Source organism: Drosophila navojoa, chromosome 2, assembly GCF_054131105.1.
Source record: "Drosophila navojoa isolate 15081-1374.11 chromosome 2, UAZ_NAV_1.0, whole genome shotgun sequence".
Classification (NCBI taxonomy): domain Eukaryota; kingdom Metazoa; phylum Arthropoda; class Insecta; order Diptera; family Drosophilidae; genus Drosophila; species Drosophila navojoa.
This window is the reverse complement of record NC_142890.1, coordinates 20,488,633-20,559,221: the sequence shown is the minus strand read 5'-3', so window position 1 is coordinate 20,559,221 and position 70,589 is coordinate 20,488,633. Positions and strand designations below refer to the sequence as shown.

Below are 70,589 nucleotides of genomic sequence, written 5' to 3'. Positions count from 1 at the left end.
TGTGCTTTCTGTTTTTTATTATTTTTTTACAATCATCTATGGATTAAGTATTAACTCAAACATCGCATATGTTAAAAATATATATATAAATATTTACCCCATTACTTCTCTATTTGTTTTTATTATGTATGAAATCAGATATTCTCAAATTATTATATTATTCAATTTGCACACAGAAATTTCTGCTAACTTATAAGCTGAATGTCTGTTTTGATTTGTATATATCGGAAGTTTCTCAGAAGTGAGGTAGCTGTTTATTATTGGTATATACTACATTATTTATACAGATTACTGTTTGATATATACTGAAATTGGGGAAACAAAGAATGTAAAATATTTGATAGTTATATGTTTTCATATATATATTTCTTTTATGTTATTGAAGTTGCTGGTGAATAATTTAAAGCTAAGCATTATTCATAAATACATAAGAGCAACTCGATTGGAAAACATCTGTGTTGGTGCGGCTTTGCAAATTTGCTTAGGATTGCAATGTCACGGAAAATTGCAGTCTGGCAGAATTGAATGCGTCACCTCATGGCAGTGGTTCTCAGCTATAAAAGCCGTGGAGCAGTGGCTGAAAATCCACAGAACACGTTCGACACCAGTGAGAGGTAGACATACAGTAATCAACGCAGTCAACAAATGGAAAGTAAAATATTCATCACCCTATTGCTGGTGGGTTTGGCGGCCCAGTCGCTGGCTAAGCCCAAAGGAAAGTCGAGTAAATTGCGTAAGTATTTAGTATTGATACGTATTTCTTACAGAGTGATTATAACCATATGCAGCTGAGTTTCTCAAGGTTTGCTATCGCGACTCACCGGACTTGAATACGTGTGCTCGTTCATCCTTTGAATCACTGGAGCCACGTCTAATGAACGGCATACCCGAACTATATATACCACCTATGGAACCACTGCGTGTGCCCGAGATTAAAATGGATCAGGATTCCGGCGCCATCTATTTGCATTCGGTGTACAAAAATGTTAAGATATCGGGCATATCGAAGCATACGCTTCACAATCTGACCATCGTTCCTAGCCAGTTGAAATTCGCGCTAGGGATTACCTTCCCCAAATTAAAGTTGGAATCGCAATATAGCATAAAGGGCAAGATCATGATGATGCCAATGCTTGGAGATGGAAACTGCAAGGTCGAGCTGTGTATGTTAGTCGCGCTGAGTAATGTGAGTTGCTTTTAATCAAATTACATTTTCTAGCGAATATTACCGTGGCCACGGAGATGATTGGCGAGGAGTATAAGAAGGACGGCGCCACCCATTTGAAGATAAAAGAAATAAAGGTCAAATACGAACTTGCCGATGTGCACATGCAGCTGGACAATCTCTTCAATGGCGACAAGGCACTGGGAAAACGCATGAACGATTTTCTCAACGAGAACTGGCGATCGCTGTCGGAAGAAGTGCGTCCACTGATGATCAAGGCATTGGTGGATATTTTACGTGCATCCGTTGACAAATTGTTCGATGCTTTTAGCTACGATGATCTGCTGCCCTCCATGAAAATGTGAACAGCTCAATTGATATTTAAATAAACTATAGATTTAATCATAGGTAGGTAATAAAATCATATATAACTAAGAGCAGTAACAGAGCTGAATTTAAAAATAAATTATATATTATTTTAATACAATATATATATTTAAATAGAAATATTAAATATTTCAATATCAATATTTAAATATATATATTATATTTGTAACACAATTCACGGCAACTGCTTTTAGAGCAGCCACAGTTTGGTGGGCATCTTTGAGAAGACATTATTCCACAGGCCATGGAAAATATCGGCTAATCCCAGTTCCAGATCAGGACGCAGCTCTGCTATCACTTCGTTTCCGTTTTGATTGAGGAATGTATTAATGGAAGCGGCCAAAATCTCATTGCCATTGAATAGATTCTTGAGGTGAATTCGCATAGCGCCCACCTGAAAGCTGACTTTCATCTCATCAATGTGTATGATTTCATCGCCAGTCTGGGTTTCATTGCGCAGCGATATTTTCGTATAGACGGCTGTACGCACATTCTTGAATGCCATGGCCACATCACCGTTGCCAACCAGAGGCAGCAATAGTATGTTGCCCTTCAGATTGTATTTGGCTCGAATTCGCAGCCGTGGCAGTTCCAGCTCGAAATTCAACTGCCGGCGAGCCAGATCCAAACTAATCACCAAAAGCATCGAATTACACATTAAATAACGTATGTGCCTATAAATATTGCTTTGCATTTACTTACCTAGCACTGCGCACTGTCGCGTTGGAGGGGCCGCGTACGACTAGATTCTGGAAGCCTCCGGATAGCACCAGATTTCCGCTGCCCTTAGATACGGACACCTGGTCAATGTTCAGTGGCTCAAAGCTCTTCACTCCAATTTCTGGTATTCCAGCAGCCAAAGCTGGGAAGCAGCCCTCGAACAGTTGACGGAAACATTTGTTCTCATTGGGACTGGATCGTTTACACGTTTGTAGCCACGGCGCTGTTAAAAAAAATATAAAAATCCACACTCACTTTATTTACATTATACAATTTTGTAAGCATATCTTTGCTCTGTTTACTTTGAAGAATATACATTTTTTTGTTAAAATTTTTCTTTATTATAAATAATTGTATAGATTTTTACCAGATCGTTATTTTCTAATAAGAGGAATTTATGCTCTTCGTAACTGTCTACGACTTCTAGGAATATTTCTTATACCGATGTATAATCATGACTGTTTTAGGTTATAAATATACCATAATTAGTTCAATATAAGTTAGCAGCTCAAAAATTTTATTTTATTTTTTTTTTTTTATTTATTTAGGACAATCTATTATTAATCTCTGTATACAAAGTGTTATGTTTAAATTCTTTTTTTTTTCTTTTTTTAATTTTAGAGTATAGGACAAATTGTCCTTTTCTTCTTAAATATAATATGAATGAACAATGAATGAATATGAATAAAGGAAACTTTAGATATCCACAGAAGTCCTTACATTTCTTTAACGAAAAAATATTATCTCTAAATATACACTCAATTTTATATTTTATATTTGTATATTTTATTTATATTTTATTTATTTATATTTTATTTATTTATTAATTAATTAATTTATTTATTTTTTAGTATTTAGTTGAAGAATTTTTGGTTTATATTTAATATAAATGTATTTATAGATACAAGTTTTTCACTTCCGACTTCTTAAGATTTGTGTTAATTTCTTTTTTCTTGGCATGCCCCAATATAATATGACATTCATTTTTTTAATCAAGTATTGATATCACTTTATTTCACTTTCATAATACTTACGTCTCTCCTGCAGTGGCGGTTTATCATTGAATATTTCCCGTGTGTAGGCTGTTGCACTTGGTATTAGATAAATGATAACACATAAGCTCCAACTGGCTGTGTAAAAATACATGTTTAACCGTTAAATATCCTTGTTTCAATAGCTTCCTTTATTGGGGAGCTCGCGTAATCCAGTTATTTAAAATTTGTCCGTTGCGCGCGTCCGTTGTCGACGACGTTTCAAACCGAAGTGCTCAGGCAGCCACGTGAAATGTTGTATGAAACCACGACATTAGTTGTCAGTGTATGCGTGCGCGACCACTTTTCGAATACTTTTTGTTTACATTTGCACTTGTCCTAAAGATGCCGCAACCCGTCGCTGCAGCAGCCGACCGAAGTGGTAACCAAAACTTGAAACCGCATTTGAGCTGCAAGACACACCCGTTTACTCCCGCTTGCACCCGCTTGCACCTGTTTACAACCGCTTACACCCGCTTACCATCGCTTTCACTGATAATAGAGACAATGGCAATAATTGTGACACCCTGCAGTTGGTTGACTGGTTTTATTGCCATCTTGACACTAAATATAATACCAATAAATTATAAAATAATATATTATGCCAATCAAATTATTCTATATTTATATTTCCGTCAACGCTAAATAGATATTCATTCATTTCAAATTCCTTAAAATATAAATGTACCGCAGTTAAGTTAAGCCTCAACCTGACATGCGTTTAATCAACCAATTGTTGCTCTGATATTTGGATTTTTATTTTGTTTTGGATCGTATTTTGGTTCATTGCGTATACGCCACCAACCTGTTTTTCTCTTTCTGTCCATTGCGCCACCGACTACCGCTAACCCGCCCGCTGAAATGTCCCCGCCACCAGCTTTCCCTCCTCTCAGCGCCCTGGGGCAGCTTCACTAAAGTTGTTCACCTGTTGACTACTTCTGGTATTACGCATACAGCGCAGCAGAGGGGCCTCACTGTCATGGCTGTTGAGTTGGCTTTATTGCGATTTAGCTCGCTTGACTGTCTCTGCTTCATTGCCTCGGCGGCCGGTTGCAAGTCTTTTGTTATGCAGTCACTTACATTAGCATTGCGCACATTGTGCCCGTTCATTTGGCTTTATCTTAGCCGATGCTTAAGATAAAAGTTGGCGTTTAAAAAATCATTAATATGCTTATGGTGTGTGCGTGTGTAACTCTTTTTTTCCACTATTATTATATTGTTGCATGTGCAGACCCAGACCCCCTGGCAAGGTTGTGATTGCGACAATAGAGAGGCCAGTTTTTATATACTTTTTTCTTTCCCAAAACATTCACGTTTATATCAGCATCCCTTTTCTGCTCTTTAAATGCGCCATCGCGTGCGGAAATTACAAAATTAGCCGACTGTTGTAACAACAAAATTATTATTTATTAATTTAGTTTTTATTGCTTTGTACAGCCTCCGTTGGATTATCGCTGATAGCGCTGAAGCAGCTTCCTTACCGAATGCCCCATCAAACTCGCTGGTACCGACATAAAATATTTAAACAAGAAAAAAATAATCCCGTTATTATATAATATTTCTTTATGTAAATTTGTCTGGCTTCCTTTATGACACGAAATAAATTCCCGGTATTCCTTAGAGGTTTACAAAAAATATATAGATTTTTGTATATATATATTTGCACATAAGAAAATTTGACTTTTTATTATTATTATTTTAATTTCATTTATTTAAATTTTTCCCACACAGTTGTTTTACTAACATTACAAATTTTTCTGTCTCGACTATTTTGATTATAGAGCAGCTTACAGCTGTATAGATATTCACGTAACTAATTTAGTTTCTCCCTTATTTTTGCAATACTAAATTGACCTACTCACATACGTACAGACGAACCAATAAAGATTTAAGTAAACCCAAACAAACCCCAATATACTCAGTCAAAACACATGTTTTCTTCTGTGCGTCCCCCTTGGGTTCAATAGCTTCACTTGATTCCATTTTAATTTGTTATTTATATGCAATGTATGTTACTGCAATGTAAGCTGAAGTACCATCGACATATAGAGGCGACATTGACCGATTAAAGCCTCATAATGTATAGTGTAAAGCGGTTTCGTCTCTTTTTTGCTTCTTTAAATGACTTGTATAGGATTTCCCTAAATAACATAATTGGCAATTGGTAATTTTTAAAACATTAAATAGTAAACCATATACTATTTTGAAATGTAATATGAAACATACATACATATATAAACATGAATTAAGTTGATATATACTAAATAGTATTACCCTTTTCACATTTCCAAAAATAAATCCGAAAGAATTTTCAGTACGATTCGTAAAGAAGTTAATATAGAATGAATTCCATAAAATTTCAGTATTTTTGGTATTTACTATTCGAAGGTTTTATTATCATCATTCAGCCCGCCACAACTAGACGGCTAAATCAAATAAAACTTACCACACTTGAACTTTGTTGCATACTTTAAAGAGGTCACAAAATGTTGGGATTTATAGTAAAGCATACTTTTGAGCTAATATAAAACATGCTCAGCATTAACCCATTAGGTCCGAAAAGAAAACCAGTTGCTAAAGTGAATGTATGTTTAAGTTAATTTTTATTTAAATGGTAATATGCATGGACTTATGGGTAGTATACTAGTCATATGGCTAAGTGATCTATGATTGGATGTGCTTTTTTCTATATGGATAATTTATGCTAATTAGAGAAAGAATAATGTAAACACTTTACAATTGATACATAGTAGTAGCTAAACCTTAGCCTATTTGGGTACTTAAATGAAACGGAACGAAGCTATAAACAAATATTTGTACAAAACTTTCGTGCAGTTATTTACAGGCATTACATAAGAGAACTAATTGCAACTTATTTAAAACTAATTCAAAGTCTTTTCAATATGATTCCAACGAAGCTCCAACGATGGTGTCTGCTGTGCGCTGTGTGGGTACGAGATCACAGAGATCGCTTCCGTTCAGGATGTGGCCATCAGCTTGGCGGCCTGGATGACATTGTGCTGATGATGATAGCCGGCCAGATCGCCGCTCGCCCCACCAGCCATTGCCGACGAGGCAGCACCGCCCAAAGCACCAAACGAAGCGCCAAAGTAACAATTGTTCACATAGTCGTAATTAGTGGCACTTGCCTCTGTCTTCACTCCATACGCCGCAGCAGCTGCTGCCGCGTGCAGATGATGATGGGCTGCCGTGGCGTGGTGGCCGTGCGAGCTGCTCGCCAAATGATGGTGTTGGTAGTGCGGCGAGGGCGTGCCGTTGCTCAGTGTGGGCGTGTCCGGCGCATTGCTGCTGTGCGTCGTATACGCAGAGGCCGCGGAGCTGCTGCCGGGCGTATACAGCTGCGAGCTGGCTGCATGCAACTGCCTTGCACTTAACTGTGATTGGTGGCTGAGCTGCTGATGCTGGTGTTGTTGCTGTTGCTGTTGCTGTTGCTGCTGCTGTTGTTGCTGCTGCTGTTGCTGCTGGGCATAGTGTGGAAAGCATTGTTGATGTGACGGCACCGTCTGCTGCTGCGGCTGCTGGCTATGATGCTGGCCCATGAGGCTGCTGCTCTTCAACTCCGTATGCAGCTTGTTCAGACCGTGGCGTTCCAGGCTAAGCGTGGGCTTGAGATCTGTTGGAGAAGGTACAGAGAAAGCGACAAAAATAAGATTAGAAAACTTCAAAAGGGAACGTTAGTATAATAAATGTACAATATCTATAACAAGAACAGACTGAAAGATGTCTGGCTTAATATAAATATTATGGTATTTAGCAATGGCTCTGCAAACAGGAACATACATTATTTCGTTTTTCTCTCGAGTTGATATCGATATATATTATATCAAATTATCCTCATTGTGATTCAGTCAACAATATTAGTTTCACTTTGCTTACCATGCTCCTCTTTGCACTCCTTGATGGCCTCTGTGGTTGAGCCCGATCCCGAGTTAGTTCCCGCTGTGGAGCCGCTGCCAGTTTTCTTGGGCTTCCGCTTGCGCGTCTGAATGCCATCCTTGCGCATCGCCAGCGGCCGATTGACGCCGTGCAGTTTGAAGTAGAGGCCACAGGCATTGCACACGGGCTCCCCGTCGTTGTTGCGTCTCCAGAGTGTGGTGGTGCGAGTGCCACAATTTGTGCAGCAAAGGCCTAGGCGACGTGTGGCGGTCTGTAGGAGTCGGAAAGGGATTAGTATGGATATTGACTGATAATGGAGCTGTGGCTACTCACTGCACTCACCAGTCGCTTGCTGGGCTTTATCAGTGGCCGGTTCATGCCGTTCATCTTGTGATACAGGCCGCAAGCGTTGCAGAGATAGTGGCCGGTGCCATCACGTCTCCAAAGTGGAGTGGAGATGGCGCCGCAGTTGACGCACTCGCGCCCCTCGCCAAACTGAAAGTCCATGGCGCTCTCGTAAGGAGAGGAGCGCTGAAAGCCAGTTGGATCATAGGCACTTCGCCAGGGCGCCATCATGACGGCGGCGTTTTGCGTGTAGAACTGCGCCGGCAGCTGCGCATGTGCCGATCCAAAGCTATCCGTTGTCCACGCGTTCTGGGCGGCTGCAGCGCTGCCAAAATGCGCCGCTACGTGATTATATTGGCGATTGGAGGGCACATATACTGGCGCGTTCACCGCCTGTTGGTGATGGTAGCCAGAGACGCCGGCGGCACCTCCAGCTGCAGCCAAATCAGTGTAGGCGGCAGCCGCAGCGGCGCTGCTGCTATGGTACATCTTGGAGCTGGCAGCGACGGCGGCCACCTGCAGCTGCACGTTGTGGTAGTCGCCGCTCAACTGCGGATAGTCACGCGTTGACTGCTGATCCGAGGTCGACTGCAAAAGAGATGACCACAAAACACAACTAATTAGATCAAAGTAACATATACTCCTTCTCTCACTCTCTCTCTCTCTTTCTCTCTCTCTCCCCTTTCTATCTGTCACTCTCTATCTACTGCCAACTGGCTTTTTCTCACTTCAGTTTTCGGTATCCCAGGTGCAGCTGCCATTGGGCGACACCCCGTTGCGCGTAGCCATTTTGGTTGCTGCCTCTTGCTGCAGTTCTTGAGAGCTGCTGGGCTCCCTCACCATACACTCGCATACACACACATGTGCTCTCTCTCTCTATCTCTCTCTCTATCTCACCCTCTCTCTGCCTCTCAAAACTCGTTTTCCCAACGGCGCCCTTCCATTCCATCCCATCTTAAATGAATGGCGCGCTGCATCTTTTGTGACTCGTCTTTGTATCTTTGTGCATTTGCAGCACTCACAATTGAGTTTCATCTTTTCGCCCTGCGTAGGCTCCACTCTTTTTTCTTTGCATATACATATATACATGTACATATTTGCTATATGTACGTGGGCTTGGCCGTAGCTTTTTTAATGATGGTCATAACTATTATATGGGATGCATTATATTCATTATCAACAATATTAATCATAATTTTACGGGCACAAAAACCTGTTGAGGTGTGTCTGCATCATATAGGTGTAGAGGTTTTAAGAGTCGATATAAGCAAAGTAGTGTAAGTTTTATTTAAGTAAATTAGCACTGCTAACTAATTACTATTAATTACAATATCTAAACATAGAAGCTACACAGATGTTGAGATTTCTACTTTTTATCCAGCTTATTGCTGGTTATGATATTACAATGAGCTAGTAACTTAATGAGCATAACTTATATACATATATATGTATTCTAATTTTCCTGAGTTTGAAGAAGTTTGAAAAAAAAAAAAAACGTTTTCATTACTATTTACTATATTTATATATAATTTTGACCATCCTCCAATTTAGTTTAATATTTGCAGGTTTACAACATGATATGTCAAACCATCATAATTTTATTTCAATTACTTCTCAAAGCCAAAAACAATCTTACTCTTCTCAACCAAATTGCTAAAATTTGTTTTCACCATTTGAAAGCTTGAAAGTTACTTTTTTTTATAATTTTCCGTTTACTTTAAATAAATGTATCATTCAGCATTTTTGCACCACATGAAATGTCTTCAAGTGCCATCGGCTGACTTTAAATACATTTTCCGCATAGTCTTTTGATTTTGTTGTTGTTGCTTTTCCTCCTTTACAAAAAGTTCAATAACCAAAAGGCATATAAATATAGAAATCTGTTTTTCACATCAAAATCAATTAAGGCGCCAATTCCATATATTTGTTGTATTCATATATATTATTGAAATATATGTACGAAAATACATTTGACGTCTTTATCTTATCCCAGAATATTAATGCGATGATGTATGAAATTTTTAATTTCAATTTGCGCTTTTAATCTCTGCTGATTCCACAAATCAAACGCACATACAACTGTTGCGCTGAGGGGTATGAGAATTTAGACGCATATGGTAAATATTTTATAACAAACAGCTCAATTGGACTCGATACAGCATATTACTCAATACAGGAAAATTGACTATGCGCAATGCGCATATTGTTTAAGAGAAGAGCTTTCGCTTAGCCGGCGGCACTTTCGGTTTTATTTCAGAACAGAAACTGAATAAAATAAATGATTTAGCAATTCTCCACAAGAATTGTAGGATGCAAAAAAAAGCTGCAGCCGGTTTCTAATTAGCGTTTCGATAATTTCCATCTAATTAAACGTGGGCAAGGAAAGCCGTTTGCAACACTTTTCCCCATTAGCCAGAAGATCAATTGACGCACATTTTAACACAATTCTCGAAATGCCAACGAAATGTGCAGCGTTCCACAAACGCATTTGAGGTAAGGGGAGCAGCATAACAGCAACAACAAGAACAACGAGAATTCGAGTCATCAAAGAGTTGACCACGCGTGCATAATGACGTCGCTCCCTTTAGAAGATCAGTCGATCAAAGAGAGCACCGTCCATTGCCGATACTCGAGGCGGTGCTTCATCAAAGGAGCGGCGACCACACGAAAAATTGTCAACATGTTGCAGCCTCGAATAGCCAGGATCGAGATCCGAATGGGATCAGTGCGCGATCGCAGGCACTTCGAAGTGACTGTAGAGGCGCTTATTAAAATGCGAGCACAAAAACAAAACTGAAAAGCAAGAAGAAGAAGGAGATGGAGATGGAGAAGAAGCAGAAGAATGAAGGTGGAGAGAATTAAAATAAAGAGCAATAAAAAATCAATTTACTAAAGACGAGCCACAAATCGAGGATCAGCAGGTCGCGACGCTGATGAGGACGATGAGTAGAACGTTAATAATTTGTCACTGCAAATGAAGGAATAAAAACAAACAGAGAAAACCACTTGAGCGGCGGCCAAGTGAATGAATAAAACCGAACAAAAAAATAACAGAAGAAAAAAAAAAAAAAAAAACAAACAAGCCAACAACATCGAGGAGGGGTTCGGGAACACTTAGGATTAAAGCGGCGCTTTAAGTGGTTTTTTATAAGTCTCTCGGCTTAGGCTATGATGAAACCGGGTGCGCTCGCTCAGTGGACGACAGCGCCAGCCAGGTCTATGCCAAGTGGATCCTGTTTTAGTTACTTCTCCACACCCCCTTCCTGCTGACTTCAGTTAGACACACTTGACTCATTCATGGATCGTTGCGCTCTCACAACTCTAGCTAGCGGATGTCAACTAAATATTATAGAGTTTAGTTTTCCTGTAAACGTTTGTTCGATGTCATTTATGCACCGAAAGGTGCGCCAATTGCCTAGTAATTTCGTTAGGATTAGAAAGCTACAATGATGAGTAAAGACAATAATCTTTTTTAATGAATGTAATTAAATAATTATTTAATTGAAATTCGAATAAAATTGCCTTTATATTTTAGTGATATAAAAATTCAGAAATTAAATATTTGAATAAATGAAAAATTGCATTTAATTTACTATTTTTCCGTTGAATTTTGATATATATAAGATATATGCTTATACTCTAAGAAGCGAAGAGTATTTGTATTTGAGTATTTGAATAGAACAGGCTCAAATTTACGATTTGTAGACAGAGTGTCAATGGGAGAAATATATGATTCAATTTGCATTTATCTAAGACTATTGATTAGAAAAATCGTAAAACAATTAGTCTAAATAGTTCCAGTTTATAGTTAGGCCTATTAGTTTCTCTAACTAGCAATATCAATTAGTCTAAGTATAAAGACATTTCAAATATTTAAATACCAGTTTAATTAAAATATGATTTATAGATGGGAAGTTAAGCGTGTGTGTTGGAGTGAATGAATGGTATGAAAAATAAAATCTAAACTTACATCGCCATCACTTAGCAAAATTCCCATAATTTATTGGTTTATGTTTTCGCGCGATTTTCTGTGTGGCAGCTTGTTTAAGGATTGATTTATAGTAACGCGGAATTCAAGTTCAAATTGTATCACAGAAATGCAAAAATAAGAAATTAATTGCAACAGACTTGGAAATGTTGAATTTGGTTACATTTATTATTAATATTTATGCGGATCGATCGTTTGGATTGAGCATTTAATGGGCTTTGTTGTAAGCCTTTTGATTAATGCGGCTAAGAGACCAATAAATTTTCGTATTAATCCAGTTACGAGCACTTAACAGATTTGAGTAATTGTTGCTTTTGTTTTTATTTATTTATTTTTTTTTTTATAATTGTTGTGATTGCTGTTGCGGAACGCGAGCGCAACGAACCGACTTCCTTGAGGCGTGCAAACAAACTAAAAAACGCCTCAAAGTAAACAAAAACTTAATCCCAAAAATCCAGTTTCAGTTGACGCCGACGCCGATGCCGACGTCAACATCGGCTGCGACAGCAGCAGCGACAGTGACCGAGAGCAGCGCCACGCAAATCGAAGAGAAGTCAACGGCAACAACATAAAAAGTCAATTTCATCAATGGGCAGGCAAGGCAGTCCGTCCGTTTGTCTGTCTGGCTGCTGCCTACTCCCTTTCTTCGAGTGTCACTTGCAGGCGTTGCCTTCACACAAACGCAGTGTGCAAGCGAGATGCCAGACACGAGAGCGAGATGGAGATGCCGTCGGCTGAGTGACAGGTAAAAATTTGTAGGTGCATTTCAAACGCAGCTACTGCGCAGTCGACTGCGCTGCTGCAGCGAAATTAGTCAATTTGATGTAAGTCTGAAGAAATAGATATTGCCCCGCACTTGAAACCGAAAACAGGTTCGACACTCGAGCTACTTGCGCCTAGCGAAACGGTAGGAACTCGACTGCATGAGCCAGCGTGAAAGTAATCCGCTTGATCGATAGCCGACCGGGCTTAGCAGCGCTGATCCGGCTGACCCCGCTGCTCAGAGGCCGTAGTGTCACCAGGTCGTTAGATCGTGCTGTGGGCGTGAGCAAGTGCCCAAAACAGTGACCCTATAAAAAAGAGGCCATGACAAAGATCGAAGGATATAGTTTAATTAATTGACGGTTGCGTGTATGTCCAGCGCCTAATAAGGATCTATTTACTCTGATGTCGCTAATTGCAAGGGATTCAGAGAAATGTGAAGGCCTTTTTTTAAAAAAAAAATCACATTGAATGATATATATGTGCGCATTTCAAAAGAATGAATTTGGTAGCTAAAAACATTACAGATAATCAGATTTACGATTACCTTTTTAGAGCTGAGACAATAGGTGGTTCAGATCAGCCTTGTTGGGATTTGGAGTGCTCTAAATATTATTATAACCTAACGTATATAATAATTAATAATTAAGCCACATTTATATATTAATATGAATCACTCCTATGTTCTGTATATCATTTAGTTTTTGGTTTTATTATTCAATTATAATCAGTATTTAAAAAAACAAGAGATTAACATAGGCAAAGGAATGACTTCAGCTTAATGGAAATATCAATTTATTTCCTGCAGTCTTCCTTATATATTTTTTGATCGTATACCACCGAGGACTATCTCTATAGGTATAGAGAAAATTTAATTTTATATTTTTATCTAATTATGTCATTCAATACACAAACATAAAAAGGTTCTTTGACAAATGCTTTCGGCTTCTATTGGCCATTTATTCATTGGCAATCATCAGTTCAACAGATTAGCACAAGTGGGCCAATAGCACTCACAATATTGTTAAAACTCATGGTGTGGATCATTAATCAAACGATTTGCCTCAGTTGCTGTTCAGTGAGAATCACATAATTCACCCATCAAAAAAGGTTCGTTGGCAACCTTCCTCCCCAGCTGGATGCTAAACAAATTCTTTCCATTAAAATGCAAAAAAGCAAGCAGATCGAGTGAAAACTGAGTCAAAGCAGACGCGGGAGAGTAAGAGAGAGGGAGCGAGATAGAGAGTCTGCTGAAGCAGAAGGAACGAAAGATGTCAAAACAAAAAAACCGCAAGCCAGACAAGCGCATATTTCAATCGACGCTGACACATCCTGCTGCGCTAATGGACCTTAATTTGTGAACAGCTTTATATATCATGCGCCGGCCCGTTAATGTGATCATCCACACGATCTTGTTGACGAGGCGCAGCCACCATATGTAGCTGGATCCGAAGCTGCTGCGGTGATTAACTTTTATGACGTTTATCAGGCGAATACGTTGAAGGAAAGGCAACGATACGAGCACAAGACATGGCACGCGCTTTCCTGGAACCACGAACTAAGCGAGTCACCATGGAAAATTCTTCGATATCAAAAATTTGAATGAAAGTAAAGTAAGTTAAGAAAATTGTATAGAGAGAGTGGGTTGAAAAATCATTGATATGCATATTAGTTGTCTGATAACAGCCAGACAAATGATAATTGCTCTGGCTCCACTAATCCTGTATACCCTTTCAGTTGCCCTACCCAACATTTTGGAAAATGTCACCGAAATTTCAAAGTGGCGTCACCGCCACCGCCAAAGTCTATCCCAAGTATTCTATAAGTCCCCTTAAGCGCTCTAGTGCATTGCATTTGATTACAATGCCTATTGATCGTCTCATGATTGTTTCACTCTCATTGTCGCTTGATCAATACGTGCTCTCTTTCCCTTTCTCCCTATCTCTCCCTCTCTCTCGCTCTTTGTTTCTGTTGCCATCTCGCGCGCTCCTTCGGCAAAGATGAAAGAAATCTTTATTGGTTTTTGTAGTGATTTTAAGTGGATTTGTGGTTCGATTCTTAATGGCAAAGTACGCCAGCGGCAGCAGCCACAGCCACAAAATCAACAACAACAGCAACAGCAACAGCAGCAGCCGCAGCCGCAGCAGCATCAACGGCTCTCATCCGCCTTCAACTCTACTCCGCTCTCAGACCCATGTTTGGTGGTTATATCGATTTTATTCAAATTTGTATGTTTATTTCTTCTGATGCGTAATTATGAGAATCTTTTCAGATGCAGACGTCTCTCTCTTGAGTGTTTTAGGCAGTTTAGAGTTGTAATTATAGCGTTTTTATGTAGCAAATGCATTCGTAGAGTGTATCAAGCGATTTGTGGAGTTTACATGCATATTAAGAGTTATATGTGTTCGTGATGAAAGAAGTGTTAAACTGAGTGTGTGCTAAAAGCTTAGCTGGGTAGCTTTGCTTGACAATTGTATTTCAAATATAAATATAAAGTAGTAATTCCAATAATTATGTGTTTATGTTATGATTAAAAATAGTCCATTATAACATATTCACAATGAATATAATTAATAATTATTGATGCTCTACTCTATCTTAGATTTAATTGAAATTATCTTTAAAAATAAAATTAGCATAAATAAATCATATTTATATAGTTTATGTAGGTAATTTATTATATTCTTGTGGACCATCTAGTCATAATCTGCAGTAAGCCTGTAAAATAATCATTCGTATTTTCCCACTAAAACGTTCTTTAACAAACAAATCTTAGCCATATTTTGCATACCATATTTTTTTTAGGGTGCCTTCTGTCTGCTTCCACGTGAGTGACATTGTGGCAAATGAGTATTCAAAGGAGACAACCTATTCAAGATTTCAGTGTAGTAGAATGTATTCGATAAGACACAGTAATTGAGAATTTCCTGATGGCAATAGGTGCTTTTACTTATGTGAATATGTGTATATCTGCATGACTTATCGCAATGCAATTAGGGCTTTTGTCTGTGCGCCGTGGCTGAAACAATTACTCATCGCCGTGACACATGAGTGCCTTGAAGCTACATATGTCCCACACACTTGCAGGGGAGTTGAGTCGCTATCCAAAAGGCACTTGACAACAACTAAAACGCAATTGAAACGCGGCTACTACACATTCAGCAACAACACTGAACGAAAACTCAATTTGAATATTTCAAGTGATAAGCAAAGAGCCTTCCCTCAAACAACAACGAATGATATAAGCATGCTTGAGCATTTAACTGATTGTTCCAATCGGTGATTTTGTGAGAAGAACAGTGTTAGCCCATAATTTCATTTCATAGCTCATAGCTCGAATACTTTGTACTGGTACGCTATTCTATGGAGCGGCGCACTTATGTCTTATCAACTGCTGAAATGATGGCGGAAATGGTGCTCTATTGTGGTTGTGGTTGTTGTTGTTGTTGCTGGTTTTTGTTTAGAAATTGCTGATAGTGCTTTAATTTGTATGCGTTTTGTTTTATAATTAATTGGGAGTTGTGACAATGACCAATTTTATGCTGGTACATCGTGTGTGAAAGGCATGCGAAACAAAAGACTTAAGCAACGAACTTGCTGGCAATATCCTTGCTGCTAGCCCAGTGAGCTGCGTAGATGCTCCACACGAAATCCGTTGAAATCTCGATCTGACCCTTCTGCTGGCGTCTATATTAAGCAACTCTTTCGCTTGATCTGTGCCGGCAGCACGATTGATCTCAGACGCTATCTTTCCTCTTTCTCTCACACACACTCTCCTCTTCCTCTGGCTCGTTCGACCACACCGGCAGCACCAATGACAAGTTTTCGGCACGCGGGCAGACAAATTCCAACTCCATGCCTTTGCTGCAACAGGAATTCAAATGTGGCTTGACTATATGCATATATACATCTTTCTGTGTGTCTGTCTGTCTGTCGGCTGTCCATGCCCAAAGCTTTTAAGTGTCTTGGCGTCGGCGCGGCTTATGCCGTCTGTGTATCTACCACAGCCTTCGTCTCTCGGCATCGTTTCATTCGTGACATTTACATTTGTGAGAGCATTGTCGGAGACATTGTCAGACCCGGTAACAATTAATAGCTGTGGAAAACTCAACATTCGTTTATTTGATTGCTTGGCGCTGGCTGTGAAAAGATCTCGCCTAATTTTCCCTTGTCTTTAATTAATTAACTACAATCATAATAATTTACTAAAAAAAGGTGTAGAAATCTCTTGAAAGTCGCGGCTTCCACGATTTCGATTTTTATGACTTTTGGCGCCAGTATTCAGATGGGGAATACTCTGATAAGAAATTCTGCTCTTCTGGATTATTTTATCGGTCGTTATGAAATTTTAGCTCACGATTTACTCATTTCCTTATCGTCAGGCTTATAGGCCAGCTGCTTCCTTTCTACTAACGATAAAGCAACTGATTTTGTTTTGTGCTCTTACGTTCCACTTGGAATTATTCGCCTGATAAGTGCTATATTGTGAAATCGTTATGAATAATGCTAAGTTATCGCAGCAGCTACGATAAACGATGTAATATATACATATGGGCTTATTTATTGCCGCCACTTTTATTGAATTTTATTAGCATATGAAATAAAAACCATAAAGCATAAATCAATTTATAAACGAAATTGACACTGGCTTTCAACTTTCAAATATGGGTGCAATATAAATAAAATTTGTATTTATTAATAAATGTAACGCTGGAGCGGGAGTATGATAAAAAGTTCACCATATATGTATAGCCAATGTTATTATGCAATGTTTTCCTTGGAAAATCAGTTTGTGTCTCTACTATCCGCCACACAGCAAGCCACTCAGACGTCTGACGCCAAACAATTTCTATTAGCTCGATACTTGAGGTCCGTGTCCAGGTCGAGTTCCCGTCTGTCAACCAAAAACCTCTCGTGCAATTAAGCAACGCCGCGTAACGCACGACATGACTTCTGACTTCCCCTGTCGCTGTCCCTGGGCCTGGCTCTGCTCCTGACTCCCGGCTTCATCGGGTCAATGGGTCTTGGCCTCTACGTATTTCCTATTGGGCTGGCAGTCCATGTTCCCCGCTGCCCCGTTGACCTGCTTAGTGTGCAATTCGCACATACATATATCATTGCCTGCTGCAATGTTCTGCTTGTTATTTTCGAATTGCGTGCTTCATATTTAATGTTTCGGTTGTGCTACCTGCATTAGTGAGTGAGTGAGTGTGTGTGTACGTGTGTGTATGTGTGCGTCTGTAGGCTTGCAGTAGTTTTGACCGAGTGTTAAAAGTTGCATAATTATGTTTGTTGCATTTTGCTGAGGGTTGACCTGGACAGGGTTGCCAAGCAAGAGAGAGAATTCAAGAATATTACCAAAATAAATGTAAAGAGTAAAATACCTCTTGAAATAATTAAATTACTTTTTTATATATTATATAAAAATGTCTTAATAAACATTTAGACAAAAGGAGCTTTGACTTTATTATTATTTAGTTTTAATATTTATATATTTATTTACATTAACTTCAAATGTATACATATAATTTTTGTAAAGACAATAATTAAAATATTTGCAGCTGTGTATCATATATGTGGCAACCCTATGCGCAACCCAATGACCTTTCCAGTTACCTTGCTAAACGATTTTGGTCAAGATTTATGATGCAATTGTCCAAAAGGCAAACTATTGGCTTGGCTTGCCTTTTTGTCGAGAAACCGATTTTAGTTTTATTGCCTTTTGGTCTCATAAAAGTGTCATAAATTAAAAGGCGCTTAGCCACGCACACACAGAAACATTCACATATATAGAGAGAGATATACATATACATATACATATCGTGCAACCTGTGCCACTGGTCACACGCAGCGTTTTAGATTCTCTTTTTGGCTCTGCTGGCACAGTTTCCATTGCCTTTTGGTCCGTATTTCTGGTCAAAACACAGACATACACTTGGCCCAGCTCGTTTATACTTCCAGCTAATGACTTTATTGGCCTTTTTGCAATGCACTTGAAGTGGAAACTGCTGTCATGTTGTGTCATTGTTGGCCTACGAGAGTGTTCTGCAGTACGGAACCATTGAGCCAGCATTGTTGTCGGCTGTCTGTTTTTGTGCTCGGTGGCGCCAGCATTTAATTGCCCAAAGAAATGGCACTTGTCGCTCATGTGCCGAGATTCGGCCACTAGACAAGAGCGAAAGTGTAGCAAGAGTTAAGAGCGGGTGTGTCATTGAGATAGGACTCAGCCAGTTGAAGGTTACAGCTGAACGATTGCAGCGAGTGGCAAGTTCTTCTTTATTATGAGCAACATAACAATTGTAATAAAGAAAACTAATTAACCTGCATAAGCTCTAAATAATTTATGAAGCGCATTTAACAACAGCTCTAGCTTATCAGCAGCTTACACGTTGTTCTAATTTATGTGCATCTCATTAATGTACGCTTGATGAATAATCATCATTGTTTTCTATGCGCCAAGTTTCGAGCTTAAGTCTTTTGTTGCCTTCTAGCTGATTGTTTGACTGACTGCTGGTTATCTGCAATGAAATTGTGCGAATAAATACATATGTATATGTACGTGGCCCAACTACTGTGTGTATTGAATGTAATTGTTGAATCAAATGTGATGAAAGTTGCATGCCAACTTTCCGGTTTGACGCTGCTTCGCACTTGGCCGTAGTCCCCAAGTAATTGCTCATAAAAAAGGCAAAGGAATAATGTACTTCGTTATCTCTGCAGCACTGGCGATATTGGCCCCGACTTTCAGGCAATGAATGGCTTTTGTCGTATGGAGATCCCTATGCAAAGTGTCGCTGAAATATTGATGACAAATTTATGGTATTGCTTACAAATATTCTCGTGGGAATTTATTGTATTGTTTTATCCATACTTTGCACAAAATACAATAGCTGCCAGCCAGCGAGTTGCATAAATATACGATTGAAATTCAATAAAAAAACCAATAAAAAGTTAAATTAATTTGTTGTACAAGTCATAATTGAAATTAATTTAGCTTTAGATGTTTTTTGAGGCTTCCAATTTGTATTGCTTTGTTCTCAACAAAAATTTCAATTTATGGCTGCATTTCATTGATTTTAATTTTATATTTGTATTTGTTCCCATTTCGGTTTTAAAATAGGTATTCAAAATGTTATCACTTAATGTGTAAATAAATATGGAAGATTATATGTTTTGAAATCAGTTTAGTAAGTTATTGTTATATACTTAAAAATAGTCTGGCTATTGAATTGATATTCAAATCAGGTTTCTGGCATACAAAATTCAATATATTTGCATGATATATATTATATTATATTATTTTATATATATAAATTATAGTTTTGTTGCTAAACTACCTGATCATTCAAGCTTGTTTTATCACACCGGATCGTATTTAACATTTAGCGTTATGTATAGCCTCAGTTGTTCAGTGAGTTGATCTATAAACATTCAGGCCTAAATTTATTCGTTGCTTATTCGAAAGTGAGTTACTTAAATTTAATTGAAATTGCTCAGCTTAAAGATTGCAACTTAATTCAATGATATTAGCTGACGCTAAATTGTTTCATTAGCCTCGTAGCGCAAGCTATGTATAAATGTTATTGCGAATCGTTTTGCAAACTAGATCAACATCAAATGTGAGACTATATCAATTACGAATTAGTTTATTAGCTATGTGCTACGTATAAGTTGAATAACCAAACAATACATTTAAGTGTAATGTATTGTAATTCATATTTAAATATTATTAGTTTAAATTATTTTTGTCATTATTACAATTACTAAATGCAAAAATGACTTTTCCGGGTCGCTAATAAACTTAATTGAATCCGTATCTAATTTATCTCATATCATTTTGTCTTATTTTAAATATCTCAAACTTGTCCGAATACATCAATACCAAATCTAATCAAGGGCTTGACTGTCATAAAAGTTGTATGAATATATTGTCGACTTACGTAGCTTGATAATGCCGAGCTTCGTTCCAATGGATGTCGTTTATTTGTTATTTGTTGTATTCAAATGAGCCAACGTATATCAAGTGGGTTATTATTCTTTATAGCCTTTTTTGTGTATTTTTGTTATACGAATTTTAATTGCTTTTAAAACGCATTTATTGTTCGACAGCAAACGTTTTGTTCGCTTTGCTAAACTATGCGATTTATATTGAAATGCGAGTGCACATAAATTTAATCGAATTCCGTTTTTCAGTGCGTGCGCTGTGACATAAATGACACGACACTTACAGATACACCGATCGAGATACAGATACAGATACCGCAGCATAAACGGATACAGATACAAGTGTGTTTAGAGATACGCTGCACAGTTTAGAGACACATCATTTGCATAACGCTGGCGAAAATGATGGAAGCAAAAAATAATTAGCATAACACTAACACACTAACACAAGCACAAACACCAGCTTATGCGCATTAAACACATAATTAACAATAGAAATTTATCAGATAAGGCGACACGCAAATCTCGATGAATAGAGTTTAGCAACAAGCAGCAACTATAGTGAATATCCAGAGAGCTGCTGTTATTATTTAATGGGTTTTGTAATAGATTTTAGATCATAGACACACAATTCACAATTGGCGACGGCTTTTCAACGCATTCACAATTTTACGCCGCACACGGCAATTCTGCATTTTCGCGTATAAACGTTCAAGTTTAAACTGAATTCACAACTCGAATTGCCAAAGTTTTGGCACCAGAGCGCGCTCTTGTTGTTGTTATTGTTGCTGTTGGTTTCTGATTGGAATGGGGAAGCACGCATAGGGCAACAAGATGGAGCGAGCGAGCGAGCGAGCGAACGAGGCTTGTGTTGAGCTTCCGGTTGGACGTACGCTGTGAGCGCGACTGTCGCGCCGCGGCTGCCGCAGTGGGCAAACAAACGAGTTTCCTTTAACGTCACACACGAGCACACACACACAAGCACGTATACACACACATGCATGCGCACGCTATCGCGCTGTGTCAGTGGGTGTTGCCTTTGTGGAGTTCGTTCGGTCTCTTTCTTGTGTGTTCGTTTGCTCGCCTGCTCGCTCGCTCTCTCGTGCTGGCGCTCGTAATCAAATTGTAGCCATATTAAAGTTTGCTTGATTTGCTGTTTAGATATTTGTGTGCGCGCTGTGTATACATGAGTGTCGTTAGCTGTGTGCATGTGTGAGAGTGTTAGTTCTGTCTGTGTGTGTGTAGTGCTCTCTTGGGACTGCCCACTTTCGTGCTCCGTGTCTCGCGGCTCTCGTGGCGTATGCTCAACATTTTGAATTATGTGCGCTCGCCATAATTATAATCATTTATCATATTGCACTCTCGCACCATAATAATCATTAGTATTAAAATAAAATCTGTAAATTAACCATATATCTTGCAAATAAAAATGCGTGGGTATTTTATGTGCACTTTAAACAACATTTATTATTATTATTATTATTATTATTTTTTTTTTTTCTTTCAATTTATATTTGTAGTTACCAGCTTCTGATATACTCGTACGTCTAATTGATAATTCTCACACCTTCTTATCAATTGCAAATTAAAGTTAAGCCATAATTAAATTCACTGTAAACACATATTTATTATATTATTAATTTATTGCAATCTCATTTAAATGAATGATCATGTCGTAGCTTAATATACTTGATTCTATCTGTTGATAGTTTTTAATATGATTGACGTAAAAACATCACAACATTTAAAATGGGTAACTTCACGATATGCAAATGCACAAGATAAATAAGGTAGGTACAACATCTTAGCTCATCTGTCATTTATTCTTATTCATTAACATACGTTTTTATATGAATTGAATTATAAATTAAAGCCATTTAAAATGGGAATTCGGGTCATATAAGATGTCTTAAAAGTAAATATGTCGTTGCATGTGAATTTGTTAAAAGCTTTGCTAAGCTGTGTTTTAAATCGTATATTTAGCATCTATGATAGTTGGTGCTTCTACAGCATTGCATTTTTAAGTATTGTTAATTTTGGATATCATCTAGTTAGTTACTTGTATAAATTATGTAATTTTCGTTTTAATACATACTATATGTTAACAGTAAAAACAGTAGACTAGTAAAATCCAATTATTGTTATTTTTTTTGTATATTAATAGAGGCATATTATCAAACAAATAATAAGCTGAATTTTCTGAATAATTAAACACATATTCAGACGCTAAGTGTTTATTTAGTGAAAAATATGCTTAGCTTCTCAACCGTAAAAAAGAGCATCTCACACTCCTTGACAACAATAAATTATGCTTCAAGCTTAATTAATAGTTCCGTGCGCTTAAAAAATTGTACAATTAAATGTAGAATTTTATATACAACAGATTGATAAATGAGTGGCGAAGCGATAAGAGAAATCACTGGGCACAGTTGACAGTGTCTACAACGAGTTCAATTACCACAAATTAAATTTATTAAATGCAAAGAAACCAAGTGACGATAAAACCCAATTATTTATAGGCGCAGCCAAAATGCGAGACGCCACAAATGTGACAAATACAAAAGGAACGAGATGTCCGAGAAAAACAAAATAAAACAAAACTGCCTCATAAAAGAGACAAACGCCACACGACAACCAATCCGGCTACCTGTTCGAAGAGCAGGCGCGACTGTGTGTATATATAATTTTTATGGGAAAACTATATATAGGAAAAGCTAACAAGCTCCAAATGAAATGGACTCGAAGTGCGTGTGCGATACGCGGCTGGCCATAAAATGCCGCAAACATGCAACAAAATTTATGCGAAACTTTAATGAAACGCATATGGAGAGTAATGTATTATACTAACACACACTCAACTACATACACAGACACATATACATACATGCACTCACACATATTTGGCTGGCCAATGAACGCGTCGCGTTGCATGACTCCACCTCAAAATGGGGACTCTAAAAGATTGCCCCGCACACGCAACGGGATGAAGTGCACGAAACAAGTTTCTCATGTGGCAAGCAGGCGGTCCGTGCCACAAAGGGACGTCGCGGCGTCCTGCTTGATTGCCAGGCGCGATAAATGCCGCGAGCGCGTGTTACCAAACTTGTGGTCTCCTGGCTCCTGGCTCTGGATTTGCCTGTGACTCTCTGACTCCGACTCCGACTCGAATAGGAACTGGATATCGAGTGACTGCGCCAGACAGCAGAGGAGGTGGCAGAAGCAACTGAGCCAAAAGTGGTAGAATTTGTAATGGTGGCCAGTGTGGCAAGCAACCACAACGCTCACTTGCGAAGCAGGGGCGGCGCCTGAAGAAGGGGCTTTTTGATATATAGAGCATTTATAGATAATTAAAAAAGAAATGTATTTAATTAATGTGGGTTTTATGATGAATTATTATGAATGAACTTTAAAACTTTTGTCACAACTATATAAATACATATAATATAAAATGTTTATTAATTTACACGAATATACAAATAAATACAATTTAAAATAAACTAAGTATAGATTATAATTTTCAGAATGGGCTATGCAAAAAAAAAAAAATAAAATTAAAATAAACAATAAACAATACAAAAGATCATTCTATAAGCTTATTTTACTTCTCTTCTTTTTTATTTTTTATAATTTTTGCTGTTAATCCCCTTAAAAATGTTCGAGCTCTGTCTTTTGTGAACATGCCTCCTGTGGTGGCAATCCAGTCGCCTTTATGGCGCCCAGCTATAAAAAAAAAATGGGCTGTGCTGGGCTGGTCGCTGACTGGTTCTCTCCGCTAAGCCAGCCAGCCCCCTTCGAGCTCCGCTGATCCCCTCAGAGGTTGTCGTTTCTTGACCCATAGGCCAGTGCGGCATGACAGTTTTTTAGGCTTTATCCATGGCACTGCCATTGCAATTAATTTTGGCATTTTGACATTTACGCTTTTTGTTGGGCGCTATCTCAAGCATACGCAAATACTTTTTGTTCAGGTATGCTGACGGTTGATAAGACATTTTGTGTATATCATTTGCAATGGAATTTTCTCACGTTAAAGGGCTTTCGAAAGTTGGCCAGCGTGGCGCCACTTCCCATACCCATACCCCAGAGACCTTTTAATTACTGGCAAAGACAAGTCCTGTAGTCTGCCCATAACTCGTCTAACAACTTTGTCAGCGCGGCAGCATTTGAAAAATTTATGCTGTCGATAAACTAATGAAAAGCCCAACGAGATACTCTAGCACTTAATTGAAGAGCATCCCAGTCATAGATTTCGGCATTTCGAATGGCTGCACTCTCTACATTTTGTCCAGGCACTTCGGATTGCGTTGAGTTATCTGAATCATGAAGTGGGTGCCGTACAAAGTAACCATATCTGCGACTCAACAACTTTGTAGCCTTAATTGTTGTTGACAAATTGCAGTTGTTAAATTTGTCCAGCCTTGGCTCGCATACAAATTAAATTTCCTTTTAATGGCCGTCGCTATTTGCGTAGCAGTAAATGCTTAAAGCCTTGCAATAATATAGCTCTACGAATCAAAGTTAATACATCAAGCTAACAGTATCAGAAAGACATAAAATTTTGTACTTGACTGTTTTCTCATGCAAATGCTCCAATTATAAACAGCTTATAACAGCACTATATTAAATTTGTGGACAATTGGATTAGTAAAGGGATGATTCCAGATTTCATTATATTCTGCTTTATCTAAATCATATGATTTATCACTTGTCAATTCCCAACCCAATTAAATTTTGATAAGGGTAATTCATATGAGGAGAAGATATTTTTGCATATTAATAAATAACTTTAAATATATAAGTTGAAGTTGAAGACAAATTAAAATATAAATAAATTTATAAACCAATTAAAAACTCAAATATACTACTAAAATTAGAATTATCGTTGTGTAAAAAACTTTGTAAATAAAATACAAAGTACAGTTACTATCAATAAAATATTGCATGATCCCTTCATTACAGATTACTGTAAATGGATTTAGCTTAACTATCATTTAAAGCTTGCACTACGAGCATTCATGGTAAAAGTATGTATTGCATTTTCATATTGTATTTCGTTTCGATATGTGCCCTGGCATGACAATATAAACAAAATCCTACGACTGATACCACTAATTATTCCAATTGGATACACAATCGCCTTGCATGTTCTGCCATCTGCAGCAGCAAAATAAAACTTGGAGCTCACAAATGGCCTAGAGGCAATATCTGACAAGCCGGCCAGTCCGGCTGTCCGGCCGTCCGATCTGATGTTGGCTCTCTCTCCCCTCTGCACTTAACCACATCCCCGCACCAGCTGAGGTGACATTTAAAAGCTGCAAGTGCATTAGTGTGAAACAAGGATCGAGGCGCCGTCTAAATTACAGTGCCAGCCAAACACACACGCACAGATAGAAAGATATACACACACACACAGGCATACACACATGGCATCGTGATCAATATCAAGTACCATTTTCAACGCTTCCTTTGGCGCCACATTTCTGTTGTGGAAGTGGAATGGGACCCTTTCTCAGCTGCGATCATTTTGCCCATGTGCGTTTCGGAGATGCAAACAAAAAGTCCGCGGCTCTGACGATAAGCAGAGACACAGAAATATGCGCAGAGTGCTGCAGCCTCCAGACTATAGAGCTCCAGAGACCGTGCGCTATCCTGCAAGCCAGCTGAACTCTTTTTGGGTTCGTTTGTCTCTTAGTTTTCAGTTTTTCTTCTTTTTCTGTTGCCTTGTGTTTCTGTTTCGATAAGCGCCGCATCTTCAATCTTCCTCTACGACGGCGGCGGCGTCTGCGTTTCGTTGCCCAAAGAGCCCATCATCATCATCAGTGATATGCTTTACGCCGCAGAGTATCCATTAGTTGAGTCGCCGTTGCCGTTGCCGTTGCCGTCGCCGTCGCCGTCTGGTATTGGGCAACTCAGATAATGTGATTTTGGGTTCGACCCAAGAACGAGAAATGGAACGAGACGCGCGTGAGTTGTGATAAGCAGCAGAGACAAGGGAATACCTTGGCTCATCGTTCCCGCTTCCCCAGTCCGACGCTTGCTCTGAGCCAATCTCATTTTGTATTCCGTGTGAATTCGTGGAATTTCGATACTTTTTCCTAGAACTCGAACGATTACGTGTGTGTTTCAGTTGACTTGGCTTTTGTGACGTCATATGGGCATAGAGGCTGGCTAGGCTCCACGCTGGTTTAGACCGACTAAGTGGGCGTCTTGTTAAGGTAGAAAGCTCTATACATGGTCATTTGTATGTTGAACTAGACAGTTTGCATAGGAAATCATCCACAGATTGAACGGAAGTGTCAAATATTTTTGATATAGTTAAAGCTAAGTATTGTATAGAGAATGTTCATTTTATGACAGTTACATATATTTTACTTTTAATTAGCAACGGGACAGTTAAACTAATCTGTTTTTTTTTTTTTTTTTGGACGTTGTAAAAAATTTTAAATATATTTTTTGTAACAATTAGTAGCAATTAGCAAGTATATAAAATAATTTTATTAAATACATTTTTAGTATATACATAAACTTTTAATAAATAACCTTTTGTCTAAAAATTTAGCTTAGGCCGATTTTTAGTTCCTGTCTCCAGGTCATGATCTATTTATCTCTTTCCCTCTCTCGCTCTTTCTCTCTCTCTCTCTCTCTCTCTCTCTCTCTCTCTCTCTCTCTGTCTCTCTCTATTTTTCCCAGTTAGTCTATTGCCCTCTCCCTCTCTGAACTGACAGCCTTCAAAAGTCGGCGGCGGCGTCTGCCTATCTTCTTTTATCTATTTTAACTGCGCGTTGTTAAAGCGCATTTTCGTGTCGTTTGTCGATTTGTAATGCTGGGCAACGATGTTGGCAACTGGGATGGGATGGAGCTGAGATGCAGTTGAGCCACCATGGTCAAAACCAACCAACCACCACCACCAACTAGCTAAGCTCTCACTCTCTCCTTCTCTATCTCTCGCTCTCATTCTCGCTCTCGCTCTTTTGGCAGCGGCTTAGGCGCTTTGAAGTTGCCTAAGTGGCGCCTGGAAGCCCGCTTGGTGCGTGGCGGGTTCAAAAGGCCGCCTTGGTTGGTGGTCAACAACGGCCCAACAGCACATGGCTCAACATGTTTCATCTGGCTAATTAAATGCAGCTCGCCGGACAGTTTGGACACTTTATGTTGGCTTTTATCGCCGCCATGCACCACAGCTGGTATCTCGCCCAAGTCTATCTAAACAATAAACAAACGCATCAGCTATTTATTATTATTATAAAATTGTGTGTGTGTACATGAGCGAATGCTTGAAATGCATTGCAATTAGCTTAATAAAAATTCAAATGCATGCACAGCCACAGAGATTAGCAAAATGTTGCTATCCAGCCCGCTCTCACTTGCTCTCTCTCTCTCTCTCTCTCTCTTTCTCTGTCTGTTCCTGACGTCTGGTCTCAATTGGCTCTCCGTATAACAGTTGTACGTCTGTCATAATTTCTGCGATAGTGTCACCAGGCACAAGTGCGCCATGTGCTCCCCATTTGACAGCCATGTGGTTGGGGCTGCGGCTGCGGCTGCGTATCTGGCTGTGCTGGAAGGTGAGGTGGTGTGTGAAAAATGGCGCCCCGCAGCCGTATCTTGTCGCTTGTCACATTGAATTATTATTTTATGGTCGGCTTGGTCGTTTTTTGCAGTTCTAGAATTGCAATTGGCCAAGAAACCGAACTGGTTCGCTGGTGGTAGCCGCCGCATTACCGCAGCTCGCTAATGTTTTAATTTGTTGCAGCTGAGCGGATCGGGTCTAAACGGGTGTGGCATCCATCCGAGACCATTGGCTGGGAATACTACTCTATAAGGAACTTATTATTTATTATTAAATAGACAACGACAGCCCCACTATAGATTTTTCTCCGAAAGATAAACCTTTATTACATGCTGAAATAATGGCTTAATAAGTTGATTTTCTTCAGTCTACCCTCTGTAGGTGCATCATCCGACTGTCAAGTAATTCTCATTTGTTTTCGTTTGTTTGATTACATTAGCATTAGTCTTTGCTTGAAGTGTTTAGTCTTATCTTGGTTACATCAGAGAGCTGAGCTACGATAGAAGACCCTCTGACTGCTTTACCAAAGTGTTTCGCAACTCCCACTCAGGGGTAACAAATAGCTTCTTCTGTCGGGCCCACGGGCCCCAATACCAGGCCGCTGCACTTGCACAACACTGCAAAGCGCATAATTTGTGCAGACACATTCCGAAAGAGTCGCTGCAAGAGTCGGTGCTGGTGCCGCTACTGCGCATTGCGGTCTCTCCGTCCGTCTCATTACTCATTCAAGCACTCGCATTCGCACACAGTCGCCGTCTTCCCTCGGATCGCCAGTCCCAGTCGTGCAGCTCCGGCCAGAGTCGGGGCTTAAGATACTTGGAGCGCCGGCCAGCGAACGCTAATAAAAGCGGTCGTAAAACAAGTTTGCCTAATTGATCGAGCGTACGCCAAAAAAGAAAAAAACAAAAAAGATATGAGAATGGAACAGAGAGGCGAGGCAACGAAGACGACCAAAGGCCAAAGAAAATCAGACAAAGGCAACGAACAACTGGAACTGGAATTGGAACTGCAACTGAGAACGATCCACGATCCACGATCCACGGTCCATGTTCACATCAAGGCGTTAATATTATACCAAGCTTGCTCGGTTCGCAATCGGCCAGGAATTTTTGCCATACCATTGACGACACTTCAAAGGCAGCGCCACTTGGCGGTGGCGTTACTCCGCGGCGGACAGGCTTTTAAGCGATGACACCAAATCGCTATTTAGACACAGTCCGAGAGCCCGAGAGCCCGAGCGACTGGGGCTCAGCCAGAGCCAGAGCGAGGGCTCAGTGCTTGGCTTTCTTTGCAGCCTTTTTACTTGTTAAGATTTTATGGTCCGCTGTGCTCCGCACCACTGTGGAGGTCATTAAAATTAATTTGGATCAATTTGGCGAGCTGCCAAATTGTTGACAATGAAAAATAACAGTCTATCCAGCGAAGAGTAGAGTCATCAAACTCTTGAGTGTCCTGCGTTTACAACTTATTTATTAATGTAAAAAGTAAATCTTAGGTATATACAAAATCGAAGACATTTTTATGGTTCTGTACTAAATTACTCTCTACAGTGTTATGCTACATTCAAACACGTACATATGTATATAATATTGTTGGCATGTATTACACCCTAAGTAGTGTCCACAAATCATTTCGAATAATTTGTAGAAAGTAGTTGGCTAAGGCGGCGGAAGACAAAGGACTTGTTGCCTTACAAATGGCGAGATCATTCCAATTAGAAACAAGTTAATATAACGAGTTTATAACTGACTGAAAGTAAAGTTCATTCATTTATAAGTTCATTTGTTCATTTAATGAGTTGGAACTAGTTCGTTTTCTGCTTTAAATCTTTTATAAAATTGAGCTCAAACGGAAAAGCAATTTTTAGTGGTCTTATATAACTAAATAGTTATTATTTAGATTGAACTACTATTTTTCAAGAAACTTCTCAAAATTGAGCTGATACAAAATCTAAAGGGCGAACGCGAGGTATTTTCTTAGTAGCCTATGACAGTACGTGAGGTACGTGAGTACTTCTTGAACTCAAACAGAAAGGAAAAAGCATTTTACATCAACTCAATCATCTAACGGATCCTTACGCGAAGGGTATTTTTAATGATCTGCTCATTCTGAATCTGGAATATAACTATATTGAGAACTAAACTTCTTTTCTCGAATCGAATCCACCATTTGCAATGTCTTTGAACTGGGACTTGGGCATCTCTTCACTAAACTAGGCTTATATAAATAAATTGTCAATTTTGACATTTTGGTAAAGTTTACTATAGCTTAAATTGTATGGCTTAGTTATTCGATGAGCGCTCCGGCAGACCTGTGCGTGTTATGACACTTGGAGTCAGCTCGCTATTGGAGCTGCGTCCACTTTCAATTGGAGGAACCCTGTGAGACGAATAATATTGTTTAAGAATAAGAAATCAGCTGGACTTGTATCAATTTAACTTACGACTGAGCTATCTGCCGGTTCAATGTGCTCGAATTTGGCAGATGAGGCGATTGGCTCTGTGCCGGAGGCTGTTGCTGCTGCTGCTGTTGTTGCTGCTGCTGTTGTTGTTGTTGTTGCTGCTGCTGCTGCTGCTGGCTGTAAGGCGAGTGGCTCTCACTGGTCACTTGGTGACGGGACATGTTCAAGGTGCCATCCGATGTCGAAACTGGAGGTAACGCTATGGCCACCACATGCGCTCGGCTGGCGGGTCCAGTCGTGGACATATCATGTAGCTCGGGGCTGCCATTCGGTTGGCTATTCAACAAGCCCACCTGGGATGGATAGAGCGGGCCATTAACCATTAGACTAACTCCCTGTGGCATGCCTGTGTAAAATAAAAAAATAAATAAATTGATGAAATAATATATTTACATAATTAATTACGATTGTTAATAGTTTAAAAAAAACTGAAGTCGGAATATTGTAGCTTAATAAAAATTTGTTCAGATTGCCAACTATAATTAAATTAATAATATAGGGTATGTCTGATTCTACTATATATATATACATATGTATTAGATTGACCCATCTCTCCTTCTCTCTCTCAATATCTCTCTCTAGTCTACTTATTTAATTAGTCATTTATTTATAGCCAGCAATTAATTATTGTATTATTAATCTTATTGTGCTTAACTCACACCACACTGTGATGGATGAGAATAACCGATCAGCATATACTTACTTGGCAGCGCTCGATGGGGCAGAGGGCCTCCATTGTTCTTTGGTTTTCGCTTGCGCTTCTGTATGCCCTCCTTCTTCATGGAGAGCGGGCGATTCATATTGTGCAGCTTGTAATAGAGGCCGCAGGCATTGCAGACGGGGTTGCCTTCATTGTTACGTCGCCAAAGCGTCGTTGAGTTGGTTTGGCAGTTGGCGCAGATGACGCCACTTCGACGATTGTTTGGCGCGGCTGCTGCTTTTGGCTTTTGGCGCTGTGGCACATGGCGAACCGGCTGCGTTCGGCCATAGCTGGTGCAATTCGGACAATTGGGCCAGTCGGAGCCCTTGCGAATGAATGGTATCTGGCAGGTCTCACACTTGATCTCCTGCAGAGCGAGCGATGTGGGGGGCGTGGCACTGCTCGCCGACATGGTGGGGTCGTAGTTGCTGATGCTGCCAGCTGGCGCCCAATGACCACCGCTCATGTTGGCCGTGGTGTAGTCATCAATAACCTGCGCAGGGTAGTTCGACTGGGGGTTGGTCAGGGTATTTAGCTAACTTCTGTGTCTATTTCTAGGTGCTCTACTTACAAATGATACGTTTTGGTACTCGGCGCCGGTGGTAGTCCAAAGACCACCGTCTGTGGCGTTCGTGCCATCAACGAAAGATATCGTCTGATACGGCCCGGCCGCCGTTTGCCTCAAGGGATTCAAGTTCGGATCGGCTTTGGTTATGAACTGCGCTGTGCCCGGCACACTGTAAATGGTGTTGCCCTGCTGCAGTGTAGCCGCGTAGCTGTTGCTGCCGTACGTCGAGTTTGGCGGAAAGGCATAGGCGCTGCCCAGATCCGCATAGGTCTTGGATTCATTCGCCTGCACGCTGGCATCCACAACGGGCGCATCATAGTACAGATTCGCACCAGGCGCCTCTGCATCGCCGCTGGCGGTGGCAAAGCGTCCGTCCTCCGTCACATAGCGCACGTGTGAGTGTCCGACTGCAGCAGCTGCCGCGGCAGCGGCCACAGCTTGCTGATGCTGGTGCTGATGCTGCTGCTGCTGTTGCTGGTGTTGTTGCTGTTGCTGCTGATGATGATGCTGCAGTGCAGCCTCGCTGACACTAATCCCATCGCCGTAAATCACTCCATTTGGTGTAGGGCATTGCTGCTGCTGCTGTTGGTGCGCATGTTGCTGTTGCTGCTGCTGCTGCTGCTGCTCGCCGGACACATCGCTCTTGTCGATGGTCTCTATTTTGATCGGCGCCACGTCGTCGTTGCTGCAAATAATCTGGCCCGATGGATAGGCGTAGAGCGTGCCGGGTGGCGCATTGGCCACCTGTTCGGCCATTTCGGCAACATTCCGTGGTGCCATTTGAATATAATGAGGTGAGTGATGCGATCCGCGCTGATACTCAATGTGGGTTTCCGAGCTGGCGCTGTTGCTGTTGTTGGTGCTGTGTTCGCTCTCCCGCGTCTCGTTCAACTCGCTGCAGATGGATAGGAATCTCACTTTTACAAAGCCCCATAAATGATAAACTATTGCTGACTTACAGTGTTCCGGCAGTAGTTAGGATGCGTCGTTGTTGCGATCGTGGTGCTACTACATACTGCTGTTGCTGTTGTTGTTGTTGTTGTTGTTGTTGCTGCTGCTGCTGCTGCTGTTGCTGCTGCTCATCCGATTCACTAGATTGACTGCTCGCCTGTACCAGAACACCAACATTTGTTGGTGGCTGTTGCTGAGGCTCTTGCTGATCCTCCAGCACGTTGTTGGTCTGCGGATCGTTGCCGTTACTGGACTCAATTTTGATTTTGTCCAGCAATTGCAGCTGTTGTTTGTTCAGTAGTTGTTGCGGTTGCTGCTGTAGTTGCTGTTGCTGTTGCTGTTGCTGCGGCGTTGCCTGCGTTTCCATCTGCAACGACCAAAGAGCAAATGATGAATGAGCAATGAGCAACCTCTTGACAGCTTGTTGTCAAAAGTGTGGCTCCAGTTCCGGCCACACAATGCGAACTTGGCCGGCCGCCTCTATTTCCGCCACAATAAGTCAAACAAGCGCAAAAAACCAAGACCCAAGAGCACCAACTCAAACGAAAGCAAACAATGGCAAATGTTTAAAGGTGCCGCCCAGCTCAGCTCAGCTCAGCTCCGCTTGCGGCTCACAGCTCAATTTGTCGCCTACAAATCATAAAATACAAAATCCGACTACAACTGCGGACCGACTTGCACTCCCCGGGCCTCCGCTTGAACCTCTCTGTTTGTTGTCTGCCTACTCATCGGTGTTGTGCCAACGCAGACCACATACAACACAGCAAACGCCACACACTTTTCCCAATTGCAGTGCAACACACTGTGGTTTTTTTTTTTTGTTTTGTTTACTCCCAGAACTCGGTTTCGTTTTTGGTCTGGGCCGGAAATAAAATTTAACATTTTCGCGTCAAAAGTAAAAAATAAAGAAAACCTAGTTTTACATGAAAACTATTAAAAATTAAACCCACTTGCTTGAATCTTAACGTACGTCAGTTTACTTGGTTTATGACCTCATTTGGTGGGGGTGGCGCAGCTATATGTCAACACCTGGCGATCGTCATTGTCACCTGATTCATGACGGTGCTTTGCGGGCCTCACTGTGCTTCGCTCCTCACTCTTAACGAGTTCCATAAAATTTCAAAGCTTTTAGGCGCGTTTTTATGTCGCTTCGGGGAAAGTCCCAAGTACACTGAACACTAAGAACACTAAATATAAGTATATAAACATATATGTACATATATTTATATACATGAACATGAATATCATTTAGGGCTGTCTGCACATAAAATTGGTATTCAAATAAAAACGTCATTGTCCAAAAAACTGTTAATAATTTCACAGTTACTGTGATATGTATACGTCTAATTTATTCATACAAAATATGTTTTACATAAATGTATATTACTATAACAACTGTGTATTTATCTTAAAGGTATATTAAAAGTAAAATAATATTCTTGGATTATACAAACAATATAACCTGTAATAATATTTGCAGCGAGTAAATATAGAGTTTTTTGATACGATTAATAACTGAGTACAGATAAATAAGTTTAATCTTGACAATTTCTATTTATTTTTTCATTTCTGAGACATTTTTATTAAATTGATTAAAAATGGGTGATAAATCTTTCTTGAGTAAATATGCAAACGCCGTCGAACGATCATATTTTAAACGAATTTATTTAAGAAATTCCACAAAAATAAATACGAATTCCGCTTTATGCGACAGACATGATCGATTTAGGTTAAGTTAAGGTCGTTTTCCAACATGACTCACAGTCAACGAAAATGTTCAGGGTATCAAAGTCTCATTGTCGACTTATTAAAGTGAAAAATTAGTTCTCAAAATGAATATTAAATAAATATGTGTCATACAATCGTATATATACTTTCCTATTAAAAGAAAATCCCGCAATGTAAAATAATAAAAAGTATATTATGTTTAATGAATGAAGGGGAGAGTTTATGTACATATGTGTAATTGAAAATGAGCGAAAAGTTCAATGAATCTTATGTAGAGATAATATAATGGAAACGTGATTTGTATAATCTAGGATGTACGATATGATACCCGCATACGATATGCTATATTCACGTGCCAATGTTTGCGCTTATGTAGTACAATGTGTGTGCATACATATGAAACAGAAAGTTTAGTTAAGATACTGCTACCAAACGACAATATCTTATCCGTTAACTGCTATCAGCATACACAATCAGCTGTTCCAACTGCTGCTTCTGCTTCTGCTGCTGCTGCGGCTGCGGCTGCGGCTGGAACTGAGAGGTCAGCTTGCCTTGATTGGCTACGTCATCGATAGACATGGACGGACATGGAGATACATAACTTAAGTGGCATGTGGATCGCCGAGTATTTGCTTGGCTTTCGTCAAGAGCTCGTCATGGGTGTGGATACGCATTTATGAATGAAATCTGTGCAGTCACACCTACAATGCTTTTTTTTTATCTATATAAACAAAAGATATTGGCTTTATGAATAGTCGCACCTCTTTTCGCTTTCGTTGGCGAGAGGCGTGGCAAAGACATGAGCTTTGCGCTTCAATAAATTTGAGAGTGATATGTATGTATGTATAGGTAAATAGCTATTAATTAAAGGGCCTGCTTCTAATTCAATATAAAGACTTTTTATTTAGTTCGGCCGATAAGATGTACGCTGATGCCAGCTGCATTTACAACTCCATTAAAATGCCGTCAACTGTAGCAAATGGCGTAAGCCGCTTTGACCCTTGAGCTTATCAGACCTCAACGTCAACTGTCAACTGGCGACGCGTGTCTAATAAAACTATCTCAGTGCGAGTATCTAACCCTGCCCTGCATCGACTATCGCAATCAATTGTTGCCGCCGATGCCGCCATTGACCAACTGTTAACTGGTCCTCGATTGCGATTGGCTGACTCTGCAGCACTTCCGCTGCAGATTAGAGGCAACCCCCATGGCACTAAGGGTTGACAATTATTTCATTCATCAGGCATTTCACTTCCACATCTGAGGATGGGCTCATCCCTTGTCTGGCTCCGAGCTCAATGCAAGGCGATAAGATTCACATAAATTTCACATTACTTTAGGTATAAAACTAATATATATATATGTAAGTTTGACCTTTTTCATGAATGAAACAACTGCGCGTGCTGTGCCGAACTCGGAGCTAGGTCCCCTTTTCCGCTCTCCTTTTTTCTCGATGTGTGCGTGTTTTTTTTAAGGTATTTTAACGCCAATTTCGCTCTTGGCCTCATAAAGATAAAACATCTTTCCACAGTTGACTTTTTAAATGCATTTCGAAACACAAAAGAAAAAACTATTTAAAGGTCCACATCGTGCTTAACCGACTACGTAATGCTCGCTCACTTTATAATAATACCTAAACTCTTTCTTAGATGGCTCGATTTAACTGACGTACTGATTTTAAGAGCGGTTCTTCGTGTACTCTTCACTTTAAAATTTTAAGAAATCTTTCAAATTAACTTTTAATGATCACATACATTGCACCTAACCAATAAACTCGTTTCGTTTTGTGAACGAGCATACCAAATGTCGCATTTGTGGATCTGCCTGCAAGCAGCCTGATGAGTCATTCATTATAAATCAATTTGGCTTATCGCACTGACAATTGTCTCTGCCTGCCTCTAAAAAAAACTTAAATAAATAAAAAAAATTCAAAAAAAAATCTGTCTGCCTTTGCTGCTTCTGTTATAAAGTAAGCAAAATGGTTAAACTCGATTGAAATAAGGAACAAAAATTACTTCTTAATGATATTCAATTATTATTTATTTAATTTGGTATGGCCAACAAGTTTTATAAACTGTGATGGACATATACAATAGCTACTTGGGAGCTACATTCGACTCATTAGGTTTAACGCATAATTGAATTTATTTATGACAAAGACATAAAAAGTTTATAGCTCATGCTGCGGCTCATCTGTTGATTATCTATATAACGAACCGATGTGAGAAACCTGTGGAATCTTTTTATGGCTGCTCTCAAGTCTTTAGATGCCTTGTTAAAGTATATTCGGATTTTAGATAAACAAATTGATAAATTGAAAGTGGAGCTGAATTTTTTTTATAAATTAAATTTTATTTCACTTAATTTTTAAAGTTGAATCTAGATTTCGAATTGAAATTGGCAATAAAATATATAGAAAATTGATCTTCATGTTGAGACCGATGTGCACTTTGGGGACTTAATTATGTGTGGGAAAATATATTATTTATGTAGCTGTTCTTTTTATATATATACAATTTTTTAAAATTGATTTTTAAAATATTTATTTGTCGTCTTTATACGAACCTTCAGCTGCATCTTGATATCGACTATATCAACACTGTTGCAGACCATCAAAATGTTCGTTGTTTTTGCTTTTTGCTTTCTCGTCGATTGTTGTTTAGTTTTATCTAAGTTGCGTTTTTATCACTTGATTTTTTTGTTTTTAAAAAATTATCACATACACGGGTAAGTGTACTCTTTTCTCTTTCTATGTTGCAGTAACACCTGTTAGAAGAGCGCGCGCGTCTGGAAAATGTGTCCATCAAGTGTTAACCACAGTTCGGATTCCGGTCAAAAACTCTGCGCAATTGTCGTGTGGGTGAAATTAGAAGTGCGGGTTTTTGGTATCCGTAGAACGTTTTTCGTTGTTTCCCGCGCGGCATTTAATAATAATAATAAGTGCTACTTTTTCCAAACCAACTCGAACCCGGGCTGATGGCGACGACAACACCGACAACGACAGCGACACCGACAGCACCGATACCAACACCGATGTCGACTTCGACGTGGACGCAACGCATTGCGGTGCCTGCTCCGTTTAGCACCTCTAGCACAGCGCCCAATTATAAAACACACACAGACGCAGTTTGCAGCGCTTCTCCGCGTTGTATATAGCATATAGCATATATTTGGTTATATATCTGTATGCGTGTGAGTCGCTGTGTATGTGCGTATGAGTTATGATTTATTTCTATACCATTGCAGCGCTCTTGTTACAGCTATCGTTGTATTCGTGCTCAGGTATTGGTTATCTTATCGCCGAGCGATAAGCCTGCAAGTGTATGTGTGTGCGTACCTGTGTGAGAGCGTGCGTGTGTGTGTGTGTGTATATAGCAAACAACAACAGGCCACGGCGACAACGTCAGCGTTGTCAGCGATAAGTATCTTATAGATACAAATTGCGCATGCGTGCTCAGCCAAAATCAAATTAAAAGCCAGCCCAGGCACTTGTAATATGGGTACTTAATGGACAAGGCTCCAATTCCAGCTCCTCCTTCCGCCCATTTCGTATTTCGATTTGAGTGCAGGCAGCCTTCTGTCGATTGTGCAATTCGGGCCCATTTTCTAATTGCAGTCGTAAAACACTTGGCTCCACAAGCTGGCCTGCCTGTAGGCACCTGCCCAGCATGGGGGCGCAGGCAGAGTTGTGGGCAGCTCTGCTCCACTTCATGAATGTCTCAAGTGTTGTAACAACTGACAATTGACTAACAACAACAAGCGCTGTGTGTCGGGCACATGAGCACATGCACATACCATTTTTATAGCAACCATAAACACAAGCTCGTGCTGTAGTACGCACGACCAACACACGTGGTTGAGTATCAGGCTTAATGGAATTACAATATAGCTTTTAACTAAGTTAGCCGCTTAGTATTACCATTAATGTTCTTAAATATATGTATATCTAACCCCCACCATTATTATTATAAATTGCAATCATTCATTTCATATTCATTTCTGAGCTTGTTAACCAGATCTATTGTAAGTCGGTAAAAGTGTGATTTAGCTAACAGTAAACCATATTAACAATAATTTATATTCCTACTTACATTATTTGTTAGCAAAGTGAGAAACAGATTTGAAATCCATATGAATGTACTAATTATAGGTAGACATTTATTGCTAGCCAATTGCCGATAAACAGTAATCTTTATAGAATGAATTAAATCTAAAAGCTGGGAAAAATAATTGAAGAAACAAATGCCAACCAAATTGGCTTTAAAGCGAAGATGAAATGAATATATTAAATTTTATTCAAGCTTTCATTACATAATTTAATGGAAATATTTTTAATTTTAATAAGTTACTATTATAGTATTACCTAATTTAGATTATTATTAATGATTTAGTTCTTTTAACAAAGACTTCCTGTAAAATATACCTTCTTGTTAAAACTTGCTATGTGAAAAGAAAAGTTCCATATGTTCTTCCTTTGGTCTATTACAGGCTCCAACCGGAGTATTTTGAAACCAGTTTGCAGTCTTGCTTAAATCACGCATAGCAGCACAATGTATCTATAGAAAGATCTTTTGTATGCCTGGCGTAAGGTAAATTTACGTGCATAAGTATATTTACCAAAACCGGGTCTTGACAATATCATAAATTGTTTATAGTTGCAGCCATAAAGCAAACAGATATATGACGGCCTTAAACATGCCCACTAGAGAGTTGAGCAGAGCGGAGCAGAGCGAGGGAAGGGCGCACACATAAATTAAATTGGATGAAAAATGAACTGGCGAGGTTTCTGCTTTTATATCGCTTCAATTGCTTGCAAATTTCTTTATGCTCAATAGAAATTCTATGTGGGTAATGCATAAGTCTCATATCGCCTACACTGGCAGTGCCCGATAAAATTTAATTGTTTCGACTCGGGCTAACATAAATCACGGGGTAAATCTTAAAAGCCACAGCCGTAACAAAAGTATCTAATAGTTTGCCTGTTTAAAGTAGCCACACTTGAGGCACATTCAAGATATGTGGCTGGAGCGTGTCGCAGAATATCAACACGGTGATTAATAACAAATGCAAAATGTAACTCAAAAGCTGACAAGCTGACAGCCCTCATTCGTTGCTCCCCTTGGCCTACGACTCTGAAGTGGTTACAAATGGCGCAACATGAATTCAACATTACGATCCACTCTTGGAAAAACTGCAGAGGTTCAACGAGCGCCACACTCTGTCATACTCTGGTTCCGAGAGGTGAGACCGGCAAGCCAGTCGATGGTTAAGTCGTGCAATTAATACCCCAACATTGATGACACAAGCCGCCTAGCTTAAAATATTGAGGCCCAAATTTATGGCCATAAGACACAAGACTTATTGGCGGCACAAACTAAGGAATTTATGGTGCTCGAATCTTTCATGGGGTTTTCTGACCAACAGCTCCGAAAGCAGTTACAAATATGTATACATAACACTGTATATAGTACACAGCACATATACAGTATATATAAAGTATAGACTTTTGCTCCTATCTTTCCACGAATCACACTTGGCCACCCTTCAACTTGTCCATGCAGTTTCAAGTGCTTGGCGCTCAGCGAAATGAAAACGAAAACTCAGTTATCAGCACTTCTTCGACTTTGACAGTATCGGCGATCAGACTATGAGAAACTTAATTTATAAATTTTATACATATATATATATATATATATATATATATATATATATATATATATATATATATATATATATATATATATATATATGCCATACGCAATTGCTTGACTTGTTTTTACCATTCGTTTCTAGTATTGTTTTCTTTTTGTTGTTTTTGTTTTTGGTACGGCTGATAAAGAACTCCAAGGAAATTAAACGCCAAAAGTGCCAACAAAGGCGCGCCATAGTTTTAATTACTTATAACTGAAAATTGGGAACAGCAACAAAATGTACATGTCGGTTCATTCTTTTACTTTTTCATTAAATCCATGTCCGGGGCTGCAACCACCACTGAAGAAGAACAACCCACCCATAATGGCCAAGGCCTGGTGGCGTGGTTCAATCAAATAAAAATGAAAATTTTGTAATGGCGTTTCTTGTTGTTGTGGTTGTTCTTGTGGTTGGCGGTGTTCGGTTTGGTGAAAGTAAATTGAGTTCAAGCAATTTCTATTAACCTGCTCGACTCTCTCTGCCCATTAATCATCGAAAGCACGCAATGTTATCCCCAGAGCTACCGACTCCCCAGCCCTTAGCTGGAATATATGTACGATTGTATCTGCGTTCAGCTGCTAGGAATGATGCCTCACTAAGCTAAATAGAAGTTGAGCAAAGTTTGCTTAGTTTATTGGCATTATCAGTATTCAGTTAACCGAGAATTAGTCAACTAGGCTATAAACTGAGTTTATATTTGCAAACGTTACAGATCTTCAGCTCAAGGATATCCGTATATCCATTAGTTCTGCTGACTGCACTTTAACAACAGATGAATTTTAACTATAAGCTCGATTTTCCGTTCCAATACGAATGGAAAAATTTCGTTACATTATGGTATCATATATTGGCTACGAATATTAAATCAATATTGGGAATTAGAAAGAATAGCCTTTTACAGAAAAGTATTTATATAGATTACTTAGGCATCAGAAGTGTATCTTGTCTTTAAGTTTCGTTATTGCTCATCCAAATTTTTATGTTCTTATAGAATTGTAGATATTAGAGATTAAAGAAAAAATTCGAGTATTGGCTTCGTAATTGTCGTGTAACCGTAACGTATGCGTTAGCAACTGATTAATTATTATTCATACGCATTTCCATGGCCTGAAAATATTGTTACAGATTTTATATATAGATAATACATATAATTGTGAATTTAAAATAATAAATTAATCATAAATTGTCTATTTATCATACTTATATTTACTATATAGAAAATATACTTATATTTACTACATAGATAAGTTATATAAAAAGTCTAAATGTACCCAATGACAACACCCAGTAAAAAGTTGCCTCTGTTTCATTTGTTTGTGGCTTGGCAACGCCAATTGCCGTTCACCTTCTTTATACGCACCTTTGTTTACCAATATGACCAGGCATGACTCATCATAATAACTGACAATCCATAATAATCCGTTGTCTTTACTGTTGTTGCTGCTGCTGCTGTCATTGCTGTTGGCCTTTGTGGCGAAGGTTCAACAACGACAGCGCCGCCATTAACAATCATGGCTACTGCTGCTGGGGTTGAAAGGGGCTTCTGTTGCGGGTTGGTTGTTTTGGTAGCCAAACAAGGCGACACCGACAGTCCCTCAGATATGATGAACATTATTAATTACTTATGACCAAAACAAAAACAAAAAAGAATCACATAATATTGATATATATCAGTAAGTATATATATGTATATACATACATATGTATGTATATATATTTTTCTTTGTTTTGTGTAAACCGATTAAATTTATAGAATTGTTTATAAGAGCTTCACTTGCACTTGATACTGTATGTGAGAGCCCACCACTTCAGTATTCGATAATGGACGTAAAATTGAAAGCGCCAATCGCTCTGCGGTACCAATAAATTTCTTAAAGAAAGATACCCGTAAGCGTAGCGACGAGCCCGTGTCACTTTTCCGCGTAACCTGAGTAAGTGTTTTACGAGTCTGTTAACTTTGCTCGTTACCCCCAATGGCATATTGTGCACACTGATTGTTCCTATCAACAAAGTGATTTTTCCTATCGTCGTCGCATATAATACACCTCTATATATATATAAAAGAATATATATATATATGTAAACATATCGAATATCTGAGAATAGATAGTGGCCTTAGATAAGTTAACGTATCTTAACAGAGATTTCGAGCCACACTCACTCGCAGAGAGGGGCAACAGGCCCCCAAATATGTAAGGGAGAGAGAAGCCCATGCAGAGACAGCTGCTCCTTAACCTACTCCAATGGGAGTCAGTCCGTGCGATATCTGGTTGGGCTGTGTCAACATCTAGGGCTTACCTGGTGGCCACCAGGTGTGAGCTGTAATCGCAGTTCATTTGCTTAACCGATAATGCGTGCGCCTCGTGACGTTGCCAATTTCTTGCGTCGGTGACCTAGCTAGATAAAAGTATCTAATCTTGGCTTTTCAGCAATATATATATTTATATATTGTATACATATAAATACAATCACATGCACATAATATGCCTCTGTATTTATAAGATAATGAAGATTTGCTATCAATTTGTCGCTGCAGTTGTTGTTGCTGCTATTGCTGCTGGTAGTAGGATATCGGTATCAGTATAATAATTTTTTTTTTTTTTGGGTATCTGTTAGGTTTCCCCATCGCCTGGCCTTTGATTGCTTTGGGCTTGGACTGGCTGTGCTTCTGGTTCTGGTTGGGCTTCGGTCTCTGGTGCTGGTCTCTGTCGCCTGTTGCTCTGTATCAGTATATCAGTGTTTGAACTGATAATGTCCCAAGATAATAAGCGATAATAATTTGAATTTTTCAGTAATTCCTTAAGTTTGGACGCCCAACGGCATGGAATCTAATCACAGTTGGTGAGTGTAACTGGGATTTTCAACATGGAAACATTGTTATTTTCGAACCGCGCACGCTCAATATTAAAATAGAACACAAAAACAAGATCTACCTATATACATATCCATATATCCTGTATATTAATGTGACATCTTTTGCTTTCAATGTGGCTGCAATTAAAAGCCCGCCAAATGTGATTTACATTAAAGTTATTTATTAACATTTATATATTTATTTAAATTCAGTAAAGTGCATGGATAAATCGTTGTATATAAATTAAAAATAAATTCAAGAGTGAAGTTTCGGAAATATCGTAAATACACTTAAAAATAATTTAATTTTCATTAAAATGCATCTAACTGAGGCCTTAAATGATCAAAGCTAATTCCGAATTTAATATTAATTTGTTATTTATAATTTTCAATTGGCATTATAAGGTTCAAATTCAAGAGAAACAATTAAAATACGTCTACATACAGAAATACTTATATACATATGTATATTTAAAGATCGTATTCGAGTAGCACTGAACGCAAAGGTAGCCGTTGAAATAAATAAATAATTTTTGGCATGCCGATAAGATAAAAGTACGCATTAACTTAAACAATTTCCTAGAGTGATATAAATTTAGAGCCTTTTAAAAGTCCGAAATGGGGGATAACTTATAAAAGAGCAATGCATTTCATAAAAGATAAAACAGCGGTTTAATAGAAGGGTATTTTTGCTAACATATTTATAATTATCAGATTGATATGACTTAGAAGACTTAGACTTATATATATGGCTTATAGTTTATACATGTTATTATTTATTTCTATTGTTTATTGCCGAGCATTTTTAATTTCAGCGTTACCTATGAATCTGCCAACTGCATAACGTTTGACAACTGTGATCAAGATTTGAATACATAATTTCTCAAACACATAAATTTATATTAATAATTTATTATACATAAGAATATAAATATGCTAAGGCACCCGAGAACTTTCATTAATGGTTAAAAGAGTTTATAATAAAACAACATAACATTTAGAGCCGTAATTGCTGTAAGTAAAGTATTTAAGCCAAGAAATATGTTGTTCATGTCGCCAGTCTTTCAGCTAAGTAAAAATTCTGCCAAGACGACGTTGATGACAGTTCGGCGTGTCTACATACATATTTCATTTCATTTGAGTCCGATGACTTCGTTCGCCTGCCCCTTGCCTCATGCCAGCTGTGTCTGATGACATGTCAGCTCGTCGTTCTGTCATTGCGTCGACAGTCTCGTTCGCTGTTACGACTGCTTCTACTTTATTTCATTATCTTAAGTACACAATTTGAAGTACAAACGTCAGTTGGCGATAAGGCCAAGAAAGACATCAGACAGGCAACAACAATCAGAGCAATGAAATGTTGCTCTAAATGCAAACTGTTTGCATTTCCATTCAAAGACCCGGAATTGTTTTTCCACCTAGACTCAACTGAAACGCAGACAGCCAAATGTTGTGCATTTTCTACCAGGAATCCCGAACGAAGTAAAACAAACAGTTGTCAACATTGAATTAGGCACACCGCAGGCATTGAAAGTAAGCTTGGCTTTCCTGTATTTGTCAGATACTTTTTATGTACCTGCACTTTTTATGTGGCAGGCGTTCTCCATGCCCGTTTCTTGTACTTTGTGCATATGGTAAATAACATTATCAAATCATATTATCTTATTTATAAGCATTATCGTTGCCGCGCAGATACAGATTGCCTATCTATGGCAATGGGCATGTAAAAAATAATATCTTACCGTGCGGTTATTTCGTTGCTCGCACAGTAAGTTTTGCACTTTCCATTTAAACGCGCGGCGTTTTGTCCCTCCGTCCAGCTAGCTCTCTGGCGTCACTTAACCCACATAATAATTATTATTTTATAATTATTATTATAGCGTGTAAGTGTGCGTGCGTGTGTCTGTGTCTATGCCAACAACTACAACACCATAAAGTGACACCACAGTCGCAAATCTGAAGGAAAATGTGCCGTTCTAATAAAACACAAAAACAGTAACAAAATAAAGCATAAACAGTGCCATAAAAAGTTGAATGTCGTAAATTACGAACTTTGTGTGTTTCGGTACATATACTATTTGCGGTGTCTGTACACACCTAAACGAGTGCGCAAATATCAACTTGCTGCGCTGACAGCAAAAATGTTCAAACTTAATGAAAAATAGCTATTGTTGCTGTAAGACATAAAATTCTGAAAAAAAAAAAAACATTCATAGAATTTTAATTAAAAAATGCCAGCGCAATTATTTCTAAATAGTTGCCAAGCTCTTGCCGAAATTATTCCTCTCCAAATATGAATGGACTGTTTCTACGAAAAATGCCAAAGTAAAAAGAAATCAACCTAAAATAGTCCATAACACACCGTCCTAAAGATAAATGTTTAAATAGTGCCTGAAATTACTAATTTTTGATGACTTGAACAAGTTTTTGTGTGGCAAAAATGTAATATTTCATAAGCTAAAATCATCATACTACGTTATGTGTCAGTGGAAATTATCCAACAAGACTTTGTTATCTGTATAAAAAAAAAAAAAACGAATTGTATTTGCTATAAGCTTTATAAGTTCTGTGTGAACCACCCTTGTTCCATTTTATGAAGCAGTTAAACAAAAGGCCGCAATTGTCAGCATTACGCTGCATTACACATACAAGCAAGCACACACTCAAGCACACACATACATACATACACAATAAATTTATCATGCTTGCATTATGTACAACGGCCGTTGCTATGTTGTTGCTGCTTTTCGTTTTGCGCGTGCGGCAACAACTGCGCCGCCATTTTGAAATCAAGATGGCGACAACGATAAAGCTTTCCAGTACTTGGTGCGCGCTGGCGTTGTTGTTGCTGCCGCTTTTTTATTGCTTGATTACGCGTATTCCCCTGCTGCTCAAGTGTGGCCACAGGTATTGAAGTGGAACTCGCATTGAAGAGATCTAACAGTCCAACTAAATGATCCCGAAGCTAAACAGTTACTAAAGCCCCTACGCACAGATAGAGGCAGCATTAACAATCGGCTTGCAACAACATCGCACGGCAAGCTGAAATGAAAGCATTAAAACTATATCTTATCGTGCGTATGTATATACATATATGATATCATGTAAGACGATTTCTTGCATTCCATATACACATATGTATTTGACATTATCATCCCATTATCTGAGCAAAAACATTGATAGCGACCATGACCCAGCCCCAGTTTTTAGTTAAAGTTGTTGGCTGAAACGAGTTAAGTTGATTTCAATGGGAAATATAACAATATTAGCTGCAATAGTCCCAAATTAGTTAATATGTTTTCGACCGCGCCCAGGCAATATGCTTATCAAACATCCTATGCCAATGTTGACTCTAGCCCCATAATATTTTATAAATAAAAACTTATTAGAGCGCTGGAGCCAGGTGACACCTTATCAGCTATCAATCAAACTCTGCACCGCCTGCCTGCAACGCTCCCATTCCCATATTCACTCTCTTAGCCCACACTTGAACGTTGGTGGTTTCAAAGGTTTTCCCCAAATGTGCGACTTTAGTACAGTCACGTAGTCAGTATTCTCTCTCGGTCTCGCTCTCTAGCTCCCAGAAATGCCTCTTTGGAACGCGTGACTTCAATAAAAAATAAATGAACAAAATGTACTCAAAGTATAATCACGAAAATAGAGCAAAAATCAAATATAAACAGAGAACAAGAGCGACAGAGACGGAAAGCGAAACAAAGCGCTATAAAAGGAGAGCAGCGACAGCTAGCGAGAATGCCAACGCTTATCTTATCAGAAAAAAATGTCGCTTTCGTAAATGGTGGCGTATAAAACAAATATTATATGTCCCCGTCCAATTATGTATATATACTGCAACTGGATAAAATAATATTTTTGATATGAACAATTCATCGCCAGCTCAACTTATGGCTTTAATTTTACTAAATTAGAATAAAAGCTTGTTAACGCTTTTTAACGAATTAACCAAAATATAATTAGCATTTAAATATATTTTCTACATAGCAGAAGTAACAGAAGAAAATCGTTTTTATATGTTTTTCTTGTTTAATTGAAAATAATATTTATAAAAGATCTTTTATCTACTACATAAAATAATCTTGTTTTCAAAATATGATATTTTTTTTTACATATTTTTAGCGTTAGAATCTCAAAATTGTTTAAAGATATATAAAAACAATATATACATCAAACAAATGATCTGCTTTCCGTAGTTTTAATAAATAATATCAAATATATTTAGTTTGAAAATTGAAATATCCTGAATTACGATGTGTCTGTGTGCTTATTAGATCATCTGAAATTCCAATTGGCAAGTCAATTCCAAGTGCATTGTCAACATTTTCATACAGCCCAAAGGTATGCAACATATTTTTATTTAATATCTCGTGTGATAACAGAAACCATCTAGTACGTTTACATTCTGTTAGCTCTTTATTGCGCTCTTTATGCACATGGTGGCTGGTCGATAACACAAATTTCGATAAGTTTGTTTTGAAATTGAAATATCTAACACCTTAGCTTGCGTTTGCTTATAAAATATGTATATACAGTATTAGCTGAGTTTTCCCTCTTACGAATAATAATTATATTTAAATTTGTCTTTATATAGAAAAAAAATATTGTTTGTTTACTTGTCGTTTATTTGTTCAAAAATAATAATATTAATATTGCAAAATGAAGTAAAGAGTTAAACGAAACTATAACTTAATTTGGCATATATCGTATGTGTAAAACGTATAAATTATTAACTAAAATTGCATGAGATTATCATTTATATTTTTGATATATTTTCATTATTGCTGATGCATAAAATTAACTTAAAGACTATGTGGAATTTGATGATAAGAAATCTCAAGAGTTATTCATATTCATAATCGAGAATAGTATTGGGGGTATATAATAACAAAAATCCAACAACAATTCAGGTTTATGCTGCTGGCGACATTTCGCTAAAAAAAAATTAAACTAAATTTTACAATAACAGAACTCGAGTAGTTTGGAGCATTTCCATAGCTTGGGGAAATGTCGCATCGATTTGCTTAAATTATATACAAAACTTGTGTGTGTGTGCGTTCTGTGTCAGTGTTGTGCTGTTGGTTGCAAATTCTTAGAGAACTTTTGGTATACGCAATTCGAATGCCTAGCCTAAAAATGGATTTCAGTTTCTTTGGGAGCTGTGAGATGTGTGTATAACAAGAATATCTTTGGTCAGGTCTAATAGGAATCGGCTGGCATTATTCCATCTTAACAATTGTCTCGCGCTCAACGCCATATTTACGACCAAATTCATGGAGTTGCTGTTGTGCGGCTGCGTGCAGTGCATAGCTGGCAATCTGTTGCTCGTGCTGGCTAAGTGCAACATGTTGCTGCTGTGCGTGCTGCTGTTGCTGCTGTTGCTGCTGCTGTTGCTGTTGCTGTTGCTGCTGCTGCTGACGATGATATGCGGCCAATTCATAATGCTCATCGATGGACGTTGAACGGCTGAGCAACATATCATCGTGTTGCTGCCGCTGCTGTTGTTGATGTTGCTGCTGTTGCTGTTGCTGTTGCTGTTGCTGGTGGTGATCCAACTGCTCCAGTTTTATGATAGTCGGTTGCTCCTCCTCGGCTATGTGACCTATATAGTAGGGCGACGTGGTACGACCACTCAGTGCCGACTTACACAAGGGCATCTCCGTCTGACCAAGCGCCTGCTGTTGATAGGGATTTTGGAGGCTGATAATGTTGCTGCTGCTGTTGCTCAGAGAGGATAGTGCGTTCGATGCCGTGGTCTGTGTTGTTGTTGTTGTGGCAGCCAATTGCTTGCTGCTGGTGGTGGTGTTGGTGGTGCTGTTGGTGACCGCCTCCGATTTGATCGCTGTGCTGATTGCCGCCGCCGCCGCCGTTGCTGCTGCTACAGCTGCTGCTGCCGCCGTAATGGAGTTCGGCATCAGGTGCATAAGTTGCTGATGTGCCAACAATTGATGATCGCTGCTGCTGTTGCTCAATTGTTGAGCTTGCAGATATTTCTGAATAATTTGTTTGTTATTTTCATTGCTGCTATTAATGCTGTTATTGTTATGATTAAATAATGAGTTGTTATTGTTGTGGCTGTTGCTGTTGTTGTTGTTGTTGTTGCTGCTGTTGCTACTATTATGAAGCTGTGTTGGCGATGGCGTGGAGTAAATGGACTGAGACATGGCTGATGTAGGCGTGCTAGGTGAATGCTGCATGCTGCATGATTGCTGCTGTTGCTGCATATTAATGGGCGACATTTGATAGGATGATGTGGGCGACATGTCCAGCCCAGAGCATAGCTGCTGCTGCTGCTGCTGTTGCTGCTGCTGCTGCTGTTGTTGTTGATGTTGGGATGCAGCATTAGGTGATAATGAGGAGGATGCCATGCTTTGCGGCGAGCTGGCCGCAGATGAATGTAGCTCAGTGTTTAGTTGTTGCTGCTGTTGTAGCTGTTGCTGCGATGCGTATGACATATAAGCAATTGATTTCATTTCTAATGAGTTCACCGAGAGAGGGGAGAGAGAGAGAAAGCAGACATCACAAATTAGGCATGCGTGTAAGACACAGTGAAAGAGAGATCGATAGACAGCGAACGCGCAGGCGAGAGAAAATGCATATTAAAGATCTCAACCCACCTCCATCAGTGACATCCATTTGCTGCTGCCCATGCGCCTCCAGCTGCATGCTTACGTTGTGACAGGCATTGGCATTGCTAGCCACCAATCCAGCTGCCTGCGAGGCTCTCATCTTCTTTGACTTTTCGCTTTTAGTACCCTTCGGCTTGCGCTTGCGTTTCTATTGACGGGATGAAGTAGGACACGAGATTAGTTTTCGGCTTTTCTGTCGAGATCCAATAACAACAACTCACCTGTATGGTGTCCTTCTTCATGGTCAACGGACGGACCACGCTGTGCAACTTGAAGTAAAGGCCGCAGGCATTGCAGACGGGCTCGCCGCCAGGATTACGGCGCCATAGCGATGTGTAGCTCGTCTGGCAATTGGAGCAGGACATGCCAGCTCTTCGGGAGGCGCTCTGTGAAAGTTTTTGGAAAAACATCAGCCGGTTAGTGATTGTGTGTGCGTGTGCCTGTGTGTGTGTGTGTGTTTAATGAGTTGTTGGGGGTGTGGAACTTTTATTGCTTTTGATGTGGAACAATATTTTTTTTTTAATAAAAGGATTTTTTTCTCAACCAACTAAATAAACCAAACTATAAAAATAAAACCAAAAAGTAAAAAAAAGGGCAAAATTGGTAATTTTTAATGTAAACTAAGATATTCGTTTGTAAGTGTAAATAATTCAAGCATTATAAAAAGTTAGCAGAGACTATGACAAATTATAACAACAATGAATCAATATCTGAGTTATTTGTGTATTATTTATTATTATTAAAAAATATACACATATTTGTTATCTATCCATATGTGTATTATATTATATCTATATTCAGCATGCTACAAATTTTTGGCTAAGAATTACTGTTAGTCTTGGCAGGGTAGGGAACTATTGTACTCTCTGTGGATTGTCAGTTATTTGATTGGAAGTATTTGCAATTTGACATGTTAGTTGCAGGTTTTAGTTGATTGGCTTGGTTTGGTTTTGTTTGGTTTGTTTTGGTTTGGTTGGTTTGATTTGGTTGGGTTTGACTATTCATAATTAATGGACGACCTACCAAGCGTCTCGAATTAGCGCGACTAACTTGCTCGTCGAGCGCCGTTGAAGTCACTGAGGACGTCGTCGCCGACGTTGAGCCTGCGCTAGCGCCGACGCCAGCGCCGACGCCGGCAGCGCTGTTGGCATTTGTTGAGCTTTTACTGCGGCTACCGGCGGTCACATTAAATGGGAAGGTCTTATAGAAATCCCCGCCTGATTCAGCGGCCACTGTAATAAGGCAATTAGAATTTGTTTGTAATGAAGAAAAGCGTTTGTTGTTGTAAGTTTTAGTTTTTTTTTTGTTTTTTTTTTTTTAATATTTGTTGATTTTGTTTCAGTCGTACAAAACTAATTTGCGCTTGACTAATATAATAAATTCAATTAATTTTCTCTTTATGCATTTCTTAGTTCCATTTCTTTAATTTATGCTTTCGGATTTTGTTCAATGATAGAAGCGAGAACTGCAGTCTGGCTGGCGGATTTCTATAAGTTCTTAGAGCCCATTATTTAAAAGCTCTCGTTGGTATTAAAAATTTTGTTCCACACAAAAGCAAAAAATCAGTTTGTTGTAGTTGTTGTTTGAGTTAGTAATACTTGTAATTGATTTTGTTGTTGTTGTATGTAGTAGTTGTAGTTGCTGTTGTTGACATTTACCAATCTTCTAGGCTGTTTAATTAACGGCCGATTCATGCCGTTCATTTTATGATACAGGCCGCACGCATTGCATAAATAGTGTCCCGTGTTATCGCGGCGCCACAATGGGGTCGAAATCGCACCACAATTCACACATTCTCGCCCCTCAGTGAAAAAATCGGCATCGAGCAATGCTTTGGAAATTTAAGTATAGAAAAATCGAAAATTTGTATTGAAAGTGTTTTTTTTTTTTTTTGTATTTCTTTTCATGTTGTTTTTGTTGTAGTTGTAAATATGTGTGGGTGTGTGAGAAACGCTTTGAATTGCATTTTATTGTTTTTATACAAAAAATTAGTATTTATGATTATATTTGATTTATACTGTTGTTGTTTATTTTTGTGTTGTATTTAATTTGTTGTTGTTCAAGAGTTGATAAAAATTAATTGAATTTATTATACGTTATACTTAGCAATAGAAATGTATGTGATAAAAAAAAACTTAAATAAAGTAAAGTAAAATTTATAAACTAAAGAAATCCCTGTTTTTTTCTAACCAAGCAAAAAACTGTTACCGATCTATTGATACATGTAAATTTATTTATTCTTTTTAAAATTGATATGTTCTTTAAATATTTATATATCTGTATTTTGTCTCTAAATAATCAATAAAAATTATTTTTAAAATTTCGCCTATTTTATTATTTTTTATTTTTTTTAATATCACTTTATTGAAAGTTAAAAACAAGTACTGTTCGTTATTTTTAACCTAATTCATTTTTTTTTCGTCATTTCTCTATAAATATAAATGTATTTGAAAATTAAATCGATGTAGTTTTAATAACTTTAAATAATAAGACAAAAAAAAAACCAAATATATATACATATATATTTTGAAATATCTACTGGCTGAAAGAGTGTTGAGTATTTCGCCCAAAAGATGAACAGTTGGCAACAAATTTCTTTGCCCGAATTGGATTTACACAGGCTACGCAAATATCTGACCTATATATATGCATGCACATATATATTTACATATCTGTGTAGCTTGTAAGCAACTGTTTGAGTGTGAAATTCTACCTAAGGCTAGACGGCTGACAAATATGTGGTATATTAGGATTGCTTGGCATACAGATGTCTATGTCTATAGCTATTTGTGGAGGTCTGACTTACTTGCTGTTAGCGATGCCGAGGCGGACAGATGAGTGGCATTGGCTAGGAAGCGCGCAGGATCAACAGCGCTGGCAGCACCATCGACAGCGGCTGCTGCTGCCGCCGCGGCAGAAACGGCGCGTCCGTTGCGTATCACATTGGTCACCGCTGCACCACCCAGCTGGCCCTGGCCGGCGGTTGTGGGCGCGTAGCTAATTGGTTCGTAATGACCACTCCAGGCATCGCCCTGCATCAGCGAAAGAGAGCAAAGTAGGGAGTATTAAACAAATGTTGGAGCAGCCGTCTTCAGGCTAGCCACTTACGTGTGTGCGATAATTGCCTAGCGATGCGTATCCAGCCCGTTCGGCCCCACTGCCAGAGCCATTGGCCACGCCGTTGCCATAGCCCGCACCACCGCTGGCCGGCGCAATGCGCTGAAAGGCGGGCAAAGTACCACCGCCGCCGTTGCCATTGCCGCTGTGGCTACTCTTGGGCGAGCCGTAGCCATCGTCCAGCAGCGTGGAGTTGCCAGTGTGGTGCAGACCCACTGGACCAGGACTGTTGCTCGATGAGTTGTGATGTTGATGATGTTGTTGCTGTTGTTGTTGCTGCTGCTGCTGCTGCTGCTGATGTTGCTGATGCTGCTGTTGCTGGTGTTGGTGATGTTGTTGCTGCAGCTGGGCGTGTGTGTGAGTGGGCGAGGAAATTGTTTGCATGCCATACTGCATGCCATTGGCGGCCGAAGCGAGTAATGGACTTGCATAGACAGAGCTGTAATAAGATGTATACATATATAATAAACAACAAATAAATAAATAAATAATATATAAAAATACAAAACAATTGAATTAATGCATATTATTTTGATTTTACCTATAGCAGTAGTTCTTTAAATACATATTATTGTAGTTGGAGAAAAACATTTTGCGACAGATTAAATTAATTTTCGTTTTTAGATTTAAAAAGAAATGTTTCGTACAGCGCGATTAAAAGCGCACTGTTTGCATTTGCGCGCGTTTCGCGGGCGATTTTAACAGCTGGCGATCTTTAAGTTGCTGTTAATGCTAAGTTAACTGCTGGCTAGTACTGTTAAGGCGCGGCTTGTGTAAAATGAAACTGTTAATAACATTCCTTTGCATTGTTTAAATAACAGAATACTGTTGTTGCTGCTGTTGCTAGACCACCGGAGTTAACTTTTTGCATGTTTATAAGGAGTTGTGTGTGTGTGTGCGGGTGGACCCATAAAAGTTTTAATTAAAAATAAAAGAGTTTCAGCTTTTGTTTATGCAACTCAAATTCCCTACGACACTCTGCCCCAACGGTAGCCTGTGCAAATATTTTCGCTGCACTTGGCCGCTTGTGTCGCCTTAATTTTTTATTTTTTTATTTTTAGGGTTTGTTGTGGCATAAACAAAGCAGTGTGGCAGGCAAAACTGCGAACTGGACAAATGCGTTTCGGGCCTGACTTGCAAGTCTCTGTGCCAGATCGGAAGTTCTTGTAGCAGAAGCGTGGCAGCAACACAAAATAGCCGAAGCTGAAAATCGTAAACGAGAAGGCAATCCTTTACACACGCACACACACAAGCAATTACATAAATTTTATGTTTGGTGATTTGTTGTCTTCAAACATAAAAATGAATGAAAATCAATCAATAATAGTATTGTCTATTGTCTTTTACGGCCCTTTGAACTGAGAAATCAAATACTATAATTATTATTATTATTTCGATTTGTATCAACAGGAAAACTTTTTTAAGACACATAATCACACACATGTTTTAATTTATTTTTTATTTTTTGAAAATTTTGCAAAGCCAAAATACACTCAACTGGTCAGACGATACAACAACCGAAACGGGGCACGCGCGTTTGCATAATGAATTGAGTCGGGTTTAGTTTTATGCCAGTTGCTGTTGACGCTTTTTTCCGCTCTGCCAGCGTCGCTGCCAAGCACTATTATTATTGTAATTGTTGTTGTTCTTGTTGCTGCTTAAACCAACAAGTAGTCAGTGAAAAATATCTAAACGAAATACGCTTTGGTAACACATGCCGCTGACTTATATTATACAGCGTTATTTCATATACTATATAAACTGTTTGTAAAATTACAATTCTAACTGTAAATACAATTTCATAAGGATACGCATGCAAAGTTTAAAAAGGCTAAGTTGCTTTTGAAGGTGGTCCCTAATAATATATTTTCCTAAATTATCTTTAATTCCCTGGTTTCCTTTGATAAATTATTGAATACCTTTATTGAATAGTTTGTTAGAGTTTTAATGTATATGTTGTTTTAAGCATTTACGTCTATATTATTAAACATGTTATTATTAGATCACTAAAGAAAGTAAGCCCGGATACTACTACCCAAGCCCTACATTCAAAATTGTTCTTATATAAGCCTATTTAAGAACTAAGTATCGTCAAAATAGTACAGAATATTATTAGAATTAAATTCAATTATAGCCAAAGCTGCGACTCTATTCTATTAGCTTTAATATCATATCATAATAATATCATGTCACCTATATACAAAAGCTTATAATTATATTTAGCCCATGTTGTATTACTTAATGGTATAGAATCTTGGCATTTCTTCCAATATTGGCTACATGCTGTAATTTTAAATCAAAGTCAGTTTGGTTCAAAGCCATTTAAAGCTAGATACACACGCGCACTGATAGCGACAACAATAACAAATATTATAATATAATACAATATTGAAAAGCATGACAAATCTTTAAATATAACAATTATAATTGCCCATATACCGCTATATATATGTGTGTACATGTATGTAAGCATATATGAGAAGCTTGAGATGTCGCACGCTGTTTGGAAACGTTCTCTGTACATAGGAAGTGCCAAGACAATAAAAATGCACGATATTATTTTATCAGTGTTCAGTTAAATGTTGCTGCATATATCTATATATATTATATATATGTGTGTGTATATATGTTCTTGTGGTGGCTGTTTGTTGCAGGTGAGTATTTTGCGCAGACTTCTTGTTTTCCATGTGGAATATGTGAGCTAGCCACCGTATCTCGTATCTTCTTCTGGTTTCTGCCGCAACAAATTGACCAAAAGTCACATACGTGCGCTCGTCACCCAGCTCTACTCCGTCCGGTCTTTCCCGCCAGCCCAAAACGTCAAGAATTAAGAGATTGAGAACTCAGGCTAAATATATTTGAAGATTTAGCACCGCAATACAGAACCTAATAGAATGGGCTAATGTGGGGTACATGCTGAGATCTCTCTATCTGAGAGAGAGAGAGAGGGAGTGGAAATACACAAAACAACAAGCAGCTATATAAGCGAAATTTATAAAGGTTTATTATTCTATAGTAAACCAAATTTAAAAACACGAAAATGACCAGGCATAGGAGAACATTTTTCAATTTAACAAATAATATTAATAATGTATTTTCTTTTCGGTCTTTGAAAATTGGACAAAATATAATTCAATAAGAAATAAAATATAATGACAGAACTACTCCTGATACTATTTTAAAAAAATATTATAATCTTATGAAAGACTTCAACTTAAATGATATTTGTTTGTGTTCTCTCTTTGTTTGTGTTAAGCTACCTTAAACAAAATTCTACTTAGCTCCCTAATAATAAGTGATTCTTGACAAAGCTTTTAAGTCTAAACAGGGCTTCAGTCTAGAAACTAGAAATAGCCAATTTTGTTGTAAATAGAGCCTTCATTTGGAAGCATAAACCTGGCTCTATTGACAATTTGTGTACAATTTGACATGTATACGGGCACTAAGTAGAAGGTACCTTACATAGAGTAATATAGTATATATACAATATTATATGTATACAGTATTGCCATGTACAATTTGTTATGGCTAGTTTCGTGTAATTGTGTGTATGCAAAACACGTTTTCCAATTAAAACTTTGCAAAGAGAAATGCTAAAGTGCAAAAATATTGAGAAACACAAAACAAAGTTAATCGGGCGAGCGCATTGTGCGGGTCTAGGGAGTTTCTTTTTAAGCTCCGCCGAATATTAGAGGCTCGCCGGCAGGGTTGCTGCCGTAGCGGAGTGGGGCACACTATGCTGACTCAGTGGCTGCCGCGTCTACGACTACCCTACGAAGTCGAGCCAAGTGTGTTTTTGTGTGTTTTGAAGCTGTGTCATTTACAGTTTTCTATGTCAGAAGGCGGCTTTGAATTACGCCGTCCAAGTCCAAGTCGCAAGTCTCAGAGCCACATAGAGGTGCTACACATTGGGTATCCTCCTCTCTGTCGCTCTCTCTTTCTCTCTCATTGTAGCACACACACACACATGCACACGCAGACTTAGACAGTTTGCAACCGAATATGCAGAGCAAGTTGAAAATGAAAAATGCGCTTTCATTGCATATTTGTTGCATTTGTTGAGTGCAGGTTTTTAGTCAAACGCTTGTTTGTTGTTGCCACCTAATGCGGGTCATGCCCCCTTTGGCATATGCCACACTCGGTAAGTGTGTGGCACGTGCGCACACGTGTTGCACCTAACCAGCATGACTCCAAGCTCTTCTTTTTTTTATTTGTGGGCCACATTCTGTGGGCCTCAGTTAGTCAACCTAGACAAAAGTCCAACATGTGTGTGACACCCCCAAATCATGATTCAATCGATAGACACAGATGCATGACGCGTAAGGGAGACAAAGATGGGTGTATGTATGTGAGTGTGCAACTCGGGGGCAGGCTCATGAGTCAGCAATACGGCTCAAACGCTGCCCCAACGTCCGTAATAACCGCAATTAACACACTGCATGATATTTTTGGTTTTGTTTATGAAATTGGAGCGAACGTTTACAATATTTTGCTTGCCTTTGGATTTTGTTGTTTCGCTTCTTTTTTTTCATTTTTGAAGGAAGCTCTGAATGACTGAAAGGCGCGTCTCTAAAAATCCACAATGTGAAATTGTAAACGGATTTGTATAAAAATACGTGCAAATAAAAAGTTTTGCTCGGACTTTGTTTATTTTGATCGTGCTGAAGGTACTTCAGAAAGACAAATCCCAAAGTACTCAAAAGTTGGCAATGAAATTAATCAATTTCGGATGAACGTATTAACTAATTAACTAAGAATAAACTCAAATCAATTGAAAACCAAGATTAAATATAATTCTGAGTATCATTGAATATTTTTGAAATGAATAAATAACAATATTTCAAGTTGGATTTAAAATATTATTAAGAGCCTTATCAAAACGCATCAGAATAATAATAGTCTATAATAACCTGCGTCAGCTGATTTTATAAAAGTCGACCTTTGGGTGTGAATAATCTTGGCAATGAAGGAAAAATTTAATTTTTTGCTTGAGCCTAAAACAAATAAACAAATTTATTTTCTGAAGCCAAATATTTTTACTTATATATTAATACATATACCTTTTGATAGATACAACTTAATAGCTTTAACCTGCCCTAACTAACTGTTTATATGTATGTAAATATAAGTATGTCTGGGCTTCGGGTTGGTTCAAGAGTTCTGCGTAGCAATGCGAAAATATGCATGAAAAAAAAAAAAAAAAAAACGAAAAACAACTGTAGAAAAACAAATGTAGAAAAACATTCCAAAGTCAGTTAAAGCAGGCGGCTGGGTGTGAGACGCCCCACAGTAAGATGCAACACGGAACAGATTTTTCGCCGGCCCAACGGAATGCACATTTCTTTATACATACTATACATGACTCTCTATATACATACATATTAATAAATATAATAAATATATGTTATATATTGAGTTGTATACATAGAATGCAAACCACCTGAGAATGCCATAAGCGAATGTATTAGAAGTCGTCTCTAGCTATAGCTATATATAGATATATTGATATATATGTATATACATATAAACATATATATATTGGTAGAAGTGGAAGGGGATCTGGCGTGAAGTCTATGGGCAGGCAGGCAAACAACAAGTGCAACAATTGTGACATTTGTGCTTTTGTTATTATTACCTATGACGAGTATAAAGAAACGTAACACAAAATCAAAGTCAGAATAGCAAAAAAACGAAAAAAAAAAAAAAAAACAACATGAATCAGAAGCCGATGACAACAACAACAATAACAACAATCATTGTTGATCATGACTTTTGGCTGTGCGAGTCGTCGATGCGACGCTGCGTTTTTCGCCGAAAGGCACGTGCGAGGCGGCAGCGAATAATGAGCTCACTTTGGGGCATTGCGGGAGTGAAAGAGAGAGAGAGAGAGGGGGAGACACGGGGAGTTGGGGTTAACATTGATTGGGACTCACCTGCTTTGCAGCACCGGGCTGAGCTGTGTGGTAAAGTAGTTGCCGTGCTCCGGCGAGAGGCTGCCGTAGCTATCGCGATGCAGTCCGCTGCTGGGCTGCGCGCTCGTTAGTTGTGTGAAGCTTTGCAGCGTTGCCACATCGCTGGCATGTGTGGCGAGCGTGTGGGAGGGCGACGGCGAATCGCCACCCACCGAACTGGCCGAATTGTTGTGATGATGATGCTGATGATGCTGCTGCTGGTGCAGATGCTGGTGTTGCTGATGCAGATGTTGCTGTTGCATCAACTGGTCGTGCGTCATAGAGTAAAGATTTGGATTGCCCTCCTTGAGAACGTGAATATCGGAGACAGCGGTCAGCATGTGGTAGCTGGAGCTGTGATTATCATCGAAGCACTCGTCCTTCAGCGTATCCTGTATAACTTCGTCAATATTTGGCGTTGTGTGTGTTGTGTGCGCGATTACCGAATTGGCGGCTGCTGCTGCCACCGCAGCAACGTGTTGCTGCAGCTGATGTTGCTCGTGTGTGGTGGGACTGCCAACGCCACCGCCACCACCACCACCTCCGCCGCCGCCATAAGCGCTGTAAAGCGTAAAATTGTTGCGCATTATGGAATCCGTGCTGTTGCTGCTGTTGCTAATGTGATGTTGCTGCTGCTGCAGCTGCTGCTCGTACAAATGTGTATGATGATAGGGTAGATGTGCGAGCAATTGCTGTGAGGCCGCCAATGCATAAAACTCGCTTTTATCCTGTTGTGTTGCTGCTGCCGCCGCCGCTGCTGCTGCCGCTGCTGTTGCACTGTTGCTAGTTAAGTCGTAGGCACAATTGTTGTACGCTAACCAATTGGCGTGTTGCAGCTGTTGCTCCTGTTGCTGCTGGTGGTGTTGCTGTTGGGTTAGCAATTGCTGTTGCAGAAACTGTTGCTGCTCGTAGATTTGCTGTTGCTCTGCTTGCTGTTGTTGCTGTTGCTGTTGCTGCTGCTGCTGTTGTTGCTGATGAGCATAGTTGGCTATGATCACCGAGTTGTTTAGGCCGCGATAATGTAGCGGCAATTCGGCAGTTGTTGCTGTTGTCAATGTTGCTGTTGCAGTTTGTTCTTGCTCATTTGATTCACTTTTGATTTTGTTGTCAACACTTTCACTTGCGTCGCTTTGCTGATTACTATTTATCACTACTACCGGCAAAATTTCAGCGTTTGTTGTTGCTGCGTTTTCATCACTTATCTCACTTTTGCACTTATCAACAATTTTGTAATATTTATCGCTTGTTGTTATTGTTATTGCTGCTGCTGTTGATGATGTGTCTAGCTTCGTTTCGCTTTCGGTCTTAGGCTCGACTTTATCTTGATTGCAATTAGCTGTTTCGCCTGCAACAACTTTAGTATTTGTGACGTCACAATTGCTGGCGTGCTGCTGCTGTTGTTGTTGTTGCTGTTGCTGTTGCCTTACGCTGTTCTCATCATAAACTAAAATATTTGCGATTGTTGTTGTTACGGCTGCTGTAGCTGTTGCTGTTGCTGTTGTTGCGGTAGTAACCGTTTGCTTCGCTGTTTCGCTGGCAACTGATGTGTGAGCCTTCGACTCAAATGTCGACGATAAATTCGCTGTGGCAAGCGGCGACAACGGCGACGTCGACGTCGCTGCTTGCTGCTGTTGTTGTTGTTGTTGTTGTTGACGCTGCTGCTGCTGCTTGTGCGCTTCGCCGCTGTCGCCGTTCTCCTGCGCCGATATTGTCGTCTCTTTCATAGCGACCGCCTGTTGCGCTTGGCCGTATGCTATGGCTGTAGTTGTGGTCGTGGCTGTGCCCGTGCCTGTGGCTGTGGCTGTGGCTGCTGCAGTATTTGATCCTGTTGCCTGGTCGCCCCCTGAGCCCTTTTGCACAGATTGCTTCTTGGCATTTGACAGCGCTTTGGTGATCTTCATTTTGGCAGCACTCGCCAACAAATTGCTGGGCACTCTAGGCAACGCACTGTTCTTGTCCTTCTCCTTGGACTTGCTAGTCTTTGTCATGATAGCCAACGTCCACAATACACACAGGAGAGTGTAAGCAGCGCAAGCTAAGCCAAGCCTTGTTCAGTTTGTAGAAACTTTGCCTGGAAAGCGCACTCGCCAAGAAGTTTTCAATGATCCGCGCTGATAAACGTACGTGTCCGTGTCCGGCGCGTTTTTCATACAAACTGAGCTCGACACACGCTTAATTTCGAACGAACAAAAATCATACAAAAAGTGTTTTTAAAACGACACTACACAAATTCAAATACATAAATACATACAAATATATATATATATAAATACGTATAGATGTATATATACATTCATATAAAGTATGTAGATGGAATAAGCACAAAAGCAAATCCCAAACTCTCTCGCCTTTGGGGTGCTCTCCTCACACTTGTTTTTGCCTCCATTCATACAATTACATTTTGTGCTTTGCACTTTGCCTTTGCTCTACATGCCGTTATATTATAATCATAATCATTATGCATGTTTCTGTTTCTGTGTACAGCCTCTAATGCCTGCGCCCGACAGCAACAACAACAACAACAACACCAGCAGCAGCAGCTACAGCTACACCAGCTACGCCAGCTACAATAATTACGAACTACACTTGGCGCTCACTTTGACACTCTCACTGGCTCGCTCTCTCCAACTCTCTCGCGCTCTTTGCTCAAAGTTTTTGTTCGCGCGCTCTTCGAAGTTCGAACATCGTTATTGTTGTTGGGTCGGCTGCAATAATGATGCCTGCCTGCTGACAACCGACCTTATCGCACATTCGTCCATACCGTAGGCTGCTTTTCATTTGTTTCAGCTGTCTTTCTCTCTCTTTCTCTCGCTCGACCAGCAGCAGTTTTAAGCAACGCCTCTCAAACGCAACACAACGCACGAGGGAGGCAGACCAAAGCCGGGCCTGCTGCTAAAGCAAATTTGTTATTGTGCTGTTTAAGTGTGGTTCTTTTGTTGTTGTTGCTTTTAATGCCGTTGTTGTGGTTGGCTGTTGCTAGCGTACATACATATGCATATAAATACATATGGACATAAATATGTACTTATATATATGTACATATGTATATGCATGTAGAATACTATATACATGGACATATGCAGTGCATTTGTACCATTCGATTTGTATAAGTTAAGTAAGCATTTAAAAGAAAACAAAATTCTAAAAGAGATTTTGGAGAGATTTATGGGCTCGCTAGCTGTAATTACCTACGTATCAAAGTACCTAAGCTTGGTTAATAAACTTGTTCCATATATAAATTTTAGCAGTCATTTATTCATAATAGTTAAAATAACTCAATAACATTTTATAGAAGAAATAACATATGAAGGAGTTTTGTTTTTACATCCATAATCATAATAATTCCAATTGAACTGTCATAACAAGTACACATCATACACACAAATTCCAGAAAGAGGAATAAATAAGGCTTATTTTTACATATAATAACATTTAATAATTATTTACACAATATTTTGTCTTAAATACGACTCCACTAACTGATATATGGCTTGGCATAATAATTATTTAATTGGCATAATAATTATTTACACAATATTTTGTCTTAAATACAACTCCACTAACTGATATATCGCTTGGCATAATAACTTTGCAGATAGTAGAGAGATGAGCCAGATTGATCAGACTCATTCGATCCCAATATTATAAATTATTCTAAAATGATTAGCTATGCTCAAAAAATTATTATATTATTAAAATTATATTCTTAAGATATTATAGATAGAGTGCTCAAAATCGAATACTTAGACAAAATTGAAATCTTTAGCATATTGCCATTAATTTCGATCTGGATAATAACCACGAAACGTTTCATGGCAACGTCCTCAAATTGTGCGTAAAATTGTAATTTGTATAACAAGGGCGAGAATTCAAAATGAAAATTTTGTAAAAATTTAAACAACATGCGTATATAGACTATTTTCCATACCCAACCAGGACAGAAACATAAAATCGAGTAACGTACGAGACGCGTGTTGAATTTCATAGGATATGCTACAAGAGGGGCTGGAGCCGGCGCGAAAGGCGCCGTGAGAAAATTAAGAAAACATTGAAAGAAAAGTGAAAACTGAAGAAAAGCCTACATTGCACTTGTGTAGGACTCTTTTGCCAATTCCCCAGACGACGCGCCAAAATATTGTCGAAAACTCATAAAACCTACTATGGATGACGGCAATGCGTCTATGTACTTGAGCCCATTCCTAATGGCTGATTAAAATATTGTTATATTTGAACCAGGACGGCCAGGAGAGTCGTAAAAGATCTCCGAATTTTTAATGACATTTTTATCGTTATTTGAATAGGCGGCACCAACGATCTGTTTGGACATTTCGACAACATTTTTACGAGGCTCAACTAAAAAGTAGGCGACTTCTCAAGTGGGTCGTCGGCTGTCTCTGATTTCAGTTAACCTCTGTGGCAATTTTAAAATCATACTTATACATGAATAAAAATGAAAAAAGTGAAATATTTCAGACTGATAACAGATGAGACTGATCGCTAGGCTCCCACTAGGGTCTGAAACACATGCCACAGGCCGACGTCCGATTCTTGTTTACACTCAGTTCTCTGAACGCTACCAATTACAATAAGTATATACTCTTTATATACACATAAATATTAAAATGTATACGTAAACATAACTCATGTCCATTATTTAAATATATGTATATATGTAAATATATTTTCGTTCTGCCTCATTAACAAATTTTCAATTTTTTTATAAGTCACATTTGCGCGGACTTTTTTCATTTTCAATATTCAGCTCGCTGTGTTGCATGTGTATGTGATTTATATGGAACTTTAACCTTAACCTTGCCTAGACGTCACATTTTTTAACACGCGTTTCAAGCATGTCCAGGCTCAAATTTAAATTAACTGGAACAGTCTAAAATTTTTCTTCTGAAAATCATTTTTAATTATATTAAGCATTAATTCTATAAAAAAAAATTAAAAAACCTTATATATTAATAATTGTGTATTAAACAAGCATTTTTTAATTCACTGATCTTCAGTTCTGTCTCTTTCAGCTGTACAATAACGCATAAACTTTACCCACATGTTGCACTGGAAGCTCTCACATTTGACAAGAACTTTTGACCCCCTTTGGTGTATGCCAAACTGACAAACGTCATGCTTTGTTTCTTCTGATAACGTGTGGTAAGCCTTATAAACTAAATGCATTGAGTACAAATGCTAATAACGGTAAATGACCTTAAAAAGAACTAGAGCCATGTAAACTGTAACCACAACAGCTCAAGCAACAAGTCAGGGTTAAAGATATTTACTACTACTATATGTATGTATGTATCTAAATTTTAAACTATGTAAATTGTGACTGGCTCGAGAGGAGGTGCGTGTCAACAAACAAATCTGTGATCAGAGTGGTTTCCAAGTTTCCATAAATCATCAATGAGCCATGGAAAATGTCAGGCAGCACAAGTGCGAGATGCTAATGATGTGATTTATTACAGATCTGCGAGCTGTATCCCTAAAGGATAATACTATTTGCTCTCTACGTGTGTGTGTGTGTGTGTTTTAGGTGCTGCGTTTCACACTTGAATTGAAACTGGTAATGGGCCGCATCGTGGAGCAGTTCATCTTTAAAATATCAAATACCCCAAATATACTGGAAAAACAATAAAATTGTGAAACAAACTTGATAGAAAGATACAAGTATCAAATACCCTTTCAGAGCAACAACTTAAATACAAATTAAAAAGTTACCGTAAAATCAAAATTTTTATACAGATTTTTTCATTATAGATATATTTAAATTAAATAAGACCATCGAATAGTAAAAATGATTTTTAAAAAATATTTGTATGTTTATATTAATTCAATATGTAGAAAATTAGATATGTGACAATAATAAAAGAAGAATTTTTTTAGCTGCTGCAATTATAGTGAATCCCATAAATGAACATATAAGCGTTACATATTTTGTGAACAAAAGTGTAATACCTTCAGCAAGGGTATATCAGCTTGGAAATACAAATATAATGAGTTTTTTATAACCACAGCATATAAAACCTCTATAAGGTTCAAATTAAGCCAGCAATATACATTTTTGTAGTTCGTATGTGTTTGTGTATCCCACGAGACTCTGTAAATATTCTGAAAGAGAATATCCACATATATGTATATTTATGTATGTGTGGCGCACACTTAAGCCCTTGGCTTAACATTATTTTGACATATTTATGGTGCCCAAAAATGGGTTTGCCTGGAGCACTAACAAGTGCCAACTAGACAGACTCAGCCAGCAACAAAAAGGAAAGTATCTCACATATCATCGCCGCTGATGTATTTATGCATTTTTAATATTTCGGGCATAGGCAACATTCATGGAGTCTCCTCATAAATATTATCCTAGCGTGCCCTGGTAATCGAATATCCCATTTCGCACTTGAGCCGTGGCAACTGCTTAGATCCGCGCCCATTATCAGCATCGTTATCTGGTAGGAATATAATGGCCATTAACTCTACTGGTATATGCCCTTTGATAATATCAATTAAAGCGTTCTCAGTCAAGTGGCCTGCGGTGTAGCTGCTGTGAGTGCACAATTGATCTTTTATCTGGTCCATTTTATGACCCGCAAGAAATGTCCTTAACACGCTTTTTAATTGTAGCGCTTCTTTGCGGCTTGCCTTTAGTTCTGATAAGAATACCCTTTGAAGAGCTGAAGATATCTGAATGATGTTTGTGTTGTTCTCTTCACGCTATAATAATATGAACATAAATTAATAATAATATATCATATAATATACTTCTAATTCTATTTTCCCATCAAAAATAACATAACATACTTCTCTAAGGATGTTTCTATGCTATTTCCATTTCTGGTTCCCATATGGTTGTCAAGCATTTGAATAAATATTGTGAGCCAACTAAGAAAGCAAATTTTAACAAATTACCCCATCTATTTGGCTAATTTATAAGACAAACAACGAAATCCAGGTCTCTGCGCTGATCACTAATAAATACAAATAAACACTCTGAGACTTTATGCAATATTACTTAGTTTGACAGTCAACACACATATTTAATGCACATTTCGCCTCTGAGGAGTTTTTCCCACAGTCTAAGTAAACAGCACTTGAACCTATTTAAATAGACGTCATACTAAAAACTGTCGAAAAGCCACGATCAAACCGACTGATCAGCGCTAATCGAGCGGCCATTGTCATGGGTCAAGGTAGGACCAGGTAGACAAGCCGTGTCTCAGGTAGACAACCGACAATTTGTCGAACGATAAACAAACGAAAATGGAAACACGCGCCGACAGGATCAAAATTGATCGTGACAAGAAAAGGACGACATTGCCAAGATCGTCGTCCAATTGTTGTTTGTTATGCGTGTGCTATGGATGGCCAACAGATCTAGGTACCTAATATACCATATAGAAGGATTTTCTGCGCTTCTGCCAGCCAAAGCAAATAAACAAAATGGTCATAAATTTTCTTTGGCTCACAGCGTCAAACACAATTGCTGCTCCTATGTTAGGTTATATAATTTTGAAAACATATTTTCTTTCGTTGTCCCTGTCCCTGGCGCTGGCGCTGTCTAATTAGGGCGTCTACATAACCATGTATTTTGTTTATAAAATGATTTTGTAATACTCTTTTCAATGTGAATAAATAATAAATGTAATATGGAAGCTAAGAAGAAGAATTTAATTTATATAAATTTAATTTAAAACAATTTTGTTGTGGGGTGTAAACTTTACTGAAAGTGTTACGATCTATTTCGCATATTCGATTTTAGTGAATAAAAAATGATATAAATATTGAAAATGCTATACACAAATATTTTTTCTTGAGTTTCTTGCCACGTGCCATATAGTCATACGCGTAGCCCGACTTTTCGAATTTCCACATTAAAAACCAATTAGTAAAGTGTAAGGAAACTGAAATAAAAAATTCATTCATCGGCTGGCAGGAAATTCCCAAGTGAAATTTATGAATGAAAACCAGAAAATTGGTCCTAAAACTCGGCTCAAGCTCATTAATTTTTATGCGACTACCATTTGGCAGTGAAAGTAAGTTAGGTTGGGTAATTAAACTCGGTACACAATGCAGATTGTCTGGTCGTTCGCTGGGTCTGTGTCTGGGTCTGGGACTGGGACTGGTACTGAGACTTGGTGTTCGTCAACGTCTTGGTCATATCCTGTTAAACACATTACGAACAGGTAGAGTCCAACAGGTACTTCAGTCCAGAGCAGAGACACGCGCTGTTGCCTCCAAATAGAGCAGCAATTGTTGGCTGTGGGTGCGGTTGCAAAGGTAGGGCCAATGGGTCTATATCTCTGACTGGCCATGGATCCTAGATATTGGCTGGAATTGTGGATTGAGTGCTCTATGTGAGTGCTTGTGGCAATCAACGCAAATACTCGCAAGCAGAAATGTATCTTTGTATCTTGTCTGTGTTCTGTTGTTTGTTTGCTTGTTGTTTGTCTTTCGGAATTTCACAAAATTCCTTTTATATGCTACAATTTTTATGTTTAATCTAAGTGTGTACACGAACATGTGTCTTCGTTCCTCTTTCCGTGATTCGGTTTCGGTTTGGGCTTTTTTATTTACTTATTTCTTTTACTTATTCATTCTGTTTTTGTTGTTGTTGTTGTTGTTTTTTTGCGGTATTTGTTGTCGCGGTTTTCTCCATTGTTCTTAAACAAACGCATTTTATGCGGCTCTTGTGTTTGCAATGCATTTTACAAGAATATGTCATCAAGCAACTGCACGTGTTGCTCTTTGCACAGAGCTCAAGTGATTCTGGTCTGTCCTGCAGGAACTTTGTAGTTGTTCTATGAACTGATTTGTATAGTCAATGTCAACTATGTCCCAAAAATTTTAATAAACTGAAACTAGCTAGTTATATATTTATTATTATTTATTATTTATTCATTTATTCAAATAAATAAACAGCTCTATGGAAATATCTGTTGATAAATTGGTTTTCCTTTATATAAAATGGTTTTTATACATTTTTTTTATGCTTAATGACATCTTATTTTATTATTATTGAATATATCACCAGGATCCCATAACTATCTTCTATATTTTTCATTACGTATTCAATTTTTTTTTGTATTAATCTACTTTTGGTAAAAAACGTAGAATTATTAAAATATTATGATGATCCTCAATACTTACTTATAAGAAAAATGCAATGCATAAAATATATATTTCTTTTTAAATATGGCAATATGGCATGAGCTGAGCCTTGACAAAAAGTTCTATGACTTGAGTCTGTATGACTAAATGTGGGTAGATATACACATATATATATGAATACATATACATACGTAATTATATTTCTTTTGTTTTTAAAGTCTTGTGAGGAAACGTTGCTTTTTTTTCTTGTTATTTTCTATATACATACATATGTATATTGTTATTTTGTTTTTCGTTTTTTTTTTTTTTTTTCATACATATGTATGTATGTACATACTCGTAATGTATATTTTACTGTTGCTGTTGCTGTTACTGTAGGGGCCTATTGATAAGGCCCGTCATTGCCCGTCGACCGCACACACACATACACACCCGCACACACACGTGCGCTCACACACACATAATGTGACATACATACGAACGAACCGCAGTTTTTGCTATGGTGTTATGGCGCAGCTTTGCTCTGAACACTTACGCATACCCACACATCGTATATAGCGTACATACATAGACATAGGAATACACATATGTATGTATACATGTACATACGTATATGCCGTGCTCATACATTTGTGGAGCACTTGTTCGGTGAACAGCGACCCCAAAACCTACCCCCGTACCCATACACAATGTAGTCACGGGCCCCTCTAGCAAGCAACGCAACCGCCTCCATAGTTGCCCTTGTCTGCGCCTCTACCTCTGCCTTAGGCTACGACTCTGGCTCTGCCTTAGCCTGCGCATGCGCCTCTGCCTCTGCATCTGCCACTGCATGCGCTTGCTCCACAGCGACGTTGGAAGTATTTGTAGCTACGAGTTTGAGTTCGTTGTTCGTCATGCTGGTTTCATGTGATGGTCGTATTTCTTCTTCTTTATCGAATTTGTAGCTATATACTCATAGTTGCGCAGTACTCATAGTCTATATGCTACTTACTTTAGGCCACTGGATAGTAACTTCTAAACATGAAAGTGTAGTCGACATATAGGAAAACGATATAATACATTCCTATAAAGTATTTTACGAAATCCTTGGCTTTGGCTAAACAGCCGATGTTAATATGTGTACATGCATATAAATAAAATTGAATACAAATAATTCATTCTAAGTAAATGTCATGAGCTCGGGGATTGGGATTGGCAGGATTTGTAATAAGAATATCACTCATCTATTAATAAGCCATATCCATATCAATAAGCCATTAATAAATATAACTGCTTACTTTTCAAGAAAACACTTACGAGGGAAAACAATTGTGAGAAAAGAAAAATTACCTTATCAATTGCTTATAAAAACAATAGTTTTCTTCAGAATAAGTTTTTAATATATATAGTATATAGTTTAGTAAGGCAACGACCATTGAAGCACTCACCATGCAACACGTGCGTCATTCTGACGCGTGCAAAGCTCAGTTGGGAATAACTCGATCGATTGGATAGTAATCCACAGTTTCGATCAGATCCGTTGCGCTCATTATGAGGGGCGTTCCACGAGACACATGTGGTCTATGGCTGATGATGAGATCGTAGAGCGAGGACCGTAGATCACAGATCGGGCATCTGGCATTCACACACACACACAAATACACATACACATACGATCGCTGAGTCGCATGCTAAGCAAGCGTTAAATTTATAATTTGTTAGCGCGTTTGCATTTGGGCTCGTTCGACATTTTCGTAGGCGTCAACCTTGTTTATGCGACCACATAAATGTGTCACAGTCAACTCTTTTGGGGTATTCCGGGCGCCCCTTGGGCTGTTGTTTAAACTTCGTCACGTTTTGTGGTCAAATATTTTTACCAAAGGATTTTCCATGCGCCGGCGCAACAATTTTCCATAACGAGATTTCGCGCTAAAAATGTTTGCCTTGTTGCACGCCCACCGACAATCGGTGTGATTATCACCCGGCACGGCCCACAGGAAACCGGAGACGGAATATGGAAGACGGCACCCGCATCTGTCTGAGCGATCGGAGCTGAAACGATCCGAGCGGCGACTTACTACTACAACTTTTCAAATGCTACTCGTGAGACTGAGACCCGGTTCCACCAAAGCAACACGAGTAAAATATTCTTGATTAAAACTTATCAGAGCACATTTCATATCACCTTTTCAAAAACGCAACAAATAACAACAACAAGCCACAGTCAACACCCAATGAGTAACGCTCGTCAGCTCGGTAGCTACTTTATTATCGGAGCAAACAGTCGAACTCGTTCTCCGTACCTCGTTTCCCGTTCCCCGATTCCTCGATTTCCCACTTACCATACCCTGCTGCCCCGGTGTGTGTAGTTTGGCTGCCTCTCGGATTGGACGACCGCAAGATATGGCTATCTGAGTCGGCACAGTGTACCACCCAGCCCCACAGACGCCACAGAGTGAGAAAGAGAGAGAGAGAGAGAAAAATGGGAACCAAATACGATTTGATTAAGTTGCATCACGCGTCGGTCGCGCGACTATACTTATCGGACCAACTGTATGTCTCTGCCTATATACGTACACATATACATAAGTCATGTATTTGTGCGCGATTATGCCTCCATATATCCTTATCAATATTTCTATACGTTTGGAAAGGTTTTGTTTTGGTGACGATGACTACGGAAACTTGGGAAACACCGCCAGCACTGATTGCCGCTATCTGAGATGTTCATGTAAAAAAAAAAAAAAAAAATTAATAGCACGTCAAAAAGTTGCAGCATTTACGGAAGGTATATTTAATTGTGAATAGTTTTATCAACTTAATAAATAATTTGTATGCAGGTTTAATCAGCTATCTGCTCAATAATCAGCTTAATAAACGTGTAGCAATCATCTAATAATATATTGTATATGTATGTATATAGTATATTTAAAATAGTATTGTTTGTGTATAACACCATCAAATTTTGTATTATGATTAATTAAAAGTCTGGCCTCTAAGACGGGTATATATATATATAGGATCCGGCATCC

At 38.7% G+C, this 70,589-nt stretch overlaps 6 protein-coding genes across 15 annotated transcripts in view; 2 read left to right on the top strand and 4 right to left on the bottom strand.

Annotated features, from left to right (window-relative positions):
* The window catches only part of IKKbeta (inhibitor of nuclear factor kappa B kinase subunit beta), a 3,592-nt gene extending 3,114 nt beyond the window's left edge, over window positions 1–478 (top strand). The window contains exon 7 of one of the 2 annotated variants that reach the window (XM_089259736.1): window positions 386–478. The gene's annotated coding sequence lies outside the window, so the exon portion shown is untranslated. Of the gene's footprint in view, window positions 69–385 lie in introns of those variants that run through there. The other variant, XM_018112828.3, reaches the window with a different exon arrangement.
* Window positions 479–572: 94 nt separating this feature from the next.
* Window positions 573–1,609, top strand: Jhbp5 (Juvenile hormone binding protein 5). The gene is made up of 3 exons (XM_018112830.3): window positions 573–733; window positions 789–1,163; window positions 1,220–1,609. The coding sequence occupies exons 1-3, from the start codon at window positions 646–648 to the stop codon at window positions 1,528–1,530; spliced, it is 774 nt and encodes a 257-aa protein (XP_017968319.1). The 5' UTR covers window positions 573–645; the 3' UTR covers window positions 1,531–1,609.
* Window positions 619–3,686, bottom strand: Jhbp4 (Juvenile hormone binding protein 4). The gene is made up of 3 exons (XM_018112829.3): window positions 3,307–3,686; window positions 2,255–2,495; window positions 619–2,181 (listed from the first exon to the last, which is right to left on the bottom strand). The coding sequence occupies exons 1-3, from the start codon at window positions 3,416–3,418 to the stop codon at window positions 1,743–1,745; spliced, it is 792 nt and encodes a 263-aa protein (XP_017968318.1). The 5' UTR covers window positions 3,419–3,686; the 3' UTR covers window positions 619–1,742.
* Window positions 3,687–5,889: 2,203 nt separating this feature from the next.
* On the bottom strand, window positions 5,890–21,163 carry pnr (pannier). 4 transcript variants are annotated; one of them, XM_030390158.2, is made up of 5 exons: window positions 20,869–21,163; window positions 20,236–20,632; window positions 7,534–8,133; window positions 7,201–7,471; window positions 5,890–6,937 (listed from the first exon to the last, which is right to left on the bottom strand). In XM_030390158.2, the coding sequence occupies exons 3-5, from the start codon at window positions 8,032–8,034 to the stop codon at window positions 6,282–6,284; spliced, it is 1,428 nt and encodes a 475-aa protein (XP_030246018.1). In that variant the 5' UTR covers window positions 8,035–8,133; window positions 20,236–20,632; window positions 20,869–21,163; the 3' UTR covers window positions 5,890–6,281. The 4 variants fall into 4 exon arrangements, with proteins under 4 accessions (XP_030246018.1, XP_089121341.1, XP_017953492.1 ...); XM_089265215.1 differs by having other exon boundaries at window positions 20,236–21,163; XM_018098003.3 differs by lacking the exons at window positions 20,236–20,632; window positions 20,869–21,163 and adding an exon at window positions 11,516–12,741 and having other exon boundaries at window positions 7,543–8,133.
* A 5,697-nt stretch (window positions 21,164–26,860) lies between these two features.
* Window positions 26,861–41,806, bottom strand: GATAe (endoderm-specific GATA factor). 3 transcript variants are annotated; one of them, XM_089256563.1, is made up of 7 exons: window positions 41,674–41,806; window positions 41,260–41,520; window positions 32,489–32,847; window positions 31,533–32,424; window positions 30,965–31,472; window positions 30,244–30,607; window positions 26,861–30,179 (listed from the first exon to the last, which is right to left on the bottom strand). In XM_089256563.1, exons 3-7 carry the CDS (start codon window positions 32,845–32,847, stop codon window positions 30,083–30,085), a joined length of 2,220 nt encoding a protein of 739 aa, XP_089112689.1. In that variant the 5' UTR covers window positions 41,260–41,520; window positions 41,674–41,806; the 3' UTR covers window positions 26,861–30,082. The 3 variants fall into 3 exon arrangements, with proteins under 3 accessions (XP_089112689.1, XP_017968183.1, XP_017968184.1); XM_018112694.3 differs by lacking the exons at window positions 41,260–41,520; window positions 41,674–41,806 and adding an exon at window positions 36,774–37,320 and having other exon boundaries at window positions 26,862–30,179; XM_018112695.3 differs by lacking the exons at window positions 41,260–41,520; window positions 41,674–41,806 and adding an exon at window positions 36,774–37,320 and having other exon boundaries at window positions 26,862–30,179; window positions 30,965–31,454.
* Window positions 41,807–47,506: 5,700 nt separating this feature from the next.
* On the bottom strand, window positions 47,507–69,666 carry srp (serpent). 4 transcript variants are annotated; one of them, XM_018112688.3, is made up of 8 exons: window positions 54,012–54,191; window positions 53,055–53,374; window positions 52,505–52,952; window positions 52,203–52,428; window positions 50,420–50,628; window positions 49,618–49,782; window positions 49,385–49,544; window positions 47,507–49,242 (listed from the first exon to the last, which is right to left on the bottom strand). In XM_018112688.3, the coding sequence occupies exons 2-8, from the start codon at window positions 53,102–53,104 to the stop codon at window positions 47,987–47,989; spliced, it is 2,514 nt and encodes an 837-aa protein (XP_017968177.2). In that variant the 5' UTR covers window positions 53,105–53,374; window positions 54,012–54,191; the 3' UTR covers window positions 47,507–47,986. The 4 variants fall into 4 exon arrangements, with proteins under 4 accessions (XP_017968177.2, XP_017968178.1, XP_030246710.1 ...); XM_018112689.3 differs by lacking the exons at window positions 53,055–53,374; window positions 54,012–54,191 and adding an exon at window positions 69,006–69,666; XM_030390850.2 differs by lacking the exons at window positions 50,420–50,628; window positions 53,055–53,374; window positions 54,012–54,191 and adding exons at window positions 51,055–51,227; window positions 58,447–60,715.
* Between the last annotated feature and the right edge of the window lie 923 nt (window positions 69,667–70,589).

Bases quoted from the DNA above. Each gene is read 5' to 3' on its own strand.
- srp (XM_018112687.3), bottom strand. From the start codon at position 60,452: ATGACAAAGACTAGCAAGTCCAAGGAGAAGGACAAGAACAGTGCGTTG. The intron at 52,429-52,504 runs GTAAGTGGCTAG...TCGCTGATGCAG, and splicing joins TAGGCAATTATCGCACACAC to GGCGATGCCTGGAGTGGTCA. The intron at 49,783-50,419 runs GTAGGTCGTCCA...AAACTTTCACAG, and splicing joins GCGCTAATTCGAGACGCTTG to AGCGCCTCCCGAAGAGCTGG.
- Jhbp5 (XM_018112830.3), top strand. From the start codon at position 646: ATGGAAAGTAAAATATTCATCACCCTATTGCTGGTGGGTTTGGCGGCC. The intron at 734-788 runs GTAAGTATTTAG...AACCATATGCAG, and splicing joins AGGAAAGTCGAGTAAATTGC to CTGAGTTTCTCAAGGTTTGC. The intron at 1,164-1,219 runs GTATGTTAGTCG...TACATTTTCTAG, and splicing joins AAACTGCAAGGTCGAGCTGT to CGAATATTACCGTGGCCACG.
- Jhbp4 (XM_018112829.3), bottom strand. From the start codon at position 3,418: ATGTATTTTTACACAGCCAGTTGGAGCTTATGTGTTATCATTTATCTA. The intron at 2,496-3,306 runs GTAAGTATTATG...TTTTTTTAACAG, and splicing joins ACCGCCACTGCAGGAGAGAC to CGCCGTGGCTACAAACGTGT. The intron at 2,182-2,254 runs GTAAGTAAATGC...TTTGGTGATTAG, and splicing joins GCGACAGTGCGCAGTGCTAG to TTTGGATCTGGCTCGCCGGC.
- pnr (XM_018098002.3), bottom strand. From the start codon at position 11,542: ATGGGAATTTTGCTAAGTGATGGCGAT. The intron at 8,134-11,515 runs GTAAGTTTAGAT...TCTCTTTTGCAG, and splicing joins TTTTGCTAAGTGATGGCGAT to TCGACCTCGGATCAGCAGTC. The intron at 6,938-7,200 runs GTAAGCAAAGTG...CTTCTCCAACAG, and splicing joins GGAGTGCAAAGAGGAGCATG to ATCTCAAGCCCACGCTTAGC.
- GATAe (XM_018112694.3), bottom strand. From the start codon at position 36,821: ATGGTCTGCAACAGTGTTGATATAGTCGATATCAAGATGCAGCTGAAG. The intron at 30,608-30,964 runs GTAAGTATATGC...TATTTTACACAG, and splicing joins GCCCCATCGAGCGCTGCCAA to GCATGCCACAGGGAGTTAGT. The intron at 30,180-30,243 runs GTAAGTTAAATT...TTCGTCTCACAG, and splicing joins AACCGGCAGATAGCTCAGTC to GGTTCCTCCAATTGAAAGTG.